The 72,089-nt window shown below is 34.8% G+C and overlaps 4 protein-coding genes across 6 annotated transcripts in view; 3 read left to right on the top strand and 1 right to left on the bottom strand.

The window, feature by feature from the left end:
• LOC120329944 (uncharacterized) overlaps positions 1–3,511 on the top strand; it is a 5,853-nt gene extending 2,342 nt beyond the window's left edge. Inside the window, exons 2-6 of one of the 2 annotated variants that reach the window (XM_078118771.1) lie at positions 1–63; positions 559–626; positions 1,701–1,772; positions 2,110–2,199; positions 2,561–3,511. The exon at positions 1–63 is cut by the window's left edge and continues 77 nt beyond it. In XM_078118771.1, the coding sequence (XP_077974897.1) occupies positions 1–63; positions 559–626; positions 1,701–1,772; positions 2,110–2,199; positions 2,561–2,712 (445 nt within the window). In that variant the 3' untranslated portion in view covers positions 2,713–3,511. The remainder of the gene's footprint in view (positions 64–558; positions 627–1,700; positions 1,773–2,109; positions 2,200–2,560) is intronic. The other variant, XM_039396748.2, reaches the window with a different exon arrangement.
• Positions 3,512–15,705: 12,194 nt separating this feature from the next.
• On the top strand, positions 15,706–21,730 carry LOC120329646 (crystal protein-like). Its single transcript, XM_039396367.2, has 10 exons — positions 15,706–15,834; positions 16,297–16,508; positions 16,883–17,136; positions 17,219–17,354; positions 17,786–17,994; positions 18,306–18,450; positions 19,320–19,490; positions 20,256–20,387; positions 20,923–21,105; positions 21,218–21,730. The coding sequence occupies exons 1-10, from the start codon at positions 15,747–15,749 to the stop codon at positions 21,410–21,412; spliced, it is 1,725 nt and encodes a 574-aa protein (XP_039252301.2). The 5' UTR covers positions 15,706–15,746; the 3' UTR covers positions 21,413–21,730.
• Positions 21,731–23,015: 1,285 nt separating this feature from the next.
• LOC120330300 (small ribosomal subunit protein RACK1-like) lies at positions 23,016–25,507 on the top strand. Its single transcript, XM_039397188.2, has one exon. The coding sequence runs from the start codon at positions 23,448–23,450 to the stop codon at positions 24,633–24,635; it is 1,188 nt and encodes a 395-aa protein (XP_039253122.1). The 5' UTR covers positions 23,016–23,447; the 3' UTR covers positions 24,636–25,507.
• Positions 25,503–57,065, bottom strand: LOC120330298 (uncharacterized). 2 transcript variants are annotated; one of them, XM_039397184.2, is made up of 21 exons: positions 56,794–57,065; positions 55,534–55,646; positions 55,069–55,253; positions 54,027–54,135; positions 51,694–51,845; positions 50,929–51,041; positions 49,501–49,614; positions 48,330–48,448; positions 42,883–42,903; positions 40,013–40,147; positions 37,753–37,922; positions 36,689–36,924; positions 36,133–36,235; positions 35,682–35,874; positions 34,480–34,604; positions 32,319–32,392; positions 31,991–32,123; positions 31,410–31,627; positions 30,553–30,840; positions 29,989–30,135; positions 25,503–29,528 (listed from the first exon to the last, which is right to left on the bottom strand). In XM_039397184.2, the coding sequence occupies exons 1-21, from the start codon at positions 56,879–56,881 to the stop codon at positions 28,258–28,260; spliced, it is 4,107 nt and encodes a 1,368-aa protein (XP_039253118.2). In that variant the 5' UTR covers positions 56,882–57,065; the 3' UTR covers positions 25,503–28,257. The 2 variants fall into 2 exon arrangements, with proteins under 2 accessions (XP_039253118.2, XP_039253121.2); XM_039397187.2 differs by lacking the exon at positions 42,883–42,903 and having other exon boundaries at positions 56,794–57,064.
• Between the last annotated feature and the right edge of the window lie 15,024 nt (positions 57,066–72,089).

Genomic DNA, 72,089 nt, shown 5'->3' with positions numbered 1-72,089 from the left:
AAACATCACAAATTCTGGACCTGATGATTATCGCATTTTTCTGAAGAACTACTATGTTTCCGGGTATTAATCAATAATTTTTATTTATTTCTGATAAGCAATAATGGAAGTCTTTGAGACTTCTTCCATTGTAATTATATTTATTGTTTTTGTTCATATTTTCGTCATAAAATGAAATACAGAGCAATATGACAACGAGAATATCGGTCAGAGACCGAAGACTTATCGATCGAAAGTTAGGGGATCCCCAAAGCAGAAACTGCGGTTTCGAGTTATCCACTCTTACTCCACAGCGACACCGTGTGTCTCATCACTAATTAATTAATAACTCGCTAATTATACGACATAATTCATCCAAAATCAGCAGGCTTCTGGTCCGATGAATCCACATACAAAATTTGGAGGAGATTCATCTTCGCTTTCGTGAGATATCGCGTAACATACGAGAGTGTCTAACAGACAAATACCTATCAACATACTCACCGATCTTAAGATCGATAAGTAATTAAGTTGCTTATTTGTTCTGTCAAAACTTTTTCTTATTTTCGATATTTAAAGGGCCGACCCGAGGAGCTTCTGGTTTCACGGACAGATGAAACATGATTCATGCTTTTATTCAGGAACAGGTACTCGCTGATCTATAATTATCTTTTATCAATCATAGAAATTACTATCATCAATGATTCACTATTCTCTTAGATTGCCTCTAATACGCGTATATTTACGTATATGGACTATGGTGTGCTACGGATATTTTTGCTCAAATATTTTTTTATTTTTTTTTATCAGCGTTCCGAACATCAGTGAATCGTTGCCTTCCACGCAAAATTGCACCTATAACAAACGACTGCTCGCTGCAGTGATCAGGATACCGAAACTGCCAGTTCATTTGAGCGCTGCGTGCCTCGTCGTCGTCTATTTCGTGAGCGGTATACCTATTCGTGTATTATTCGTGCCGCTAATAATTGATCATGTTCACTAAAATTCCTCAGGCTCCCCCAGTTTATGGACTATAGAAATGAAAATGGCTTGTTTGAAAAAGTATTTACAACCGCGGGGGTTAGCTTTCTCGGAATTTAGTTTTTGTGGTAGTTCACGAGTGGTGACAAATTGCGAAAAAACTAGAAATTTCTCAACAATTGGCGTTTTTCGCTGATGACAATGGAAACGGAACATCAATCCGGACTCTCTGTAAAACGCACATAACTAGGGTGATAGTATTAGATATTTCGCCCAGATCGGCCCAGGCGTCCAGACACTACAGCTAAACACACAGCCAAGTCGGGGAGCGTTAGGTCCACCGCTGATAGATAGCATTCAAGCAACCGGTTATCATCCATAGAAACTTGCGGACCTATAACTGCAGCGGGATTAAGTGAGCGGGTTACCAAAACTGACATTTCATTTGGCTACTGCGCGTTTCGTAGACATTCTCGCGTGAGTGATATACTGTAGTTAATATAGGCCGATCTGGAAACAGAACTTCAATACGGACTTTCTATGAAACGCACATTACTATGGTGACTGAATATCCATCGCGGATATTTGTCCATATAGGTCTTGACGTTGTACCGTTAATAGACTATTGCCAATGATTTATTCCACGTGATATAGTATCTGACGAATGATATCTTTTCAGCAATTGTCTTCTTTATATAACTAATATTATAAGGTACTTCATTTATTTTAATCTAATTCAGATGAAGGACCATCCATCCAAGTCAATTCTGAAGTATCCTTAAATTATAATGACATAAAGGCTGTTATTGAAGGTATTTGCTAATAGATATTACTAAGGAATATTAAGTATATGTGCTAGCAAATCATATAGACAATGTATATATATATATATAGACCTCAGTAATATTCGAACTATTTAACAGTGTTTTTTCACACGTATTTTAGTTCTGTATATAAGTCATTTTTATTTTCTCCGCTGTTTTATTCTCATTTATATCAATAGTAATCAGTAGCAGTATTCATGCTTATCCCACAATAACAGTAGTACTAATCCATTATATTTTATGGGCTATAGTTTTAGTTTCTCGCGTAATTAAAGATTGATTTAACATGATATTATAGTCATTTATTTTGCATTTGTTTGAGCAGAAACCAAACGCCATAACTCAGGAAAGCATCATGTAGTTTCGACAGATTATTCAACATACCTGATTTTTGCGATATGTATCAAAGAAGAGGGTACGTATTTTATATTATTATGAAAGCTATACGGGCTCATAAGACACATACGGTAGTGATTGTGTAGCTTATTTGCGTTAGCAAACTGGTAATCTCGTATTGCTCTTTTTTGTGAAAAAGTTTGTTCGCTCTCTGTGAGAGTTGTAGGTTGCCAATACGTGAACACCTATAACAAAAGATTTTATTTCATCTTCCAATTGCGATATTGTTCAAATTTCTATCTGACTTGAAGCACCGAAGAGAATGAACACGCCACTGGAGTGCTGAGAAAGAATCAAACCTCATGTAAAAATGACAACGTTTTTTTTATCATAGTTGAAACAGTGTGTACAGTTCAAAACTTCGTTGTAATTTTTATCAGATGAGTTGCTTGTCCTGGTTTTTCAATCGACACCGGATCCGTCCGATGAGGACATGTTGCAAGCTGAAAATGGCCTACGCATTATTAGAGCACACTCTCCCTTGGAACCGTCGAAATGTTGTCAGCACGACTTCGAAAAAAAGAAAAGATAGAAATGATCGATCTACACTCAGAAAAACAAAACACGATGTTTGCAGAACAAGTGAAGACGGAAACTACTGGAATTTTGTATCCAGGAATATCTTTAATAATTACTCTTTATACTTAACTTAAACTACTACATTAAATTTTAACAGGTCTACCAATATGCAATTAATTTGTGACTAATTGTAGACGATTCTATATTATTAATTCAAATTATCAACTTGGATCGAAAATAAGAATAAAAACTATGTAAGGTTGAAAATTGTAATTACCTATTGCTGGGGTGGCTAACACATCCATCGTCTAATGTTGAGTGAATTATTATACCATACCCCGAATCGCCTTGAACCGGTTTTGTGCAGCGCTTGCTGTGTGTATTAAAACATGATATGATATAGTATTGTACATGCGCAAAATACAACATACACATACATTATTTGAGCAGAAACAATGTATAACAACATGACGCCTATGTTTATTTATTATAATTTCATTTGGCGTTAGAGTAATAACCCCAATCTCTATTGCTAAAAAGTGGCCTCCGCCTTATTCGCTGGGTCAACTCGACTCATTAGCCAGAAAAAAAGATAGTTGTGCGAATCAGGTCATTATGAAGTTTTTGACGTTATAATTCATAAAAAATTCAATTTGACAGAGGCAAACCAAAGCCGAACTTATACTCATTAAACAAATAAGATACTTCATCGCAAATTGCCGGAAAAATTACAAATATTACTTATTTAGAACGATCTGTTAGTGCAGTGGTTCTCAGCCTTTCTTTCTTACGTGGCCCATTTTCGTAGCACAAAAATTTACGGTGATGATGAAGATATCTTGATGGATGACTTACGTGAGCGCTGTGTTTGGGCACCAGATTAGCTCGTTATCTTGACTGTAATATATTCTCAAACAAAAAATACCTATACTTTGAACCTCAAATGTATCATCGCAATTCTCAGACAGACCCATTGGGCAAAGTACAAAACTGAATACTTTTACAGGATACAAACTAATGCCGTGCTCGTTTCCAGAATGACATTCGACAATCACATCAAACAACACTGCACGAAATTTAATACCATGGGACCACAAACATCGGCATCTCATATCGATACTGCAAACTTGATGTTTATTGAAATGACGTACAATTGCATCGATACTTTGAGGGCGGCTGAAAACTGTTTCTTGAAATGACGTGAGTCTATACCCAACGAAGGTATTGTACTTCAATATGGGGTATTGACATCTGAAATATGTGCATTTGACCATATATAACAAGGATGGATGGTGACCCACTTTTATTCAACGGTTCAAAAATTCTTTTCATTGTATAAAAAAATACTCTGCGAGTCTAATAATCCCTGGCTGGTATTGTGTAGTTTCGAGCTTCACATATGCCCATTCTGTGAGTTGAGAAGTCTTGCCCGGACTCCGGCCCAGTGTCAATTCTAGATATTAAATTATCAATTCGATTAAACTATTTTATGATATAAACAAAATTTGAATCAGAAATTTAACATCACACAACTTCATCAAAACTCACATCGTGTGAAGCAATTGCAGCTGCAGCCATTTTGTTTACATTATTTGGTGCCAGTCGACATAGCTTTCAGACTGGCCTTTTATAAGGGTTCCATTATCTTTGTACATTTGAACCCGTACATCTGAACCCGTAATTTGAACCCAGAACAATTGCACCTGTATACTATTGCACCTATGGACATTTGCACCTACGGACATTTGAACCCATACATTTCCACCCATGGATTTTAGCATCCGCATATAGATTGAACCCGCGTCCATTTGAACCCATGTACATTTGCACCTGCGGACATTTGAATCCATGTACATTTGAACCTACGAACATTTGCACCCTGGATATTTGCACCCGCGGACATTTGAACCCATGTACATTTGAACACACGAACATTTGCACCCGCGGACATTTGAACCCACGTATATTTCCACCCACAGACATTTGAACCCACGTATATTTGAACCCGCGTACATTTGAACCCACGGACATTTGAACCCGCGTATATTTGAACCAACGTATATTATATTTGAACTAGCGTACATTTGAACCCGCGTACATTAAAACCCACGTACATTTTCACAAAAAATGTTTGCCAGTCGCAAATAATTTTCATGTTACAGGCGCAAGCTCAGTATTCTAAATTTCAACGCTGTTTCACTTGTAGTTAGTTTTGGTGTATATGCATTTACCCGCTTCTACGAAGCAAGCATTTTTGAGTGTCATTGTAGTCCGAGGGATAAACATCTCTTAACGATATAAACAACATTGTTCTACCAAGGTCTTTTTTCTTTTGCTGTTTTTTTTACATTGACATTTGTAAATCCTTATCTCATTCGTTAGCCGCGATCTCCAAAACCGACGATGACCTAGAAAGCGGTATTTCGTTGAAATACCTGAAACCAGGGCTAATACGGAACAAATATCTCACAGAACAATGAAGTCTTAAATGAGGGTCTTACTAAAACTAGCTTTACAGTAATATTTTTAGTGGTCAACTCCTATAAATTTGTTCTGAAATTATTGCACCGAAAACGCCTACTATGATATCCCGCCCAGCATGAGATTTGGGAGCTCTGTGGCCACTTCATGTTTTCTTGCTAGCATGTTTACAAAATTGTTATATGTATGCATACACGACCACGCTCTACTGTTGAAAATGAGTGTTGTCTCAAATCAGGTTTTGCCATTTTTCCTAAAATCAATCTTTAAATTGAATACTATTGTCTGTATATAAATAAATAAACGCAAAGATTCTTCGTTTCTAAAAAAATATGAAATTAAGATAATGAAACTATGCCATTTTTGTAACAACATGTTCATGGCCAAATGCCAGTTTTATTGAAGTATTGTTTCATTAGAATGTCAGAACAAAACTATACATGGAAATCGTAAGTCATGTAAATATGTTGAATATTCGAAAGAAGAAGTTTTAAAATCATTATCTTGGCCAAAAATGTTTTTTGCTGTTTACACTATTTAGAGTAAATCGAACATATTCAGCATATAGGGTCTGTTAAATATGATATTGCAATTTACAAACGACGTCATAGGTTACGGATTACATTTATTTTAATATATCAATAAAGTTATCACTCACAAATTTGTGTCGAATGGGCGATCAATTTTGAGATGGAGCTATGGACGTTTTACAAAATAGGAATTTATCAATTATGATACAATAGTTAAACAACAAATCAAAATAATGACGGTAAACGAAATTTTACGATATCACGATCAAAGTCAAAATCAAATAGACTGCATTTGAGCTATTGAGTGGAGATACCTCAGCTTGTCGGTTTCAGTTCCATATGAAAAAACTTTAACTGGCAATCTAACAGCAATATACTATCAGTATATAGCATGGAAGGATAAGGGTGTATATGTAAAGACGCTAATATCCGTAAATGCAAATGCCCATGGGTGTAGATGTTCATGGGTGCAAATGTCTGTGGGTACAATTGTACGCGGGTGTAAAAGTACGCGGGTGTAAATGTATGTAGGTTCAAATGTCCGCGGATGCAAATGTACATAGGTTCAAATGTCCGCGGGTGCAAATGTTCGTGGGTTCAAATGTACATGGGTTCAAATGTACGCGGTTGCAAACGTACACGGGTTCAAATGTCCGCGGGTGCAAATGTACATGGGTTCAAATGTACGCGGTTGCAAACGTACACGGGTTCAAATGTCCGCGGGTGCAAATGTACATGGGTTCAAATGTACGCGGGTCCAATCTATATGTGGGTGCTAAAATCCACGGGTGGAAATGTATGGGTTCAAATGTCCGTAGGTGCAAATGTCCATAGGTGCAATAGTATACAGGTGCAATTGTTCTGGGTTCAAATTACGGGTTCAGATGTACGGGTTCAAATGTACGTAGTATTAAATGTGCTGTCATCTTTTATAAGGAGTCATAAGCTAAATACTTCCAAGGAGATTTGGAGGTTCAGACCAAGGTGTCAGTTTTGGAACCCAGAAATCATAGGTTGCTAAGACTCTTTTTTTAGGAATATTCAAAACGGTTTACTGAAATGAAAATGAACTATTAGCACCAAATGAATGATCAAAGACATCATACAGAATGTATAACTACATTATATTTACATAAAACAACCCCCCATGACAGCATAGTTCTAAAATGACAGATACACAACCGAGGTAGAACTATAAATGCGATCTCTGTACATGCAAATATCATGTTATATCGAACGATTCAAAATATAGTAAATTGACGCTATAAACGAGACTATGAAATTTAAGCCACGACGGTAGAACAAGAAATGCAATCTTGAACTGCTACAGCAAAAAATAAAATCCTAAACACCTTAGTGGGATTAAAGGTGCGGTAGAAAACTTAATACACAAATCAACGACATATAAGAAAGCAAACAGCGACATGTAACACAGTAAATAATGACAACCACGAGACAGCAATAATCATCACGATGGCTATACAGGTTTGAATCAGCGCGAACTGAACTGAAACTCAAAGCTGCACTGACTGCCAACACAGGGGTTCCCTAACTTTTCTTTCTTATTATTGCTATAAATTAATATACAGATTGGATGAATAAATAACTTTTTGCATATAGTGAGGGGAGAATAAAGAGTTTCAAAATAAGCGAAGAGAGGAATTTAACGGAACTGGTTTGAAAACTTCTTTTTGTATTTTCAGGTCATAATGGTGTCTACCAATGCGAGATATTTTTCCCCCGTTTCCTGATCAATTTAGCGAAAAGTTTAACGTGGTTTTTTAACAACTAACGTGGCCGGATACGCTGTGCTAAATCCAACAACCGTCAAACAGCAACAAGCAAACGGGAAACTATAGCATCGGCTAGGGTTTTGTTTTTTATCAATTCTAAAAAAACATCTTGTTTTAAAAGAAGGGCTCGTTTTAAATCATTTTTTTCCTGTATTTTTTATTAAATAAATACCCCTTGCAACGCCGTGAAACTAAGCCAAAACGTTGCGTTAAGGCACGCTGCCGGAATAATAAATTCGAAAATGTAAGTAAAAATTCTTGCTTTGACTTTCACTTTTATCAATACAATTATTTCCAAGTTTGTACCTACTCCAAAGTCATAAGATTTTAACAGGAATCAGAGAGACATTTTGAGTAAGAAAAGTCATAAAACATATAGCTCACGAGACTAATACAATACAAAAGCAATCGGATCAAGGGCAGCCTTCGGCAAAACAATTGCGTTACGATAATGAGAAATACTCGTATACCTAGATCGACGACAACTCACGGATTGAGACGATGAGACACCCTAGTCTACTCTAGGCTATGCTAATTGCAATACCCCTCTGATACAGCTAATCTGTTATGACTTCATATTAGGGATTTCGAGTTTATCTATTGGCATTTTTTTCATAAAATAAAGGCAATATTACGTTTAAAACTGTTCGGTTAATTTAAATTGGCATACTTTGTTTTTGAGGTGAAAGGGATAGAGCATTTCAAAGTCATACAAACTCATTTATCCGGCCGTATTCCAATTTCCGCAAGGTGGTTTCGTCGCAGAGTGGTTCACGTAAGGGCTTATCAGTTGCATCTTCCTGCGCCAACCACATTTGCGTACGCATTGAACTACAGCTTGAAGAAGCGTGTATGGGCAAGTCATCGATATTTGTGGCGTTTCAATAGATTTATTGAGAATAATAGGCGCTTGGCAAGTTTTTACATCCATTTTTTCTTAAAACCAATTTAATACAACAAAAAAATGATAATACAGTCTTTTTAAACAAATCGGGTAAAAAAAACTTGATTTAAAATAATTGTTTTAAAACAATTTCCTTTGAACGAATCCCTAGCCACGGCTAACCGTCTTTGGAAAGGCGGGGATGCAGATAGGTTAACCGGCAGGTGGTGTCTTAAAAATATCGTTCCCTAAACCCGGTAGAATAGTATACTGTGTCAGATTGCATACCCATACTACTTCGCTCTGGCCGACGTGTGCATATATTCTACCATCGACCAACTCCTTCTCACTTGGCAGCGCGCTCGGATGTTCGAGTACTGAATTTCCATTCGAGTGCCGAAGCATTTTTGGTCGACTATCAAACTGTTCGAGTAATAATTATTGAGTCATTCGACAACCGAGGTATCACTGTCACGAGTCATCCTATCCGACAATCCATATTTTTCGTTTCGAAAGGACTGCTCAGGCCAAATATTGCATTGTTACAAACCCACGTTTCCTTCCTTTACTGGTATTGCTCATGTAACTGAACCCGATCCAATATTATATTGCTGAGAATGTGAGTGGTAATGTTCCTAATATTTCAACGGATTTTATTTAAAAATAATAAAATACATTATATTATTTAACAAAATCCAACAAAGGGAAACAGTCGAAGGCCTGAGTGTATAGCATTTATGTAAAATGCATTTGATTGCAGTAAAGATGAGACTTAATTATACACGTAAAGAAGAATTGCAGGATAAATTCAGGGTATACGACTTTCATTCAGTACTCACACATTTTTAAACTTTGAATAAATAACTATAACGATACCGAATGATTTTACCAGCATAGATCCGTACTTCTCATCCAAAATATAGACAGAATTGAGGCGAGTTGTTCAGGTTAGGCTACGCAGTTAGATGAATGGTTGTTACAAAATCTTCAGGCAGTACATAATAATTCAGATGAAATTCGATAACGCTTTGCCAGGAAGCAGCTAATCAAAACGGCCCAAACAAACAATGGACTTAATCGCACTTATAAGTGCCAAGGCCGAACAGAAATTGTGATATATATGTCTATGCGTTGGCAAACTAGTTCGTGGGTGAATAGCTCTGAGTTTTATTTTTGTGATGCAGACTAAAGCCAAAGGTACTCAGTATATAGTAGTTGAATCTTTTTTTTATAATGGTCGCCCTCAAAGTATATGTTATGTTTTACGGAGTCATTAATTCGTATATATCAGTTCAGGAGTGGCCGACCTGCTTTCGACCGCGATCGACCAAAATCTTCAAAATAGATCGCGATCAACTGATCGGTAATAAGGTCGCACACAAAAACGAATAGGTACTGAATATGCAGATAAATGCACACACCAATACAAAAAATTTCACCGCTGCCAATAAGAGGGCTTTGTGGGCACATTATTATTAAAATCGACACAAGCAACCTTTTGTCGCTCGCGGGCCAAATATAAGGGTTGCAAGGCATTGGCGGGCCGCACATATTTTTAGAAAGTGGAAAACCGAACGGATGATACTTCTCATAATGAAAATAAAGCAGTGATACATCTCTCGAATAGAGTATAGATTTATTACCTCATTGCAATGCCTCCGTCTGAATATTTTCGGCGCCATTGAAACCTTTGCACTTGCATCAACTTTTCCGCGTTTTGATGCCATTTGTCTAATTATAAATAAATTATATGCTCATTAAACGAGTAATTGTGAATTTTATACTTATAGAGATTATAGTATAATACTTATTAGATTATAATATAATTTAGTCTACACGCGTCTCACACTAAATTCTGTTACGTAAAGAATCAAAACAGCTATTTTGTAAGTATAATTCTGTAAAGCGTCGCGGGCTGGATTATATTACTTCGCGGGCCGTAGGTTGTCGACATGGGTTTAAGTTGTTGATTTGAATATTTAATTGTACCCGGAGTAAATGTTTCATTATTTATGTTGAAAATTCTTCAATCTTGCCAAGTATTATCCAAACAGCGAATAATAAATATTGAATTAATGTTACATGACTGCTCAAATTTCAGTAGTCTATCCAATTTACGATTTTCTCGCTTGCTTAGAATTAGAACAAATTGGACATACACAGCTACCATTGCGAATAAAATTTATCACACTAATCTTTGAGTGAGACAATAACTTTCGCATACTGCGGAAGTTATTATAGAATTGATGGTCAGTCTAGTAGACACGCGATATTCGGCACTTCATTTTTAAACCTTGGCAGCGGAAAAAACTTTCATTTGTCACATATTAATATGCTTTTTCGAGCTTGGCAAGAATCAAATACTGTATGTGCATATTGTATTTTGCGCATGTTAAGTACTGTATTCTTCCTGTTGTAAAACACACAACTGGTTCGAGGCAATTTTGGTAGTATTCCAATAAAATACACCCACATCATTACATCAGACGCGATCGACTGCCCGAAACGTGGCGATCGACCGGTTGATAGCGATCGAGGTGTAGGACACCCCTTCTATATATATATATATCATGCAGAGTAGCCTAGTTAATACGACTATTACCTTTTCAAGTTATATTGGTAACGTACGGTACACTCTGGTAGGCATTGTGTGACTCATCAACTTCTTATTTCCTAAAATGATTAAGTTAACATTGATATTTACATACAAGCACTAGCGTAATGATCCCGATTCATAATCATGTTCCATATGTTATTCCATTGTGCAGTAAGTTGCCGTGTAGATTAGCGATACTCACGGTAACAACATACGTTGGCTGATCTTGTTACTTCACAGGAATACGCTGCACCACACCCAATGAACTAGATGTACAGGAAAAATACAGTCAGTAAAAGGAAAGGTATAGTCTTCATAGGTAAGAGTATCGACTGAATATGGAAAATAGTGCAGCCACTCCAAGTGCTCTTGGTGCCCAAACTTTCTAAAATTGCCTGTACGGAAGTCAGACTTATTATTTTGAAAGAAAAAAACGCCATATTTTTAGGCCGTATTAGGGCATTCCAACTTCATCGTTATAAATTCGAAAATCCTATTTTAAAGCATCGACATTGAAGCAAAAAGAAATTAGGGTTTCCTAACGACAATGGTTGTTGTGTAGTAATGGTTGTTTCTGTGTGGTGTTTTGCAAACTTAGTGTGCTGTGCTCTTCGACTATTTAACATGGTTGCATGTAGTGGTGGGATTCAGCCGGTTCGCACCGGTTCTATAGAACCGTCTCACGGAATTTTATGAGTTCAGTGAACCGGTTAGCATTACGGATTAGGGATTACTGTCAATGACTTTTTGTAACAGAACCGGGTGAAAAATATGACTTTTGTGATGGAACCGGCTGACAAAAAAATTGAATCCCACCACTGGTTGCATGTTTTACTTTAAGTATGTCATGTCCAGCGCGAACAATTCCTGTCGGCATCGGCATCGTGCTGGCGATAGTATGCCACAGCGTACGTGCACAAGTAGGTTAAAATCTACAGCCTAACCCAATTAAAACACTTTAATATTGTTAAGCTAAACTTGCAAATAAATTTGCTAAAGATTTACCCTCATATTCATACCGACTTCCTCGATGTCGCGTTATTTCAATTGGTTGATGTTTTCCTGTTCGCAACATTGTCTACAAATAACTTGTCAGGTCGTGTTACAAATTACTGTAACTCGTATTTCTTAGTTTTCAGTATAGGCCTACTTCTGCATGTACGATACTTGCTACATTCTTGGTATTTGGATGTTTAAAGTTTGTGGTCCAGTAGTATAGCATTAGATATTTTATTGTATTTTATGTTTTGCGATTGCCTATGGCAAGGTCCTACATTGGGTTGCAATGTGAAGCTGTCTTTCTATAAACCTTTCTCAGGGCATCGACTTCCTTGTTTACTCCGAGACATTGGCCAATCTGCAATATGCAAAAAGTGACGTAACAAGGGTCCCCTTCGCATCCGCTCAGACACTTTTCTCACTCAGACAGATTTTCAAGCGTGGTTGGTTGTAAACATTGCCTCGTTTTCGCGTTTTTGAACTCTATTCGTTGGTTTTCAGTTGTGTTTCGGAAACTTAAATATAAATCAGATAATTCAATGATCACTCTGTCTTCCTAGGAGTTTCAATTTAATTGCACTAATAAAAAATGAGACACTCCAGATATAAGATACTCCACTATTTTAACTATGCATAATACCTGCTAAATTCTCTATCCGACGAAGGATTTGGCATAAAACAAATTTTGCTTTAAACTGATTTTTTGAGAATATGTCGTAATTTTTATAAAAAACAATTTTTTTAACATGTTAACGCACGATTTCGTATTTTTCAAAATTCACTTCACACTTTTCACATAATTTATCTGTTATTGTTGATTTCCATTTTATAACCTAATTTTCATTATGAGACATATTGATTCACGAATAAGCAATTCGTCAGGTTTTATCAAATTCTGGAATATCGTTTTATGTTATCCATTATGGTAGCCCGAACAAAATCAGTCACATCCTCTTAGAGGCGGAAATTAGCGCAACGGCATTTCGTTCTCTATTTTCGTTGTACCATAGTTTTCTTAAACGATTGTTAATCAATATATAATAGCTTTGTCTTATAAAGTTCAGATAGTAACGCGATTTCTATAAGTACTGAGAATTTCATGCCAAGCACACTATAATTAATCAGTGGAGAAATCAAATCGGTTTGGCATGGGTCAATGGACTCGGTTCAACGTTTTCCTTATAATTTCCGATTTTATTTTAAATCAATGGCCGTGAATGAAATATAATGTTCTTACACTAATGCTGAGTGACATATTTTAGCTTATGAGAAGTGCAAAAGCATGCAGGCTTCTGAAAATAGCCTGATATGGCAATAATTTTTATAGAAATATCAGTGATTTATTAGACTATTATCAAGTTGACAAGACGTAATATATCTGCAAGAACATTATTTTTCAAACATAGAAAAACGGGACTAAAAGCGAATTGTTATTTGAATCAATATTGTACGAAAAAATTGTAGATCTGGAAATGTATTATTAAATAAAGATTTATATATGAGCAGGCATCTGAGATTTAAAATTAACTAGTCGTTATTTGTTGTCACTATTCTCAGTCTAAATTATATAAATAAATAATTTGTAATTTTGATCCATTTTGAATACCTAATTTTTCAGTGATTTTAATAGATTATATTTTATTAACATGAGGATGCAAATTTATTTATTCAAATTTAGTTTCATCCAATTTATTTTTTTGGTGTCTTCAGAACAAACTGATATTAAATACCATGATTTCGTTTCAACAACAGGTAAGGAGAACCAGTATATCGTTGTGGCGTCAAGTATTTTCCGTGTAAAATGGTTGAATCGTCTGAGTCCTATTTTTAAGAAGACATTGCTTTGATTCAATGAGTTAAATTAGTTTCACAAGTCTACATCAAATACAACTGTGATAATTTTTCATTTGTGACTTAAGTCAGGAGCAGAACAAGTATCAGATCGGAGATAGAACAAACAACCATTCGCTACCAAGGAATATAGGGTTGAGGAAACCACCCCTACTGCTGGTTATTGATTGATAATTTCGTAATGTCGCCATCCATATTTGGAGTTCTTTCCTATGCATATGACACGGGTCTGATTCCAATCAGGCGATGGTTTGACTGGTTGCAACGTTTGAAAAACTTTTGCCATATACATTGTATTTGAGGCAATGATTATGTCTTTGGAAAACTAGGAAATTTTACTGCCACTCAAATTGAATAATTGATCTATATAAATGATGCATGTCCGAAAGTCAGCACAACCTGAACTCAGGTTAGGATTAGGGTTCTGCGACATCTTGGTGCGCATACTTCAGGAGGTCCTCAGTCTTATTATTTTGAAATTAAAAAACGCGTATTTCTAGGTTGCATCAGGGCATTCCAACTTCGCCGTTATAAATTTGAAAAACCTATTTTAAAGCATCGCCATTAAAGCAAAAAGAAATTAGGAACTCCTAACGACAATGGTTGTTGTGTAGTAATGGTTGTTTCTGTGTGGTGTTTTGCAAATTTTGTGTGATGTAAATCTCCGAGTATTTAACATGGTTGCATGTTTTACTTTGAAAATGTGTCATGTCCTGCGCGAACAATTCTTGACGACATTGTTCTGGCGATAGTATGCCACAGCGTACGTGCACAAGTAGGTTATATTCTACAGCCTAACGTACTTGAAACGCTTTAGTATTGTCAGACCAAACATGCAAAGAAATTCGTAAAGACTATTCATACCGATTTCCTCGATGTCGCGGTATTTTAATAGGTTGATGTTTTCCTGTTCGGATCATTGTCTACAAATAACCTGTCAGGTCGTTTTACGAATTACTAGTTACTCGTACTTCTTAGTTTTCAGTAGGGTTATTTTTTTTTCTTTTTCCACATAATTTTATCTTTTATTGTGGATTTCCATTTTATAACTCAATTTTTATCATTGGACATACCAATTCACAAATAAACAATCGGAAACTAGTGCAACCGCATTTACGTTCTCTATTTTTGTTGTATCATAGTTTTCTAGAACAATTGTTAGAATCGATCCCGTTTAAAATAAAAGCAATATCTTAAACAAAATACCTCATAATAATAGCTATGTTTTATACAGTTCAGGTAGTAACATGGTTTCAAAAGCGATTTCCTGAAGTACTGAGATTTCCATACCAAGCAAACTGAGATTTACCAGTAGAGAAAATCAAACCGGATTGGCATGAATCACCAGACGCGGTTTTAACTTTTTTCCTCAAAATTTCTGTTTTGTTCTCACTTAAATATAATGTACATACACTAACGTTGAGTGGCATATTTTAGCGTATGAGAAGTATGGGGCTCCTGAAAATCTTCAAATATGTGACCGGTATAACTATATCTATTTAAAATGTTAGTAGCCTATACACATTCACTACTAGATCTGTGGAATTTATGAATCTAGAATGATTCTAAACGTTACACTACCACCAAGTGACGAGACGTGATATATCTTCAGATACAGTATTTTCCAAACATGGAAAAGCGAGACAAAGTATGCAGAGTAAACAAACAACGGGGCGGAGAGTAAATTGTTATTTGAATCCATGTTGTCCGTTGGAATTGTAGATTTGAAAATGTCTTATCAAACACAGATTTAGATATAAGCAGACACCTGGGATTTAAAATTAACGAGTCATGTTTGGTTTTTACTATCTTCTGTCTAAATTATATATTGAAAAATAATGTTGTAATCAATCTATTTTATTTATATACATACTTGTTTTTTTTCAGTGATACAATAGATTATATAATATTAACATGAAAGTTTATTTATTCAAATTTAGTTTTATCCAATTTATTTTGCTGGTATCTTCAGAACAATACCATGATTTGGTTTCAACAACAGGTAGGGAGAAAGAATCTGTTGTGTGTTTTCTGTTCAAAGTGGTTTAGATGAAGTAGTCTGAGTCTCATTTAGGAAGACTCATGAATTAAAGGAATTAAATTCATTTCACAAGTCTACATCAAATACAAATGTGTTAATTTGCCATTTGTGAATTAAATCAAGCGCAGAACAAGTATTAGATCAGAGGTCAAACAACTAACTATTCGCTCGCTACAAAAGAATACAAGGTTGAGAAATCCATCCCAACTATTGACTGGTATTTTTGTCATGTCGCCATGCAACATCGGAGTCTTTTACTATGCATGTGACACGAGTCTGATTCGAATCAGACGATGGTTCGACTGGTCTTAGCGTTTCAGAACCTGTTACGATATATATTTTATTTGAGGCAATGGTTATACATTTCGAAAGCGTTTGCGATATATAATATATTAAATTAACATTCCATTATTTATTTTACAGCCTCGCAGGGAATTTTGGTTGGTGAAGTTACTCCAGAAGCAGGGATTTTCTGGGGAATTCCGTTCAGTCAACCACCCGTGGGAGAATATCGCTGGAGAAAACCTCGTCCTCCGTTAAATTTTAGCGGTGATTATTGGAATGCAACATATGCTAGACCAGGTTGTCCACAAACATGCGTTTTTAAAAAGAATAAATATAGATGTGTTCTTAAGGTATGAGGAAGATTTTCCTGTAGTAATTGTAGTCAATCTTTTGGTAGAATTTAATTATAAGTATGGTACAAAAATCCCGGTCCACGTATCATCGCTAAGTATTAGACACTTTGAATTTGAAGAAATCAGTTGTATGCCTCATAATTAGTTGGACGTCGATCTAAAATCCATGCGTTGAATTAAGGTTGTGCTTAGCGTAGTCGATTTGTCTTCAATTTGATGTCTTTCCATACTTTTCCCATGCGAATATTTATATGTAGTAAATTAAATGATTTACATAATTTTCAGTGACATTGTAACGACGGACAACTCCTTCCTTATACTTCTCTTTTCAATTATCGTTTTCTTTCAAACGTACTTCTCGTATTTCATAGACTTCCGAGAATTGCCTGCACTTGAACGTTTTCGTTCCAAGAAAAATACTCACAAAATCTACAACTAAAGGTGTAGTTGGACATCATCATTACGTCATAAAGGAAGATGTCAAAAATAACAAAAGCAAAGCACTTGCTGTAATGGTATTTGTGCATGGAGGAAATTACGTTCACGATTCCGCATCGCAAGTAATCTATGACTCCAGATACCTTGCCCATCGTGGGGATGTAATTGTTGTATCATTTGACTACAGGTAATGGACAATTTTTCTATCATAAAATTGAGATTTACACTTGATCAAAATATAATATTTAAAACATTGTTTTGATTTTAAGATTGGGACCACTTGGCTTTCTTGTACAAGGCGAAGGTAACGATGCTGCGCTTGGTAACTACGGACTATGGGACGCTATTAAAGCATTCGAATGGGTTAAAAAGAACATTCAATATTTTGGTGGGAACCCAGACATGGTGAGTTTTGTTTCTTAAAAATAAACGGGAGATATAGCTTAGATTATACAGACACGAAAGTTATGCTGATCAAAGAGTTTGCTGAAAAGATCGATAGAGAAGCGTGACGGGAGTGATCAAGCGTGACGAAATATAAAAAAGTGTTTTCCCCTTTCGAAATAAATTAACAACATTTTGTAGGATCCAAAGAAGAAATTTGGAAAGCAATGAAATAAGTAAAAGCCATTCTATGGGTTTTATTCGTCTTTTAACAATAGAAATTTGAAACTGATTCGCCCATTAGTTACAGAGAAAAGCGATTTTTCAACAACAACAAGAAAACCCCCAATAACAAGAGCAACAACAATTTAGCAAACGATCATAGGTCCACTCCGTGTCTGATAATGTATTATTCATAACATAACTCCCTTTATATGTTATGGTATCTCAAGATTACAGCGTTTGGACAAAGTTCAGGAGCCGAGAGTTTGAGTATTTTGTTAACAACGTCACATGGAAATGATTTGTTCCATCGCGCTATACTTGAAAGCGATCCTCTAAGTTTGCCATTCAAGAATATGACGAACGCTAAAGACTTTGGAAATAGATTTGCACGAAAGATCGGATGCACCGCTGGAGATTTAAAATGCCTTCGAGGGGTGTAAGTTGCACAATATAGTATATTTTTAAATCTGTGTGACATGTGAAAGGGTGTAGCAGAGTAAAAATATTATGAATTTTTGTTTGCTCATTCACACAAAATCTCAATTTCTCTTCCTTCATTTATATTTCAAAACAATTCTGACATTCCGAATAACCTGTCTCCGACTTTTAACATCAGAGTATGTATTTTGGAAATTTTGTTGGTGCTCAACTATACCCATGTAACAGATGTCGAACTTATACCTTCTGGTCTGTTATGTAGCACAATTCTAATGTTCTAAACTTTGTTCTTTATTATCTATTCATCAGAGATGTTGAGAAAATCGTGAGTTCATCTTCTGAGTCAGCATTCTCAATATTCAGTAAACAAAGTATATTGCAGCAAGGACAACAGTGGGGTCCTGTCATTGACAAGGACTTACTTTATGAATACCCTATCAATGCTTTTGAAAAGGTGAGCCTCGACTCTATTTTTTTCCTTGTAACTGATTTTTTTTTATTATTGGCTGATAAGCAATCTTGACTGAGTATATACATACCGTATATAAGATACCCTGCACTGGTAGCGAAACCGTACTGGTACCTGTACAAGCGTAGCCGGCAACATAGGCAAAGGGCATCTTTGACGTTTACTGGTAATGTTGAAAGACAGCGTCAAACACAGTAGACTCGAAACTTAAATTAGATATTTGAACCTCGGGTGTCGCTGCTCGATAGCCAGCTTTGGTTCCCCGCGACTTCCCTCCCCCAGTAAAAATGTTTGTTTTGTTGATTTACTGGTTGAATAAAAATAAACTCGACTTGACGCTGTTGCCCCGATTATTACGGACCCAAAAGTTATGCTAAATGTCTATCTGGTATTATAAATATTTGAATAACATGCTATATAATACAATGACATACCTTATTAAGCCGAAATAGAGAATATTTTCGTTTAATTGTGGTACTTCGAAGCTGTTTGAATTAATTTTGTATTTACTCTGAAATATTCTGCGTCTTTTTATTGTTATTCCGTATGAGTATTTTCCACTTGTCACTAATTAGTATTACAACTAATTAAAATTACGAACTCTAGCTGTTTTACATTGTGGTGCAGTATAGTTGCTTGCTGATATAGGTCTGGTCAAGAGGCAACGGCGAGCGGCAAATTATAGAGTTTTAAGGTTTGGAATCTTGGATAAAACAAAAGTTTTTTTAATCATAGTCTTGAAACTAAATCTTTAACCTGGGACGCCAAAGCGTTAACATCCTGACCTTCGAACCCAAAACACTGTCTAAACTGCCAAATTTTGGATCTTTTTTACCAATTCTTGCTCCTTTCAGGGACGTTTTCGCAAAATACCGATGATAATCGGCGGGAACTCTGCAGATGGATATCAATACGCTGAATTGTTATTTTCAGGATTTAAAATTTCACAATTCATGTATCAACTATCGATGGATGTCATATTTAAATCTAATGCTAATTCAATGTTGAAGCAGTATCCGCCTAACGTGAGTAGTTTTTTTTTTTGTATTATTAAACATGAATGTGATTTTTGTATGAATAATGTTGGAATAGTGGCTACAACTAATCATTCAAATATTTTCCGAACTGTTGTTATAGTATGCACTGAAATTCGGTCAGAGGAAATGGCTCAATATCCTATTCAATGATGAAACTACGCATATTTATTTGTTACTAACTGTGTGTCATTAGAACTAAATAATGTGGATACCGTGTTATCCCTTGTACTTTAAACTAGAGTCAAAATTTCGAGACTAAATCTGAATTTCTGGCAATGGGGATCGACCACGATTTTTACTGAACAATTCAGAAATTTGCGGGGTTATCGAAATTTAAGACAGTACACACAAAAGCTAAAAATATGAAAAGTAATCACAGTTATTCCTCAAACCATTGACCCTATCGCTGGGCTAAGCAACTTCCTTTCTGAATCGAATATTTCTTACCAATATGACCTAACAGGGAATTGGTTTTGACTTGACACTAACGAAGGGTTTTGGCCGCCAATAATTTGTGATTTCATTTTCTCTGATAAAGTAATTGGGATATGTATATAATGTAAAATGCAAACATATTACAAGTCGCGTATAAAAGTGACACATAGGATAATTTAAAACTTTTCTTTGGGCACCCTTGAGCCCTTACTGTTTACTCTGATTTTGATGATATATTTGTGTCCATGTGACGAATTACTTTGCTTTCTTTTACTTACGATGTCTGAAATATTAAACAAAATTTACTCTCCATTACAGTGTTGTGATAACACGAAACAACTTACTGAAATTATAACAGACTACGTCTTTCTTTGCCCGGAGAGATCAGCTATGTTCAGAACGGAAAAAGATTCTTGGTTTTATATTTATGGCGGAACACTTCCATTCAAGGTAAATAGCAAGGTTGGGTAATGAGATGAATCAAAAACTACAAAATAAACGTTAATTTCAGAATTGTTCAAAAAAGAGATATACCGTAAATGCTCGTGAGTATGTTTAAAAAAATAAGCGCCCGGGCTATTAAACGAGCAAATACGGTATATGTCGAAAATGTACCGTGGCCATGGGAGAAAATTACTGCACTCCTTGCGCCGTTGGGTGGTTGACTTAATCTCTGGCCGGTTACTCCAACACCAAGTCCATGCATCTGAAACAAATTACTGATTACTAATTTTCATATCCGTCATAGATTGGTAATCGGACTAGAGTCCGTGGTTCTACATATGACTAAGTCGTCTCGTAGGCTTTCTTTTCCCCTGGATAAATAGGAAGATGATTACCCTATTTCCTTTTAATTATTCCTTCGGGCATACTTAGACGGTTTATATTTTGAGGAAAGTATTATCCCACTTTTTGAAATCACTATTTTTGTTCTGTCACCTGATGGAGCATATATATACAGTATATACACCGTGTCTACTTTCAGTCATTGTGGGCGTTCAAGGGGTGTGTAAATTTGGCTTGTCACGGAGCAGACATTGGTTCAGTATTTAATCCAGCACCTTTGACAAACTATCACCAATCGAAAAAAGAATACTATTTAGCAAGAAGAGTAGAGTACTACTGGACGAATTTTGCAAAATATGGAAATCCTAATGGAGCGCCAAAGGTAGGTTCATATGATTTGCATTTAATGGCTTTCACATCACTACTTGTAAAGCTTTGTCCCAGAATCAATTTTTTGCTAAGTTTGCATCGTTGTTTTATTTTAATTTCAACAGAAACACGGGCAGCAACAGGATGTTACAAATGATGTGGAAAAGCTCAGCATAGTTCAATGGGACAGATTTCACGATACAAATATTCGAGACTATAATACAATAGAGTTCTCTAACAATGGTGATAAAATGAGAAAAAATGTGCTGAAGAAAAAATGTGATTTCTGGGATAATCTTAATTTATATGGAAAATTATAGAATTATATATTTACAGTTTTATTTTAAGCATAATAGTTTATATATCCAGTAATAAAGAAATAAAGAACACAGTGAACAAAACCGTCCGAATCACCTTTCTCTTTTTCACATCACACTTGGAATACTGTAGCCCATGATTTTGATATTTTGAATATTAATTTCTGAAATTATAGTATACACTACTTATTTGTTTACTTGTTTGATAACTACTGAGTCAAATGCACGATTTTTGTTGTTTACCAAATTTCACCCACAACCACGCATCGCATAAAATAACTTTACACCTCAATTATTAAAATTGAAACTTTTTGTATTATAGCATATATAACCATATGCGCTATGTCCGGTTCTTATTGTTGTTTCTTTTGTCTATACAGAACATTATTATAAAGAAGTATAAGTGCAAGCAAACTATATGTTGATATATAGATTGCTATCTATTACCTGCTTTCTCATTATGATTTGCTTATAATTTATTTATTAGAAACTTTGCCCTAGTTTACAATATCTCACATGAATATGCCACTTTGATTTGATATGAAGTTACTATTACTATGTTACTATTAAAGTACTCAAAATTTATCTGTTCACTTTATATTGCCATAATTAATTCCAAAAAAATTTCAGTAATTATGAATTTGGTTGCGCAGACTAACTTCCTATCCCTCCTCTACGCCTTCATGCTGGTGGAACCGTATGCGTATAATGCACGGATGCTGTAGCAGGAATAGATACGACCAGTGGTGGGATTCAATGTTTTTGTCAGCCGGTTCCATCACAAAATTTATATTTTTCACCCGGTTATGTTACAAAAAGTCATTCAGAGTAACCAGTAATCCTAACCGGTTCGCTGATCTCATAAAATTCCATGAGACCGTTCTGTAGAACCGTTGCGAACCGGCTGAATCCCACCACTGGATACGACTATACTAAGCCAATTCAAGATTTTTGCTATTTGTTGTAAACTGCTTGTCTGAGAAAGTCAGAAGAAACGTTACAGAAATACAGTCATGTTAGTGTGCAGGAGGACTCCTGGATTGATCAAAAAAAAATTAGTATACGCAAAAAAGTCAATGGGTATGTCCACTAGCTGATATAGCTATTATAGGTGGCAGAAGTTAATCCTCTAACAGATCGACGCATAGAAAAATAGTCGCCATTCGATATAAATAAAGATTTGATTAGGATTTGTAATGACAAAAATATGAGGATGTTTGTTCATTTGCACATTATAGTCGTCGAAAAGAAATAGATTTTATTTCGATTCATTCTCAAAAAATAAAACAACACACAAAAAAGAGAATAGCGAAGAATCTGGGAAGTGAACAAAACCTAAAAATAAGTTTATAACGTATCAAACGTGTTCACTCACCAAAGAAAGAAGAAAACAAATCACAACAAACATAAACAAATAAACATGAATATAAACGGTTGGTCAATATTCAGGCGTCTAACTTTATAATCAAATTACGTGTAATTATTTATAAATAAAATCGTGAACTGAATAGCAACATGTAAACAAACAACCGAACAAATTTAATGTAGATGAAAATGTGAACCTATGCCGGCATTTCGTGCTTAAAAAACTATCGAGTGATTGTCATAAAATCGACTATACTAAGCAAATTCTAAGAGCCCTACTGTAAATAACATTTTTATAAAAACTTGTGGGAACGGGAGGTAACAATAAAACCGCTCAGTTGGCACAAACCCTATCTATGTCACAGCAGTCCTAATCGAAGTTACACTGTATGATTTCTGTTTTTCAGGTGTGAGTGAACACGTACCGCTTCTTTTGACAACATCTTTTAAGTTTGAGTTTTGCACGCTTGTGTGTTAGATTTTGCTAGATTCCGTGAATCTGTAATCAGTTTTTATTTGTTATATTTTAATCAATTATTTTATTGCCCGTTCTGTAGTCGAAATAAACATATAGTAATATCTGGGGTTTCAGGGTTCAACGATGGTTGCTATGGAATTGTTGTCAAACCTACGCACTGATGCAGAACGGCCACAACTGGACCAAATTTGAGAAATGGATGTTGAAGTTTCAACTGGCGCAGTAGATCGATATTTAGGCGAAGAATTGAATAGTGTGGCTGGCGAGTCCCAAAAAAGCAATTGGGAAAATGAAAATCTTTCACAAATTCCCTTTAAAGTTTTCAGAGGGCATCGAGATGCTGTAAATTCTTGTGTGTTTTGCATTAATGGAACACACGTTTTAAGTGGGTCGGATGATGGCACCGCTAAGTTATGGAGCGCAAGGGGAACTAAACTCATCACAAATTATGCTGCACATACTGGCCCTGTATCTGCTGTAAAGGTTACAAAAGATTCAAAGCAATTTTTAACTTGCTCTTGGGATAAATCTGTGCGTTTATGGGATTTGGAAACTGGTAAAATATTATGGACGGGTAAGCATAATGGCATGGTCATGGCTGGTGATATATCTTTAGATGGAAAACTGGTTGTTTCTTGTTCTGATTTTGATAATGCTGTAAAAGTTTGGAATGCTGAAGATGGACAGGAACTAACAGAATTGAAAAATCATCATTCAAGTACACCAACATGCTGCTCATTTTCACCAAACGGACAACGAATTGTTTCAACAAGTTTTGACAAAGTTACAAAAATTTGGGACCGAGTTTCCGAGACGGTCACTGCCACACTGACCGATCATTTAAATATTGTGTCCAGTTGTTGTTTTAGTGAAAAGGAACGTTATCTTTGCACAGGTTCTTGGGACAAAACATTGAGACTATATGATATATCAACAGGAATGTATAGGACAAAGGGGTCAAAGGTTCTAGACAAAGGTCATGAGGGATGCGTGAGTTGCTGCAGATTTTCAACTGATGGTCAAACTTTGATATCAGGGGGGTATGATAAAGCTGTAATATTATGGGACGTATCAAACTATGTTAAAAAGTTGGTATTAAAAGGGCATGAAGATTGGATAACCGATGTTGATACGAGTATTGATAAAAAATGGATTTTATCGGCTTCGAAAGACAAAACAGTGAGAATGTGGAATATTGAAAATGCAGATCATATTCCAGCTGTCGTAGAAAGTCGACATGCGATGGGTCTAAAAATTATGCAATGTGAGAAATGTGGAAAATCATTTTCTATCGCACAACTAGAAGATGTCGTTGATACAAGTATTTGTGTTTTTTGTAGATTAGCTGATCCAGAAAGAAATACTTTACCTTCTATTTTATAATAATATTCTTGAAATATATTTTTGTACCCGTTGAGTAACCCAAAATGAAAAACCTTATTTTTTTTTTATAGAATCAACATTGATATATATGGGGCAGCTGCAGGGGCATAGCAAGGGGGGCTTGTAAAACAAAATCTATTTTTCCGTATCATACATGGCCCTTTTTCGTAGGTCGAAACGCATTTTAAATTCTCAAGAATTTAATATTGCTGGCTATGCCCCTTGAGCGGCTGTGTTTGAAAAAACTTCAATTTTTAACAATGGCCGTCTGATGTATTATGCCAAAGTGATTGAGCGAAAAGGTATTACAGTGGTTTTAACCACTGAAATATAAATTAATTTTCCTTTACCCCAGACAAGTTTTACAGTAAATCCTTTTCTCTTCCTCCCCTTAAGCTAGGAATAAGACTATCATCAAACTGAGTAACTCCAGTAGACTGAGCGACACCTATTTTCTCCCTAGTTTGCTATCACACCAAAACCTATATACTGTGACTTTAATATTTAATAAAAGAGGTATGCACTCTATTGGACTCAATTGAAAATCATGGAAATGCCGAACACAGAAGGAAAATACTGTTAATTCTACTGCATCTTGTTGCATGGTCAGAATGGAGTTCTGGAGGTTTTCTCTTTTCCTATAGCAAAGCTGATCCACAGAATTAGCAAAATATTATCTTTTCATGTCATACTGCTGACGTACATGGATTAATCTGTTTGCTGGTATAACTCCCGCCATCAAAATTATCTCTGCTGCCCCTCTGACCCCCATATAACTTGAGCAACTTCATATCATAAACCACATATCATTCCCTCCAATATCTGTGATTCTCAATTTTTCTATTTGTTCAAATAAAACACATTCAATAGTTTTATCACATTATATTCAAGTGTAAAATACTAAAGGTGCAAGAAAAATGTGGCAATAAAAATTTCAGTTGATCAGATTTATACACGATTATGTAAAACGAAACTTGAATATTCAGAATAATATAGCCCAAAATTAAATGGGCGATAAATAAAATCATAGCGCTACAGGCTAGTATTTGTTCAACTAAATATATTGTTATATGGCTCTTCAACAAATTTTACATTTGTTCGGTGGCATTTGATCCTTCGTCGAAACTACTCTTTGTTACAAAACATTACATGAAAGACCGACTATTCAACAATGAATAAATATGTATGCATAACTATGCATTAATCATGTTATTCAGACGTTACTTATAGCCTTACTAAGAATTTACGCCAAAGCTTGGTTGTATTCAAGCAAAACACATTTTTGAAAAATTTACAAAAAATCTAAAATTTTGTATTCATTTAACAATGTACCGCTTTATATATATTCTCCATATTAAAATATTACTACAATAAAAAGCTGGGTTACAAATATTTACCTCAGTCATAAATACAACACCAGAACAAGCACCAAAAAGTATGATAATAAAAAATCAGTAATATTTCATCATCAAACACTACAAAAATAAAAATATAGATAAAATCACTAAAAAGAATGTAATTTAGACAAGATTCGGGTTCAGAAACTTGAGAACATTTTCATGATAAAATTTAGTACCTCAAAATTTATATCACTTGTCATTTTCATCTGTAACAAGTCAACAATAATATGTACCATCGAAATACTCCAATTATAAATCGTATAAATTTCAACCAAATGTACCAGTTCAACATTGAGATATAGTGAGAATCTTAGTAAAAAAGCATACACATGTCAACGTAATTTAATGGAAATAAATACCTTTGTGCCAAACATTAACATGTATAAACAACAGATACTCAGCGAATGTATTACTCAGAAACTGGAATTATTTTTTAGAAATGTGCATTGAGGATGACCAATATCATATTCTAGAAGTGTGCTTTGGAATTGATTTTTGCCCAATGAATACATATATTATTGTACAGCAAAAAATAATTTTTATCAAATAGTGCTTCCTAAACTATGAAAACCACTATAGCAAAAACAGTAGTTTTAGACCCGGAATATCAAATACTATTCGAAATTGGGTCGTTCAATATAAGACTTTACGTAAATCAATGCGTTTAACTTGGTAATGCGGAATACTTGAGCATTGTGTTGATCGATTTTTATGCTGTTCCAAGTAAAATGATGTCTACTATATGTCCAAACATCTGACATCGTATGCTTGAAATGACAGATTTTTAAAATGAAATTAATGTAAATTATTCCTGAAATATAAGAATTTATTTATATCGAATATAACCTATTTCAAATATATTCAGTTCAGTTAATGTCTTCTGTTAGGCCGGTTAAAATTTCAGTTTTCGATAAAACTAAACTATTTTAATTTCAAATATAATTAAATGTATTAACATATCGCAATTGGTAAAAGTTTATAGTGTTATCAGATTTTTTATTTTTCCAATCATTTTATTAATTTCAGAAATATAACCATCCTTGTTGATAATAATAAAGAGGATGTAAATCATAATTTCATTATCCGAAAGAACACTCAGAATGGTTTTCGTTGTCAAAATATTACATTTCAACCAAATTTTTTGGACTTCCCTAGAAAACATTAGAATATCTAGTAGAGACAATGCTCTTTGATTTAGACAGAAACATAAAAATAATCACAATGCTAAGTAAAAACAACAGGTGCATAACAAATATTTCATGCAATCATCTACATATTACAATTGTTTTATACAATATATACCTTGAACAAATATACAACATGATTGTCAAACTGCCAGATTTGGCAACTTTCACAACAAGCATGCAAAAATAAAATTCAGAGATGATCTAAACCAGGCACATATCCAGAGAAATATAGCTATGAAAAATCACTGTCAATTCACAATTAATATTATATTGAATCATATACATTTGACTGTAATGAATGTATGAACTGATAATAACAGTTTTTAATCCTGGAAAGAAAAAATTATTCACAAAGCTTTTGATATATACAGTTAAGAGTCAATTTACAAGTCATTCTGCAGATATTAAAAATGTCAAATGATCAACAATTTTAATAGCAGATACTTCAAAATACAATAAAATTTAAAAATGGAATAAGAGCACAGATTATCCTGGATTTATGATTTGTTACCAAAGCAACGACTTGGTGACTTGAATCTACAATAGCAATCCATGTCATCAATATTTCCTCATGGTCATGGGTATAAGAAAAATCATTTTATTACACAGCAACCTGTGTATTCATTCCGCTTATTATATAGCCTATTGTCTATGGCTGTGGATAACATGCATTAGTGATATAACTGCTCAAACGCCAATATATTCACATGCTTTTATTTTACAGCTTTAGCCTATAAGATTTATTGGCCATACAAAGAAGCCATACTTTGCTCAGGTAAAACATTACAGAATAAAATTTGTGAAACTGGCTTATATTGTATTTCCAATTTAGCTCAATTGTTGACTGCCTCTTGACCCCATTCAAACTCTTGTTTCCAACGCCGTAAAATGACTTGTTGCATTCCATATTTCTCTGAAGTGCCTGCATACAAGAAAGGTTCAAGTACCGCCAATGACTTAGTCGTTGCATCCATATATTAAGCAAGAGGTAATGTCTGTTTCATGCTAATCACAACATTAATTTGTATTCAAATTCTAAACTGCAGTATCAAAGCCATGAGCTGGAGGCCCCGGTCTTGCTTTGGGATGTGTGTGGGTTGGGGCATGCGCATAATGCTGGTGTCCCGGGTAAGGAGCTCTAATTGAGGCTGCCATTGCGGCTTTATATTGTTCCATGTTGTACCCCGCTACATTCTGAGGTGGGTGATGATGCTGGTGCTGCGGTGTTGGTCCCATAGAGTGAAAATGCCCCATGGGGTATCCAGGGCAGGGTGGTCTTGTGACTTGCAACCTCTCGGATGCTGATCTTTTGGGTTGGTATGGTACAGACGGAGGTGCAATGTCCCTTCTAGCAATTGGTTTGCCTGTCCCGGGTGGCGCTGTCTTCGTCGGCGACCTAGGTGGTGAATGTGTATCAGCTGAGCCGACAGAATGAGAACTGCGACTGAGAGGAGTCGATCGAGTGCTGTTCGAGGATTTAGAATGATTGGTGGTTTGTGATCCGGCATTTTGTCTTGTATTGCGATCTTTCATCGACATAGGTTTCGGTTCTGGCTTGGTGTTTTTCATTCCATTTATCTGTGTAGCGTTATTGTTGTTATTATTCGAATTTGACGTTTTGAGTGGAACAATCACTTCCGTTGCAGAATGACTTAGATCAGATGGAGTCGAAGATGACGTTCTTGATAAACTTCTAGATGAGGTGCCATCGATTCCATCTGCATTTGTTCGCCGCTCATTCGAATGGCTGTTGTTATCGATCTCGTCTAAATTACTATCATCAGAGTATTCCGAATCAGACCTGTCCTCCACAAAAGGTATTTCCGATGTTTTTTTGTTGTTTTCGACAGCACTTTTTGCTTTATTTGCAGGTGGTTCATGTGCTGTTTCTTTGGACATAACCATTCTCGGTGGTTTTTGAACCATATTAGGCGATTCGTCTCTTGGAATAGCAGATGGTTGTTTAGGAACACCTGTTTTCAATACCGGTTCATTTTTCTCTGCAACATTCGGGACAGAAGTCGCTGATTTCAGAGATGCTTTCCCATCAATTCCATTGGGTACACTGCTTTTTGGCAACACCGTTTTCCCAGGTTCTGATCTAGCAGTAAGCGGTGCATCTTTATTTGGTGGTTCTGCTGATTTAGGGCGTGGTGTAATAGTGGGGCGTGGCCTTGGTTCTGGTGTTTCGATTGGTGGAGGGGGATCATGCACCGGTGACGATTCAGTTGCTGCTGTCACAGAATCATATGTAGGAGGGGGTGGCGGTGGTGCTTTATACTTTGATGATGGTTTTGGCTTGTTTTCTGATAAAAAATAAAATATTTCGATTAGAATTACAAACTTCGTTTAATTGAAACAATTCATATATTCAAACGACATACATGTTAAAGTACAGGCTTGTGTTAAATCCAGGCAAGCTTAGAAAAATAAAAAGCAAATCTCAATAATGAGACATTGAACATATGTACACATATATATCAATGGTATTTACAAATGAGCAAAAGGATATTTTATACAGGAATAGCAAAAATTGAATCATTTAATATTCCGAATAATGCTCAATATGGCATATGGTTTTCATATATTTTGAATTGGGTCATGTTTGCAGAAATTATTGAAAAATTTGTATTTATAGATTCATAAGTAACCTTGTGATCCAAGTTACACAACGCTTTAGCAATACAAGAAATATGAGCTTTCACAAAAGATATTTTCTACAGAGTTTTAACAAAATTTAAACATTTCAAAATGAAGTCGCACAACCTGGTGATGTTTGTTTCGTAGGTGATTTTTTTTCTTGCATTCCCTGCAACTTTTTTGCACCTATTTTTTCCATCTTTCCTATATTACCATTTGGACTTTTCTCAACTTGTGCTACAACAGTACGAGCATTTGCTGGAGGAGATTTTACTAAAATAAAACATTGTTAAGTTAAGTATTATTAGGGGCCAAACTGATTTTCAAGATTTTTTGGGTAGTAAAAGTATAAAAAAGTTAAACGCTTTCGTTTCAAAGTCTACTAAAAAAATTTCAAATCACATTGATGTCAGGTCATATCATCATACATACCTATATTAGAAAAAAATCTGGCCCATAATTACTAATAATGAAGAAATGAATGCACTGGTCCTATACCCACAGTTGGTTGCGCTTTTTTATTAAAAGTAAAAAAATTTTGATTACATAACATGGAGCCCAGAAAAAATTTGAATAATACAAAAGATAATAGCTTTTAACATGTTTCTTATATTCTTAAACACTGCAACGAAAAGCAAGAAAAACAATCCATAAGTCGACTTCACATAGAATCATCATTAACCTTCTCACCTGGTTTAGGATGAGTGTCAGGTTTGCTCTTTCCGTCAGCTCCACTTCTAGGTTCGTTTTCTAATTCCCATTCCTCACTTCCAGTCGTACTTGAATATTCTGATTCGCTGTCACTTTCACGAGAACGGTCTCGATCTCCTGACATTACATCGTCCAATCGTACAATATCTTTCTTAATGCCCTTTGACCCAGCAGAGATATTTTTGGACGAAGCTGTAGAAGTGGATGAACTGGAAACTCCACTTGGACTCGCTAATTTTTTTATATTACCGTCTGATGACTTTTTGACTGAAATAAAAAGTTTAAAAGTCAAATTTGGGATGGGTTGTATAAAGTTGGGACTAATGAAAAAATTGTTAATAGAATTGGAATTATTGGAAGATTTCTCAAACTGGGACGTCGGCCCTATATGGGGCCAGCATTCTCAGGGGGCAATGACCAAAGGCATTTAGTCTACTTTTGATTTGTTTAATTTTCGATTGTAATGCATTTATTCATTTACTTTTGTTTGCTGATTTTTAAGTGTTCAACAGGAAGAAAAGTAACTATGAAAACTCAATGAAAACAACTGTTTTTTTTTCTTTATATAAAAGGGGGGGGGGACACGAAGTGTTGAGAGCCATTGGTCAGTCAGCTAATAATATGATCTATAATTGTTTTAGGGTGGGTGGGATCTATCCTGTTTATATGCTTCGGACATTAAACCCGCTACAGCGGTGTCGCTTATCTCTCAAGAAAAACACTAAAAACAATATTCGAAGATCGTGATATTTGACTTGATTCTGACATCCCTGCTCAGTAACCTCATACATTCAATAGTTGGGTAAACACTTTTAAAAAAACAAACAACAACCTACCAGGAGATTTCACTTTATTTGGACTGGGATATTTGTTTGCATGCATTTGTTTTGATCCTTGTTCGAATGGGGCAGATGCCCCGTCACCCTGATCCATGCTCCTGGCATTCTCTGATTGTGCACCTGTCGTCACATTGCTTCTTGTTGTTGGTGCTGTTGCACCAAGAAGACTTGATGCTTGACCCGGTGGAGAAGCTCTTTGTCTGGGTCTAGGAATTCTAAAACAGAAAAATGATAAATAGTTATAGAGACTAAGATGATTTTTTATATTTACTCTGGGTAGGGAAAGTCAATAAGTCAACTAAAGCATGTAACGAAACATTGCCTCTCATTCTGACACGATATAAAAATAATTAACTGTTCCTTGTACAAGGGCGGGACTATTGAGAATTCGATCAGCTCTTATGTGACTACGATGAGTCCAGCAATCCTCTCACACATAACCATCCATCAGTTTCACATACCTCACTCAGGGTAACAAGTAATGCCCCATCAAAGAAAAACCGTATATTTCTGTTAAAAATATGTCAAGAAATATAAAAAATTGGACGCTCTGCTAAATAGGTAAACCTATATCATACCTGTCTTGGTCCATCAAGTTATCTGAGCTACCACTCGGGCGTACTGTATTATTTGGATGTGCAGATCTACGCTTCTGTGACATCCCAAGTCCGCTTCTACCACTTTGGACCGAAGCAATGCGAGATAGTTTACCTAAAACAAAAAATATATCTATACTCAACCATGTAAATAATTAATCGAGATTAAAAAATAAATTAAAAATCACTATTTCAGGTAAATAGCATAATAACATATTTTCAATATGATAGGTATAATATCAGTTAGATGTTAATAAATTAAATACAGTATTGCTTTCTAAGTTAATGGGTTTTGAGCTAATACACTCACTGCTAGGAGGATCTTGTCCTTTTAGAAATCTATCAATTTTTGCAACACATGCATCTTGGTATTCATGAATCCATCTGTAGATCGAGAAAAGCAAATAAAAAACAATTAAATAAAACAATAAAAAGGTAGCAATCATAAAATAAAAAAGTGGAAATATCTGGCCTGAATTGGATCTGATCCAGATACTCATTAATACACTTAAACCAGGGGTCACCAAACTACGGCCCGCGGGCCGGATCCGTCATTTTATCGTCATTTTATCCGGCCCGCGGCGTCATTTTATCCGGTCCGCAATAACACGCAAAAATGGCTATGCAGAAAAGTGACGTAATAATAGGCCTTTCCGCATCCGCTCAGACACTTTTGTCACCCTGACAGATTTTCAGTCGTGGTTGTAAACAAAACTTCGTTTTTGCGACTTTGAATGCTACCAGTACGTAACGTTTTCTGCGATACACTTGTACACTCGTGGCGCTTGCTTTCGACGAAACTGTTTGTTTTTCGTGCTAAAATAAACGTCGAATGTGCATTTTGTGCTAACAGTACTGTAATCCCTCGCGTACTGCTCCAATTTCAAAAGCCACACTAACTTTTGTACTGCTTTAATGCGGATATTCATGTAGGTATGTTACAAAAAAATTGAAGTTTATCCGATTTAAATAAAAACTGCTCCAGTGGAAAGATCTGAGTAAAAATAGAAAACAATACTAAGTTTGGAATAAACGGTCAAGAAATAACGGAGATATCGGAATTTTAGTACCGCCCGACAGCCAATTTTTCCCATAATGATTGTATTACTTTTTTGATAAGAACTGTACTAAATATGGAAAAATAACACATATCAATCACTAATCTTTCGATGTGCGTCACATCTATGGTATATTGAGATAATTTCAGGATTTTATTCTGGCAGCGGTCATTGACACCACCGAAAGATCGTCGCAAATAAACGCTGGAGTTGTGCATGATAGTTTGACAGTGGTTCATTGTGGGTAATAATTAACGATGTTCTGATTGTACGAACTTCATAAAAATTGGTAAGTATCAAGTTGGACAAGAAATACACACGTCCATATAAATTTTATTGGTGTCCATAGACAATATCAATAATTTTCACTACGTATAACTGGGGCGTAATTTTTAAAAACGTCGAATTTTGGGAAATTTATGCGCTAATGAAAAAATTCAAACCCCAGATAATAGTTGTTTATTTTATCTAAATTATGTCAAAATTTCATAGAATTCCAAGCTACAGCAGGCAGTCGTTTTTATGAGCGGTATTTCAACACGGCGTAACGTTACTTAGCAGACGTGATGCGTACATTTTTTGCCGCGGATTTTGTAACATTTCTAATTCATGACAGCAACGTTTTGATAACAGCTAAACTCAGGATAGTTGTCTAGATATAGAAATCTTGTTAATTTTTTTTCCTAGGATGTTCTCGATCTATATTCTGCGATATTCCCAACATTTGTGAATTTATTGTATTGCATTGACAAAAATATTCATCCGGCCCGTTTCAACACAATTTGAGTCATACCCGGCCCGCGGTCAAAAAAGTTTGGTGACCCCTGACTTAAACTATAGAAAAAAAACAAATGCTCATAAAAGTATACAAAACTATATGTATTGTTTGACAAGTAAAAATTTGAAATTTTAAGGAAGAACTCTGAGAACAAAAAGATGAGTTTATCAATTTTTATTTTCCATATTCATGGATAGTCAGTCAAATGGTGAAAAATTTGAACCTAGCAAATATTGTTGCTGAATGTCTGTCACTAACCAGGTTCTAAATTTGCCAGCATTTTTCCAAAACACATTGTGAATACCTTTTTCTGATGCAAATTTAACGACAAAAAGAGCACATAAACCACCTAACCATAACTGAAAGCGAAGTACGAATAAATATATAGAAAACCGAATTTTTTTGGGCTCGTTTGCCCTTAAATCTCTCAATGTGCAGTCATCTCTCAAAATTCGCTCAATCACAAATTCACAATAATAGGAATACAATGGCTAACACAAGGCGGCCAAATGACTAGAGTTCAAGCCAGTTCAAACAAAGAAGTCAACTTTTATTTAGACTTCCAATGTTAGATCTAATACAAGCCACAATTTTTTTCTGATGTAGCCTGTAATACCAATCTTATCTATACTTACTTTACTCCATTATAAAAGCAAATAGGAGCAATATCTTGCGGCAGATCTTCTGGTAGAGGCCACTGGAATGTTTCTGTGGTGACTGGGACTATATTTCTTCGGTTTCCTATTGCAGTTACAATTTCCTGAACATGAGAATAATCAGTGAGATAACTCAGGAACAAAATATATAACTTTTCTTTGTCATGATTCAATGGAAATGAAGGCAAATTTATTTCAACATTATCAAGATTTTTGTAAAGAAAGTGTATAATTGTTGGGGAAAAAAGCATTTTCTTGATCATACATTTGGATTAGTAATTTTTTGTAGCTTGAAAAAGTTTTTAGACACTCAAGACTCTTGACAACCCACGTTTTTGGACCCACTTCTTGCTCGACAATATACTATGACATTGCACTCTATAAATCCTGAGTACAAACTCCACTCAATCAGTAAAATGCTAAAACACTCAGTTTCAGTAAATTCCTCCTCTAGCCTATTTCGGAACTGCCCCCCCCCCCTCCCCTCTCAATAAACATAATCAATACTTATTGTAGGTAAGTTACAAAAAAAATTACAGTTCATCAGATTTAAAAAAAAACTGCACCAGTGGATAGATCTAAGTGAAAATAAGAAAACAATACCAAGTTTGCGAAAAACGGTCAAGAATTAACGGAGATATCGGCCTTTCAGTACCGTAACTACCGAAATTAGCTGCTTTCCAATCAATTATGTACGAGAAAGTCTCTGAACTTAACATAACCTCTGGTCGGCAACGACTTTCCCACTACGCAAGTCCCCACGGAGCCGTATTTCAGATGAGCAAGTAACCTTATTAGTCGCTATCAGTTGCAAGTCCTTGTTGAAAGTCGTACTTGTTATTTCCCGGGTATTCTATCATCTAACTATTATATTTATTACATTACAAACTGCGATACTGCGTGTATCTAAAATCAATCTTGCGGCCTATTTTGGTGCCCATTTTTCAAAATTTTTTCAAGGCGCTTCCAAGCGCCAGCCGTTACGTCGTGCTCTTCCGGTCACTCCCCTTCACTGGCCCGCGAGTATCCTCGTCTTAAAATTTTGGCCCGCGACTAAATAAGTTTGGGAACCCCTGGTCTAAAGAAATAGAGAATATTTCCTTAATTTCTAATTGATTTCAATTTAAGCAAAGCTATACATTGTATTCACTTCAACCTGAAAATGATAACCATAAGCCTACCTTGTGCAGCCAATCGGTTCCTTCATGGTCGATAGCACATTTATCCAAAGCACCAGCAGTCAATATTAATATAAATCCTGCTGTAACAGACTTCACACTCTTCAAGGTACGATCTGCAAAATCACCTTCCTGTAAACTATCAACATCTAGAAATACCCTGTAGCCTCGTACTTGGAGATGAACTTTGAGAAGGCTGAAACGGAAATGAAAGATTTCGAAAATTAATATGTAAACAGGGATTTTAACATAGTTAGTGATCGTGATTCGAGTTATCCGCAGAGCAAAATATAGTCCGGAGAATTTTTAAGACTTTACAGGACATTTAGAGCCAATAGCCTTAATCATATACAGCATTTTTGTGAAATATAAATACAATTCCCAACTTCGGCGGTCTTTCTAACATATAAACCTTCAAATATTTTTACATGGTTGATTATTATTATCCAATTACCTTGCAAGATGAGATCCATTGTTTCTTCTGTAACTTATAAAAACGTCGTGATCTGTAGATATTGCTTGTCCCATCTCATCTACTACTGTGTTATTGTCGAAATCTGATAGTCAAAGTAAAGAAAAAATAAAAGTATTGGACGGTCAAAAAGTTAGCATCATAGGTTGAATAAATTGGGTTCAAAGCATTGTTTTGTGAAAGTATATAGACTTTGAGCAGCGAGTCAAAGGTCATCGAAGTCTTGAGCCAAATTTGATCCTCGATTCGAACCTCTCGCCAACATAAGTTTATACACTGGCAAGTCTATTGTTTATTTCAAGTCAAGCAAGTCACACAAAATATAAAAAACTGGGAATGCTATGACAAGTAACGAAAATTACAATGAACAATTTCCAGAGCCTTGTTAGGAGTGGGGTGAGTATTTCATGTTGATTCCCTTGGGAAAGGGAAGGAGAAAGGGCGGTTTATTCATCTGGTGAATGTCAATGTGTCATCAAACAACAACTGAAGATACAAAACACCTCTTCAAACCACAAATTCAATAATAGACGATTACTTTGTATAGATGCCAATATTCTTGTTCTGTGTACTCCATTATCAATTCCACAATCATCTCGTAAATGAGCGTCAGTCATGATGGGTAGAAACGAACGATCGACACCAGCTTGTAAAAATCTGTATGTGTATTGAGCAAACTTTGGTTCGATTTGTCTCAGCCATTCACATATTCCTGTCGTATCGACTGAGCGATAATCAGCTCCAGCACGAAGTCGATTCAAATCCCGGATAAATCTGGTGTTATAGAAATTAATAGGTTATCACAGTCTACATAAAATGTGTGATAAACTGTCCGATTATGATTCATTTTCAATTCGTATTTTCGTTCTTTCGAAAAATTATAACATTACTCCTCGAAAATATCACAGCAATTTGTGGACGTAAAATGTCTGGTAATTAGCTAGCTTGTAGATAACAGTTATTTTTGTTTATTATATGCAAATTCCTTCATACACTGAGAAAAGTTTCTATTATTTTATTTTATTTTTCGAATATATATACAATATTTTCTAGTCGAAAAGAGTAATTTATACTGTATTCGAAATAGTGAATTGGCCATCCCTGTAGAACATAACTCAAGAACAATTTAAATTACTTCTTCGTATAAACAAATATTCATTCGTGAAATCTGAATAGAAGCATTTTGCCACCTACAAACTAACCCATTTGATATTAAAATTTGTAATATTGCTAAATAAATATTTACATTGGTCACTAAGTGGTTGGTTACTCCTGACTAGATTCTCGAAATAAACATGAAAAATTTTATTTTGAAAAATTATTCATATCAATTCATCAATCACCAAGTATGGGGCATGAAAACTCAAGAAGAGAAGAGGTTTTAAAACAAAACAAGCTTGATCTGATATTGCAATATGTGAACACAGTTATAATAAAATACTTTCAAGTAAATGAGTTGAATATTCCAATTTTGCCTTTTTCATTCAAGCATTTCCAATCACTTCGATGTATGGAACACTGTATACAACTGTAAAAAATTGTTTCTTGGTGGCTACACATATGACTGAGGTATAATATCCATAAATTCGATGTTTTACCGACCTTTTTCTGTGAACGTTATTAGCCATGCTCAAATCTTCTTTCAATTCTCTCTCTGTTAGAAGCAATAACATTTCACCATCAACAGTAGAAGCTCGGAACGATGCGTGAAAAGCTCGAAAACCAGCAACGGTCAGCCATGACTGGACATCTTCCATATCCCACAAATGAATCTGATAGTGACAAAAATATAATAGTAATTTTATCATTTAACATATATGATCGAGTATTCATATGCTTTTCGCTCCAAACAAGACACTGCACAAGCAGCCACTGATGTTAAAGAGATAATATAGTTAAGAATGATCAAATCTTTTCGGCTCGGTATTGCCTACCTAATTTATTGCACCCTGGGTTAGGCGGTGGCCGGTGGGCATGGGATTTAACCCAAGATGTAACCTGCAATGCCATTATAGTTTAATATGGGATGCATATATGTAACTAGTAAAACAGGTTATTTGCTACAATTTTTAACAGTTATTTTTTGGTGTGAAAAAAACATTACAAGTAAATGACTCTATTCAATGCACGATAAAAAACATTTCAATTTTTCATCCCAATTAAAGTAAAAAGTTAATAAAAACAATTATTTCCTAGTATGATGCACACAATCATACTCCTATTTGTGGTACATTTTAAAACGAATAATGCATAGGAAAAACATAAAAAAATGATGATTCACTGCACGATAAAAACATTTCAATTTTACCTCCCAATTAAATTGAATAAAATAATTATTTTCCAGTGATCTACACAAAATTAAACTTTTGTGGTACAATTTAAAAATAAAATGCATAGGAAAAACATGAAAAAATGATAATATAATGTACGATAAAAAACATTTCAATTTTACCTCCCAATTAAATTGAATGAAAATAATTATTTTCCAATACCGGTATTCTACACAAAATTAAACTTTTGTGGTACAATTTAAAGATAAAATGCATCGAAAAAACAAGAAAAAATAATTTATGAAATTTAATTTCTAAACCATATTCCATTAGAAAAAATTTAAATCGCCTTGTAAAAGGGAATTCCTAATCCCATAGGTACATTTGAGAATCTCAAAATAAATTCGAACAAAGAAATTTAATCAGAGCGAGATTTAGTCAAACAATGTCGACTTAGAAGCCATAGCTTTTAACACATAATGACAATGCTGCAGATTTTTTGAAATCTTTATTGGCCTGTCATGTTATCAAAGAGAACCGAATTGCAATAAATATTTATAAATGATATAATTTTGTCTTCAAAATATAAATTTTTTGTAACATAATTTAGGGAAAAACATTTTATTCAATCGAGCACAAAAAAGTTGAAAAACGGAGACAAACTTGAACTTAGTTAAACTAATTCTTACAAATATTGAATGATATAGGCTACTATTATGTATGTATTTACCTTTTAAACATGGTAAGTTTTACTATCATAATGCTAAAGTAAATATATAATATATTTTATTATGTATTTTTAGATATATTTATATTACTATCCGAATATAAGCATGTTGGAGAAGCAAAGCAAGGAGTCAATTAATTTTCTTTAAAGGAAACTTTCTCAAAACAAGGTCACGTGCACTCACTCGGACATAAAAGAAATTCCCTCATAGAAGTTACGATCAAACACTACACAAGTAAACAGAACTACTAAGGCTATAAATAATTATGGGGCAGAATTGCGAATTAATACGGATGACACGAGATTTAGGGTGGTTCATGTCAATAACGATCAGGAAAAAAGCTACGAGGTAGTGACTTTTGCATAACTGGTAATCATTTATTTACCTTAACTATTGAAATAGTAGTATGGTTTATTGCAGCGGTTTCAATTTTTTTTTCAAAGTTTTTGAAACTCACGGCCCTAGGATATTCTCAAACACTAAATGACATATAGTGCATTTATGGAATCAAAAAATCTTCCACATACAAAACAATGATTTATAAATATAGATTATTTATTCTACAAGAAGCTGCTTCAAAGTGAGAACACGCTTGTTTTCTGTCAACAAGTTTTAGAAATCATGGCGTGGCTGCACTTCTAGTTTTTACTCTTCATCACTTTCCACGTATAACTTACCAAATGAACATATAACAATACCGAATCAAAAATAAACAAAAAATTTACTAGAAAGTAAAATCAATAATTTTCAAGTTTTTTTTTTAAAAACATGTGACCCAAGAGTATTTTCAGGCGACCCAGTTTTGAGTCGTGGCCAATAGGTTCGGAAACACTGCACGTCTTTATTAGCTTTTCATTTACTCACTTGTGGGCTTAGTTTTCTTGGTACATCTTCTCCTATGATCTTGAGACATCTTCCGGCCAGTATTCTTGCGATACTGCTACGTGATGTGGCGATAACTCTTTTCAATGGAATGATTGCAGCAATTTCAGAAAATATCTAAAAAAAATAAAAGAATAAATTAAACAAAAAAGTTGAAAGTGTATGCACCCGTATTTGGATAACTTTGGCATTTCACAATTGTATTTTTTTTTGGTAATTTAGTTATTTTTGTACTTTGTAGAAAATGTTAAATTATAGTTTAAATAAACTACTATTTAACCATAATTGAATTCGTGCTGTAAAAAATAAAAAGCCACTTTTAAAACTGTAATTTATATACCAGTATTTCCAAAACCCCTTTTTCAAATATAATATATAATTTCATTCAAAACCAATTCTAATACAAGCACAACTAACATTTTCCATAAAAAAATAATAATCTAAATATTCCATGGAGCAATCAGATTAAAGGCATTATATTTAGCTTGAATACAACAAATAAATGAAATGTGTATAATAACTTTAAATGAAGAAGAAAAGAACATTATAAATAAACCATATAACATTTTTGGCTACAAAAATATTAACTCCGAATACTCCACCAACCTATCGCCATGCTCTCTAAATTTGCTAATTTTGACACCAGTTACAAAGAAGATTACCGTAATTTATATCATATCAATGTTACAAATGCTTAGTTTATTTGTAAATAATAATCGATCAAAATCTGTTTGAAAAAAGAGTAAAATCACAATACCTAATGAAAAAAAAGGTGTACGAATTATTCAATAGTTGTTTATGTTATTTATGATTGTTTGTATCCAGATAACTGGATTTTTACTGGTTATAAAGCGTAATTTTCAATTCTGCTGTGAGTTAAATTTCTGCAAAACAAGTTACTGACCTTTTTTAGACTTTTTCAAAATTTAAATGAATTACATAAAAACTAATAAAACACCTAGCCATTGACCCACTGTTTTACATGCCAGAAATAGAATAATTAGGTAAAATTTTATACCTATTTATACCATTACCAAGCTATCAAGCATTCTTCCAAGTTGCATGCAGGAAGGGAATACTGCGCTCCAGTAGCCTATTGCAGTAATAATTTTTTTTATTTTTTTATTTTAAAAGAGGATAGAAAAAGGAACAGTATTATATATAAAGTTTATATGGTTTAAGATAATTTGATAGCTTTTAAGTACAATAATAAGTATTTTTTTTTTCAATCGAAATTCTACAATTTTAATTCGAATTGTTATTAAAAAATCGAATTGCACAATATATCATTGCTGTAAGCACATTTTCATATTGTTACAAAATTTTTAATGGATTCACAAAGTGGTAGAGAAATATTATCATGCCCAGTTAAAAGAAAATAGTTTATAAGTCGTTATTGAGAATTCACGCAGACTGGGGCGTTACATCACCATCATCATTTTATCATATTTCCTTAAACATCGATAATACCAATGTTTAATAATGAGTGATACAAAAATATAGAAAATCAATTTGAATTGAGATTGAAAAGTACTAATGAGTGAGCATATGCAGCTAAAAGTAGGTTTTCGGTAATTTTAGTAAGTAAAAAAATTTAAATTTTAAAATAATGTGAAATGACTATTTTAGAATATTCAGGACTCCTGTATAGGGGTGTAGTTTACTTAAAGTAATTATATGTTGCCTACTGCCTATGTGTGCTAGTGTATAAGTGCAGCATATTTTTTGAAACATGTTAAAATTAATCATACTTATCTAGTGTGGTTTTCAGCGAAAAGTACTGATATTTGGAAACCTATGTAAGCTGGTGAATAGGTAAGAGCGAATAATTCAAGATTCATTTGAATTGAATCATGTTCATTTAGCATTAAGAAAAATGGTAAATGAATATTCTGTTATGAAACCTCCCAAAAAATGACAATGGATGATTTCATAAAAATTTCAAATTGCACACTTGTATTACCGGGTTATCATTCATATAATTATATATATGTAAAACTATATAAAATCGAAGCATACTATTTTGATTTTTGCATTCGGCTTTATCACGACTTCAATCTGTACAATGCTCTGTTTAAGCAGACACCACATAAAGAAGTATAAGGAGCTATTTTTAAAAGTAGTTAAATTTTTCAACTTGACATTGTCTTTCAACTTGACAATTTTCTACACTCTGGATGATGGGCATAGAGCAGGGGTGTGCAACAGGCGGCCGGCGGGCCATCACTTGGCCCATCAAGACATTCAGTGTGGCCCTCGTCAACACTCAAGATTTCGCCTCATCAAGCATAAAATCCTAATCCTACAGTTTGTTCAAAAAAGCGCTCACATGGGTAGATTTACATATAGATATTTGCTCTTTAGCTGCGTTAAATCTTTCGCTGTTTCGCGGCTTTCGCCTTTATCACTGGAAGGCTAAGCGATAGTCGCATTCCATGTTTCACACCCCTGGCAATGAGTATGAAACCTGAGATAAATAACCTTTGACACCGACATAGTTACATACGCTCTGAGCATTAGGCCCACCATAATGCAGTTTTTAATGGGGATTTGGAAATTATTGAATATTGTAATAATAATACGAGAGCATAAGCTGTATAATCACCTATTCACCAAGCATTATATCATGCACCGCTTGAATTAATTAATATATTGTAATTAATTATAAATTAATTTCATTCATTATTGCATTTCACCACTAAATATTCTAAATTTATCAGCAGATCAAAGTTGACCGAGCATAAAACATGCATGAGTTTTCTAATAGGAAATGATGAAGCAGTGTTAGATTCATGCTAAGCTAGGCCAGCCATGATCAGATGATAAATTTGAAAACCGATCATCAAACCCACCAAAAATGCTGTCTCTGGGATCTGTAATAAAAATGTTTGAAATTTTAGTAAAAATGCAAAATAGACCCAAAAATTAACACAAATTTTCACACGACGCATATAATTAATTACATGCCCTTCACCTCGAACAGTTTTTGAACAAAGTTACATGTGACCAATTTAATGGCAAGATCTACAGCAACTACATGATGTTCAAAAAGGAACGCAAAATTAACAGAAGTTAATATGAAATTCTACTTATAACATTTAATGACTGACACCTTTTAACAGTATTGAATTACGGTGAAATGCCATTTGAACATTTCACGACTGATGCTTTTTAACAGTTACGTTTTTGCCGTTGCCATGACGAAAAATTTTATCTCAGTTTTGCGTAACTTTTTTAACACCCTGTATATTGATTCATGTTGTTGCACTACATGCCAGCAATACTTAGCAAAAATCACACTATTTGCTACAACTTTCCTATAAATCATGGCTAGCAATACAATTTTTTGATAACATCATTTTTTTTAAACAGCCTGTAATATAAACACAATCAATATTATGATGAAATTAGAATTCACATAATAAAGTCTATAAATATAGAAAATTGGACAGGCATTTTGCATAATTAATAATATATATTCATAATCAGGTAGTTTATGCTAGAACATCCATGCAGTCAGCGCTTACAGGAATCCATTAGCAATATTGCCGGTTGAAAAAAAGCAGTTTTCAATATCACAATAGTCAATCAGGCATAATAATAACATAAATTGTTATGTTACATTATTTAATTAAACATACCGGTAGTATTTATATAATCATCCCAGGGGGGGAAAAAAACGACTGGATGACTCAATCATAATATGGTCATGCCAAGTATGAAAATAGGTATTCGTTACTAATACATAGACTCGAAAGACTTTTCGAGATTAAATAATAAAAATTTTAGTCAAACGAGATCAGGTATCCATTAACCAGCTTAGCCACGAGCCATGGCTTTGTTTTAGACAAGGGAAAATTCCCAACGGACAAATAATTAAATAAAGTCAACAAGGCTGATAACCAAATTCAATTTAACATAGAACAGGTCCCATGAGACACAAACCTGAGACTTATTTGACATCCCGTGGGATTTGTCATAGTATAAAAGGAAGGCTAAATTCCATTACACGCTTTGAAGACTGCTGTCAGAATACCTGTACTTGAAACTTAAAAGGAGGTCATATTTCAGATAGGGTCAAGGGTCAAAGCTGGTTTCGCTCCTCAAATTAATGCCATCTTGTTAATTAAACCACAACGCTTCATGACAGTGTCATAATTTGACTACCAAGGGACAAGCTAAAAGGCGGAGGATAAATATAGCCTATAAGTTATGCTTATGCAGGGGTGGGCAAAGATTTATCGCAAGGATCGGATTCAGAGAATATTTTTTGCCAAGAGCCGCATGTGACGTCACAGTAATTATTCTCATTTGCTATAGCTATTGGAAGCAGACATTATTGAAGCGGAGACGAAAAAAAAAACATATGTTCTTAACAATTTATAGTTTAAAAATAAAGCTAAAAGAAGTCATTTTTTTCGCACTACATAACGGTATTTGTCCCAACAACAACAAGACTAAGATCAACAACAATGCTTTAGTAAAACAATCCATATGGCCACTTTGTGTATAATATTGAAATAGTTTATATTTATCATTTAAAAACTGATCTAATTTCGAGATCTGCATTCGAAGACAAAAATATTTTGACATATCATGTCAGCAGTTTTCTTTCAAATATACTCCTATTAATTATATTTCGATAACAGAGAATAGAAAATACTCAGAAAACGTATTACTTGTTTAAAATAGAGATGCAAATCAGCAAAATAAGTGGTTTTAAAATATGCATGAGCGCGTAGTTGCAGTGTGGCTGTGGATTAAATATGTATAACTAATACTTGGACATGCATCAAGAATCCGCAATTGAATTTAACAGTGAAATATTGAGTTTTTGAGCAGATATTGATAACGACAGTGCTATGGTATCTATTTTACTTAAAAAGCATCAAAATTTCAGAGGGATTTTTAAAAAGTTACAAAATTAAGTTTCAAATATTTTCCATTTGCCAGCAAAATATGCGAATTGAGGTTATTTTCAAATGACAATACAGACTTATTACCATAACTCAATCTGATTGATACGACAGATCAGGTTCAGTTACAACCTTATCAAATGGTATAATGCTTTATAACGCTTCGGTTAGAATGATCTGATTTTATTTTGTCCGTACTAGCCCTCCAAAATTGCACTTCAGTAGGCATTGTTATGGCTGATCTTCTTATATCCCTTAGCAGTTAGCACCCAGTCCTCGTAAAAGCAAGCCAATACATTTCGGACCAAGATATTTTTAACAAGAACACTTGCAAACGTCTGAATCAATAATTCAGTGCAAAATTACTGGTCAACTCAAGGATGTCACACTTAGAGGGAACATAATTGTTGTAAAATAGGTTTGAAAAATTAAAACAAAACTGTATAATAGATAACTATTCAGAACATAGGACAATAATGAACTCAGTAACCTATACTGAAAACATGAACAAATTTAGTACAAAAAAGAAGTGATTTAGGATAAATGTATAAACAACCGAAATCTAAACTCACAGAAAAGCAAACTATGAAATTGTTTGCCAATACCATGGTGCTGAAAATGAAGCAGAGATATGAGTATTTCAAAATTTAAAATGAGTGTTATTTTACTATTTAAACATACTCTAAATACAACCAATAATCTAATTTATTTTCGGCATAGCGGAAAAACAATAAATATAATTCCTGCAAATATTTTATTTAACTTAATACATTATCGAAGAATTTCAGACAGGTTTTCAAATTGTCAATTTTATTGCTGACTATGGCGAACTTTTTTATGGAATGAATGAATTTTTAAATAATTGATAAGGTTTCTGAAAAATTTATCTTAACGAATAGTGAGAACAAAGGAATCATACTGCAGTCTGCAGAATATTCGTGGGCGCAAGGGACTCATGGTTGAAACGTTAGACTTATAGACTTAACTATGTTAGCCCCACAAGTTCAAATCCACCTTCCACTCACCTCACCATGGGTGTGATAATTTGAGTAGGCCGTGACAATAATGAAAGATTCAGGTACTTCCAAAAAATAAAGTATCTCCTTACATTAGGATTAGGACTACGCATGGCCTTGTTCAAAGAAAAATGTGTGTAATGTGTTGTATAAAAAAATAAAAACATAATATTACAAAACTAAACTGTTATCAGAAAGTAAAAAGAAAGCCACACATACAGTAGAAATGGTTTGTTGCTTTAGCAAATGACCTAAACCAAAGGGTTCCCAACTTTCCAAATTCCCAACGCATCTATTTTCCGTAATACAAATCTCAGTGCGTTGGAAAAAATACTTGACTATACAAACATTTATTTTTGCTTGAGCCCGTCTTTGTGCACATAAACAATATTGTATTTCCAATACAGACAGTCTTACCTCACTATCAATGTTAATTTAAACAGCCTTGATCTTTTTACGTCAAGTTTAAACAACAGTCAGATAAGAAGTGATATTTTGTGACGTACTCGAAATTATCTTCGAGTGACGAGCGCCTTGAATGTTATAACAAAATGTGGTTTCAATTGAAAAAACATTGTAACCAAATGCCAAGTTTCCTCGGCACTGGGAGCTAAATTTGCCTATTTAGTTGTTGTTAGTTTTAGTTGGGAGTATTTAAAGAGGAATTTTATATCAACCACAATTTACAGTCTAATATATAAGTGAGTAAACGGAGTTATAATCCAATTCAAGTTTCCAATTTTTCCTGCAATTTTGAGATTAACTTTTTCCAATTGATTGATTTTTCTACGAAAGTACAGTCCATTATGATAAAAGAAATATAGCAGACAATTCTCAGTAATAGTCTGGATCTTACTGGTTGATGGTATAAAAAAAAATGCAACGTCTGCATAAGATGGAGTATGTTCAGAAAATAAAAATCTGCCAAAGGTGGAAAATGATTGTAAAATATTTTTGAAAGGTCAGATAAAAAAATGACTGCACTCGTGTTACTCGTGTAGTGTTTGCCAATTTGACAGTGAAATCGAGATTGTCATTATATTTTGGTCCAAAATACTCAAAAGGATATGGTCCAAAAATTATCCTACTATAATACTTTAAATCAAAATCATCTGTAAATCATAATAGTACAAAGCGATACTATTCAGGCATGGAAAACTATATTGACACGATACAACAGTGCATTATTTAGTACAAAGTTCTGTTACAAATTCAAAATTTCGTTAAAAAAATTAATTTTCAATATATCTGAACTACCGGTAGGTTTATTTTATTTTATTTAGTGTGTATTTAATTTTTTTTTTCATTCGATTTAATATGACTGTATAATATGCCTATTGCCTAGTGCCTACCATTAATTCCACAAAGCACATCAAAGTTCATTTACTTAATTTATTTCACGTACATGCTTTTTTTTAAACTAGAACGTTACAAAAAACCATGCGGTAGGGCGATCTCGTCACACATATTGAAAATGGTATGTACACAAATAGGCTGTTCCACTTAAAAGACTCATAAAAAAATGTTGATTTCTGTTATACGCCTAAGATACTGATGTATATTTGTTGATCAACTGGTGCATAACAAAGCGATGACATAATTTTTTTCACATTAAAAATTTCATGAGAAATTATGTGCAATAAGAATGATCGATGGATGGCCATGCTTATGGTATAAATATATTGCTCATACTTGTTTGAGTACAAAATAATAGTAGTTGAGTAGTGAGTGAGTTAGAGTGACTAAAATGTGTTATAAATAACTGTAAAAATATGGTGAGCGTATTAAATCATTGTTTATCCTAACTTTATTGCATTTTGAAATCCAAGCTCATCAAATAAATATCGTATTCTGCAAGATTTGAACCAGTTTGGTCTATATTTGATATTCCATATTCAAAAATATTAATTTAGAAAGTGCGGTATTCCATTAGTACCTACATAATTCAGATTTTAGAAATCCCTGACTTGATATACTTGATATATACTTTCTGCTTATCAAAAACTATCTTCGTTCTACTATGTTTATTGTAATTTATAGTATTTCATTAAACAATGCACAAATATATAGACAAAAAAGTTAAAATGTAAATTAATTAGGGCCACTACAAAACTCAAGCCACAAGAATTGTACTGAATGCCGTATGAAGTTGTGCCAATTGATTGGAAAAAAGGGTGAAATACCGCGCTGTGAAATTCAGAGAAATTTGAAAATAGGACTAAATGAAGGCAATAGGCTGTCCTCCTAACAACAACCTTTTCTTAACTAAGATACTCATTAGTTACAGAGAAAAACTTTTTTTTCTTTAAAAATCTCAACAATTAGCGAACGTCCATTTTGTGTCTAATATTTAAATCCTAATAATACCTGTGTTTTCTGTTGCTTGGCTTTTATACTGGCTTCCATCGCAAAATAAAACGATGCGAGTGCTTGTGCTTCTGGTCTTCCAGAGATGAGTAAAGGAATCATTCGTTGAAGGAAACTTGCTGTTGAAAAACCAAAAAACACAAATTGAAATTGAGGAGAAATTTAGAAAAAAGGAACCATTTTTATACCTTTGACATATTCAGTAGAGACGTGTGAGCTCAAATATTAGTACTCCTGAAGTATGCGTACAAAGATGGTGGACACCGGAACGTAGTATGTGCACCGGTTAGGGTTAGGTCATAATTATAGGTACGAATACGACGGAAGTCACTTGGCTAGTCCCTGAACTCGTAATAGAACTAAAATAAGGAAAATTGGAATAAAATTATGGCCTAACCCTAACCTGGTACATATACCATGTTCCGGTGTCCCCCATTTTAATACGCATACTTGCAGCACCCAAATATTTACCAAGCTTTTTATTATTCTTATTTTAATATTTAAATCGTTTTCCCTCTATGTTTATTATGTGTTACCCCACATTGCTGTTGCCTCATGCTTTTTTTTTAAACTCATATTTGTATGTTGATTGATTCAAGATAACAGAACTATAAAAATATTGGTTTACAAAAATGCTGATAAAATTTGGAAAGGAGTCATAATAACATTCATCGCATGTCTGCACCTCAAGATCTACCCGACTTGAACTTAATACGAATTCCTTGAGTCGATACTAGGCCTACTACATATAGAAGACAATCAAAATGAAAGATTTTCAGTAATTTGGTCATAAAGTAGCATAGACTCACTCAGAGATGAGTGTTCATTAAGAGTGTGACAACCTTGCTTCTAGCAAACTCTCTAAAAAAAAATACTAAGAAATAGCGAAGCATTCAAGAGTAATTTATTCAGCTTTTGAATTCATCAATCTGATCTATTTTTCCCAGAATAATATCATACATGCAAATTTTCACTTGACATTATAAAACCAGTATTACATTGTAAGATGAAGATCACAGGTTACAAAAAAAAAAACATTAATTTCGATTACACTTCTTGAATAGCATTGATTAATTTTAAATCTCAGGAACTACCGGTAATAGACTTCGAAAGTTCATCAACCAAGTAATAGTAATAATATTCATCAGAAAATCAATAGAAATCTTCTCACCTGATCTACCTTGAGCGTGTGAAGGATTAGATTGTGCAAACTCATAAGGATCGTGGGATTGAACGAATGGTTCCACTAGTTCCAATGTTCCTGATTTCAAAACAGCTTTCTCAACTGAAAATATATATCATTTTATAGAAATTTGTGAAAAGAGTAGAATGAAAACATGTGTTCAGGTATATATTGATAAATATTATTAATATAAATAAATAAACAAAAAACAGGTAAATTTTGAAAGTAATGAATATCTTTAATATATAATTTAGTCCCACATTTTTATACATATTTGTCAATTTAATTGAAATATACATGTGCTACATAAAGGCAAATATTATGTAATGATAAATATTTCTTTAACAAACTCATTGAAAGACAAATCAAAAGCTTTTCTCGATGAAAGAAAGTGAAACATCAGACCAATTCAAAGGCTTAAATGAAATTGATGCTACACAATTCAATTTAAAATACAATAGATTGTTTGATCATTGATTGAACATATTTTATTCATGTTTTGAATGGGTTAAGTATATTGTTTTTGATAGATATGTTTGCGTTCTCAATATTGTTACAAGCGTGTTTGAATATAAATAAAAATATAGTTTTACAGGATGATGAAACATTGTCCAAATTAGCATACAATCTCATGAAAAGATTCAAATTCAATCACAGAATTACAGGTTTACTTATTATAAGCTTATAAGCCACAAGGTTGGAATTAGATCATTGGTTCAGTACTTGGCTTCTGAATAGTTGTCACTTATTGAGTTCATCACAATTTAATTTATCCAACCTCGGTTGAAAATATAAGCGTGGTCTTCAAAGTAGAGTTATGAGAGCTTGAACATGATTTCGTGAAAATACAATATCAAAGTCACCGAATTTTACGAGCATAAGGCACTCTTTAAAAAATACGTTTTTTCTCAAAAATCGGTTGTGAGCCTTGTAAGCCTAAAGTTTGGATCAGGTAGTACTCTGTTGTTTACAATTAACACCAGTTGCGCCTTATAGTCTGATATGCTTTATGTATGGAAAAAAAACAATTTAGGCAAATCATTGACTGTGCGCCTTATAATACATTGTGCCTTATGGTCTGTAAAAAATGATATTTTATTTAAGTATATAAAAAACCACTATTCACATTCGAGAAGAAAAGAACCGAACAATAAAACTCTATTGCTATTATTATTTAGTTCAAGGACTATGTATGTTTTGCGTCATAAAATTTCCAATTTACGAAGACAAGAAAATCAACCTCACATGATTAAGTATGTAGCATTATTCTTAAGTCACTTAAGTATGCAGCGATATTCAGCATAAGCACGCCTACAGGCATAACGCTGAAATCTATTATTTGGTTACAGGTTCATTTATTTGGTGAACCAGCCAAAATCAAATTAATTATTGTGACTATTCAACAAAAAAGTTTACCGAGAGGATTAGCAGCAAGTACCGTCACAGCAAGACAGGAATAATATCGACAAAAATCATCAGTACGGAATGCAAGAGGAAATAGCCAATCAGGAGCTCCTTTTACAACCATTCTATAAACAAAACAAAAATATCAATTTATTTTCTACGGGATATTTTGTTATAGGAATTCTCAACTACATAAAAAATCTCCATTGAAACTAGAAGAAACAAGAGAGCAATGTTTAAAACTATGTCGTACATTATACACAATGACATATGAAGCTGCTCTTATGAATCGCAAAAAACACAAAATTTGGTGTGAAGTGTAGGCCCGTAGGACTCTAGAACAAAATAACTTTAAAATAAAAGAAATCGCATTCTAATGAATTTTTCCATGTTCAATTACTAAAATACGAAACCGAATAATCCCTAAGAAACGAAGAAAAGCTTTACTCCAGCAAATATCAAAAAAGGCATCAAAACAATCCATCGTTCCATTTCAAGTTCAAAAAAACATAAAACTTCGCTGAAGCAAAAATTTATAAGAATGTATGATAATGACTTCGAGAGGTCGTGTTTGATAGGTTAGCCGTCTTATCAGTTTTTTCCTCTCTCTATGTATATGTAAAATATGTAAATCCTATCTTCGTGGACTTTTCCTCTTGGGCTAATATGTAGAGTTTCGTGAACACAACTTGGCACAAAAGTATATTAATCATTAATCCACTTAAATTCACAATACATAATATGTAGTGTACTTATCATGCATTAACAATAACTTACTTTCTGTGGTTAATGCTTCCCCCATATATAGCTGCATTAGCGAGAGCAGCAGCACAATGGCGAGCTGTCCATAAATCATCGTGTCGACAAGCGTGAACAACTGTATCCAATGCTCCCATGTCGATCAGTCTTGTGCATGTGGCTTCTGAATCCTATAAAGAGAATAAAACATGGAAATTATAAAATAAATTAAAGTTTGTTTTTTCAACATGCCATTGTTATACTAATAATGATAGATGTACAAATGTACTGATAAAATTTAGATGTGTATGTATAAACTGCTCAGTATTCAAGAATTTTTCATTAGAATTTATTTTGGTTTTAAACAGTGTTAACTAGTTTTTTTCTCAACCTGTTAGCAGTGGGGTAACATGGGTTTACATGATATTTGAAAGTCAGCAAAATGGGGTGACTGGGCAGATAATTGAAAACACTGTTCTGAATGAATTCATTCAGAAAAAAAATCACTATTATATATAACAAAATATACTTGGAAAATTGTCAAAAATCATGATATTTCATATCCCCCAAAACAAATTAAATTTCACTCTCAATAGCACTCTTGTTGAGTATTGGAACGCAATTTCAAATATTCGATGAATAAAACTTCTATAGGCTATTTGTCACATAAATTTAAATTCAATTGCATGGAATTTATGAAATGAAATAATATGAGGAAGATTGAATAAAAATTACACAAAGTACTAAATTCAAAGCTTTGATGTGGTTTTAATTTCAGCTATTCTAGATTTGTAAAATACCAATAAAGAACTTGAGATATTTGAATTACGAAAACGACTTTTATTCATATCTTAAGCATATATTCAATTTCAAATTTTCAATTTACAAAATGATCATTTTATTTGTGTCATGTACGTTGTTTTGACTTTTCACACACTTGACGAATAGCAATTTAGAGAACGACAATCAGATACCTAAGACAAGTTCATTGCCTCGGGCAAATTACAGTGAAAGGAAATTGTAATTATTGTACACATTCCAAAACCAGCCTCCTGCCAATTAATAATAGAGCGCAGCATGAAGGATTATTAACTTGCAACTGAAACTATATGGTATATGTGATACATTAACACCAAATTGCTTTTAAACTAAAAGACTTGTTTTATTTCGAGTTTCGATTACAAATTTGTGCCCGCTGGTATTTGTACAAACTTCAATATAAAATAGATAGGTAATGTTATTTATTTACCTACCCTTTGGAAATTTGGACAATATCAAATAATTGGCAGTTTCATTTCGGTAAACTTTTCATTTCTTCTGTAATACTAAGATTCGTGTTAAGATATTCACAAATTGCTACATGGAGTTGTGTATAATATGTTGATTTAGAGACTAGAGAATCATGCAAAACGGCACAAAATTTTTTGAAAATCTCCATATTTCAATAATAAATAAAAGTTATCTTTTCTATACTGCATTAAATTAAGACTAAGCCTTGACCTTTCTGCCACACAGCTTGAAAATAAAATATTTCATAAAAACAATCCAAATTAAATGCAAATAACATTCAATGTATGACACAATGCATGAAATTGATAAATTACAAATATATATTAAACCACAGTTATCTGCAATTGTGAATAATAATAGGACAATATTGGAATAAAAATATCCTAGAACTGTATTTTGATGATTGTCTGTAAAAAATCCATGCGTATCTATAATAATAGGCTATGAATGATATCGATTTCTAACAGTTTTGACAATTATTTTAAATCTGTTATACAAACACACCATAAAATTTCATTTACACATATTCAAAATTTTTTGCTTAGAATTAGAAAATAAAGAATATTAAAAAAAGAAAAGTCAGGATAATTTATGGGATTACTAATATAAATTGAATAAAGGATATTATTAGCCATCAAAATCCCAATATATGACTAACCTACAACTGAAATATTTGACATAAATACAGTGTAATTCAAGGTCAATTTACTGTTTTTTGGATTTCAGAATGTTGATTTTTAAAAAAAGGAAAAATTCAAACCAAATAAAAAGTGGATCTCGAGTAAGAAATCCATATTTAAGAAATGAAGATACACAAGGCAGGAAATGAAAAGGAAATTGTTGAGACTCGATTATTTCCACTTTGATTTCCTTGTGACAAGATATTTATTTAGCTTGATAAGACTCGGAAAAAGATATAAACAAAATAAAAGTGATAGCTTTTTAGCATATAAATACTCTATATTAAAAAAATTTGCATTCAACCAATGGCATCTTGTGATAACAGTCATCATAGAATAGCCATCAACTATTATTAATACCAAACCTCACTTGATCAATTATTTAAAATTACCAATGCCTACCTTAAACAAAGATTCCAGTATGCTGACATTTATTCTGATAATATCAATATCTTCTTTTTGTTTTGTATATTTTGTTAAAATTTCAAGAGCATTCTTTGAAATGTAGTGCCTGAAACATAATGAATAATAAGCTATATTGACATTGCTTTAACACTGATTGGAGATAGGAAAAGCATTTCAGTACAGAACATGAATATCAGCCATACAATTTTTCAAATTTCAAAAGAGGGTTAATATTGTTGAACTAAATAACAGCAACACAATCTGGTAACTTTCTCACCACACCTAAATAAAATCAAACTGAGAATATTAAAATTTTGACACCTATTTTATTAAGTGTTAGGTAGATCAGATATTTACACATTATAAGTCTTTGAAAATCGGACAAAATAAATTTTACAACGAGTAATCATAGGCAGCTACAGAAAATTTCATAAGTGGGCTGTTGATTGTTTAAAATGTATGTCAGAACATTAACACTTACGCAGATCACACGCAAAGCAATTTTTGACTACTAAACCTAACATATCAATTTTTAAGACGTTTTCATCTTTTGATTAAAAAAAATAGAAAACAAATTCTGAATATCTTTTTAGTTCTGTGAATTTCATAAGAAGATATACCGCTAAATTGAATTCAAGTGAAAATTTAAATTTAATACAATAGAATTTGAAAGAATATTCACTGAAATTACCGTTTTTGATTGTCATTCTCACAGAGTTTATTTATTCATAATTTTTAATCAAAGTAGATTGTCATTCTCACAGAGTTTATTTATTCATAATTTTTAATCAAAGTAGGCGCAATCATGATTTTTGTTCGGAAATATTTTTCAAAAATTTCAGATTTCAAAAAATCTAAAACACACTTGCACCTTATTAAGTAACCTTCAAAAATATAGAAATAGTATTTGCTACATTTCACACAAACAAATGTTGAAATTGCAATTACGTTTCCTACACGAAATTCAAATATTTCGAAATGCAGACAATAAAACGATTTTTTATAAAAATTTTTGTGGAAATTTTATTTTGCAGTCTACCTGTTATCAGTCGTTAAAATCTGGCTCAACAATCGAGCACATTCTCTTTGTAAAGTGGGAGTTGCAGCTTCTAATTGTAAACTATTTACAAGAAATGAAACAATTTTTTCTCTTCTTAAAGTATCGCCTATCTCATAGGCAAGATCACGGCCAATAACTGGCAACTGCCATGCTGCTTCCACTACCTAAGAAAAATAGGTTATATAAATTTAAGTTAGGCGAATAGCAAATTGCAGATGTAAATGCACAAAAAATACAGTTTGAAAATACTTCTTGTGCACTTGGTTTGTTGTTAAATATAAAACAAATCAAGTCAAAGTGATTTCACAACCAACTTCATATTAGACACTATTGACATTCAGACACTGTTCTTCGCAAAAAAATCTTCAGCAAATAAGAAACCTCAATAGCAGTTTTCATTATATGAATAATAGTCAAGTACATGAATATAAAAAACTAGCAAACCTCATGTATTTCCTTTATATATTTTGCTCTGGCATTATCATCTGTTGTTCGATCAAAATGTGAGATGGCTTTCGAAAGAACGGATCTCAACTTTACATCAGGTGGTTTTTGACCTAAACAAATTTTATCAAAAATCATTATTAATCATGAGTATCTATTTTACGAAGAGAATGAGAGATCATTCCAATATCTTTTATTAACAGGCATAATATTATGCATAGATGAACAAATGTGATAATTTTTATTATGAAAATGGCATTCAGAATTCTGTAAATTAAACCCTAAATGAAACAGCGAGTTCAAATTCGAATAATTCTATTAATTACATTCTGAAATATTAAAAAATCAGTAAAACCTTTATTATCTTTTCATGTTTATTGTAGTAACGGAGTATAACAATTTTTCTACACCATCCTAGATTTGGGCTATACTTTAAAGATTTTAAAAATGATGAATAAGCTATTATTTTCGATCATTTCAGATTGTAATCCTTCTGCAGCCTAACATCAAAGGCAAGATCATGTAAAAACATAAAAATCAATAATATTATTCCCACGCATTTAAAAGATTAGTGAATAAGTGATAATGAAAATAAATTTAAGACAGAGAGGTCAGTTGGGGTCAGATGAGTTTAGAAGATAAAGTCATTGAAATCAGAAGGAATTAGAAAATATAAAAAAAAATTCGAATCATGTGACAGAAAAGGCAGAGACAATAAAAATGATTGGTAAAAATTTTGTTATCATTCAAATTAAATTATTCCTTAGATTAATGAGACATAAAAGAGGATGTTAATAGATTTTAAAAATATGAACGTTCAATAAAAATTATATTTTCATGGGTACAGAGGGGGGGATCAAAAAATAAACTATCAAAGATATTTGTTAATAATTATTAAAGAAACAATTTTTGTGATAATATTTTTTCCTTCGGTAATCAGATTCTTTTTTTATGAGGAATCTAATCGTGACGTTTTATTATAGCACTCCCTTTCAGCTAATTGTGCAATGCCAGTTCGCCGATACGAAGGCTGTCTCTCGATGGAGGAGTATGCATTCACTGTTATAATTAATGCCTTTTAATGAGGGGCTATTCTTGGAATTTTTCAACTGTGACATACTGAAGTAGCACGCACAGTTACAGCATTTGAAGCATCCAAAGATCTTTAATGACTAGAGCAATATAGCCTATTCAAACTATCAAAATTGTTTCATGAAACAATGAAATTAGTTGATGACAATATAAAACATTTTCTCTTACTTTTCATGCTGAATGATCTGCTTGGTTTTCTGTTGAGAATATCACTTGATGACGTGTAATCATAATCACGAGACCTTTTATCAGACATGATTCAATTGTGAGCTTTGTGTAATACGTAGATGGGAGTCAAAATCTTTTCTAAATCCAACTACCTATTTGGTTGAAGTCGCACCAGCGTTTCCAACCTTAAGAGATCATCTTGACTTTCTATTAAGTTTTTCAAAATTCTTGATACAGACAGTAAATTTTAAAAACGGCATAAGCCTATCTGTTAAGCTGCTAGAAGAACATCAGTATTCAGGTATCAGTGTATGAGACAATTCAGTCAAAATCAGAAGGCAAACATCAGTACCGCCACCGGTAACAATACTGCAATAAGTTCTGAAGTTCTAAGTTATGAATACCGGTACAACATGCAGACATATTGACATGAACCAACACAACAGTCATGCAGTCCAATAGCAATAGTAATATCAGAATATTGGGCTTGGGTTAAAATAAACCTTAAAATTATTCCTGCACTCATTTAGGCTTATTTAAGATTTGGTCTAAACAGACACAACATACCGGTATTTGGGTAGAGATATTTACCATACAGCCATGGCTGAAGCTGAGAAACCAGCACCATTACCTATTCCTGTATTCACTTTCAACTCTTAAACGTACACAACCTAAACTCCTGATTCACGGTCCCCGGATTTGCTCTTGAATTCGAAATAATACAGTGATAAAAGACAAACAAATGGCAATGCGAAGGGCTTACCTGAAAAATGGCTATCATGCAGCTCTCGGGCGCCGCATATTGAATAAAAGATAAATGACTTACATCGTTTCATTCAACAAAAACATCAAATCAAATAAAACAAGAGAGCTATGCTCAAATATATGGACACGTAGCGCCACCCAGTGGCAATAATTTTGATGACGTCATAGCGAGAAAAAAAGTAATACCTTTCTGGAAAAAATTTTATCTTTAACCACTGAAAATATCAAAGCAATTGGTCCAGTATTCGAAGAGAAAAGCGATTTTTTAAAAATGGAGACGGAGACAAATAACAATAACAATAACAACAAAATTTTGAAACGATCGTTATGGCCACTAAACGTGTCCAAAAAAATAATAAAAAATCTAGTTATTCTATCTGACTGAGCGGTCGCAGAAAATGCAATTGCTACGTCATTGGTAACTTATTTCTGATTGGTTATGGTTAGGGCAACGACTAGGTTAGGGTAATAAACAAAGAAATCAATGCTCGGGAGAAATCCAAATGTTTTGTCCGTAGGTAGCTAAGCAATAGGCTATTGTTGCAAACTAAATATTGTATTTTGTATGATTTTAATAACATACATTACAATAGACATAAAAAAGCTAAAACGCCACACGGGAATTCTGAGGCTAAACTTGTTTCAAAAAAAGCCCAAAATGTCCCATTTTGCGTTAAAAAAATAATATTGCGATTCTGATTTTGGATCAGCGGTGGCACGGCGGTGTGGCTCATTATGCTACGCGTTAGGAATACGCTCGCCACCGCACCTCTGATTACTATGCGTGGGTACGCAGGTTCGAATCCCATATGGCAAGGCTGCCCAACCCGCGGGCCGCATGCTGCCCGCCGAAGTGTTTCTTGCGGCACGTCCTATAAAGTTTGTAAGCAGACTTTTTAAACTTTTACATACATTCTACTATACATAAGTAGCTTTCGTGATTTTGATGTAATTATTCCTGCCATCTATCTATGTTCAAATGCCGGTTTTTAATACTACGTATGTGTCAAGTCTTGCACCCTAGTGGAGAACAACGTCCTGTTTTTTTTTTTATTTCTTGCAAAACTGTGCACTCTGTTCGACGAACTATAAAGATATTGTGCGATCATTGGAGACAAACGCTGAGCGCAAATATAGGAATGAACTTGGAGCCTAAGTTTGCAAATTAATTTCATTCTGATTGCTTTCTTTCGTGTCGGCTTTGATCGTCTTTATCGCCAACGTAAAATAAAAGTCAACAATATCTTGGGTACTGGTTCCCGGACTCGTTGTCTTTTTATGTTTGTACTTTCGTTCATGTTATGTTCGCGTTGAAAAAAATTGTGGAAATGTCCTCACTGTGTATTCGTCAACAATTCTGATGAAATTGACGTAATGGCATTGCTACTAATTAGTCACAAATCAGTATATCTATATCGACTATTCGTTCAGAAATCTTCGTTATGTTACTTCATTAAATACTTGCATTAGTGTTTCAGATTCTACGAAACGTTCGACTAAAACTTGATATTGCCGCGACATTGACGCACATTATGCTAATTTAAACATTAAAGCAGTATCGTAAGATTCGTTGCTACTGAAAATGAATGATGGAAAACATTATAACGCAAATATAACACTCAACTTTGACGTGATGTTTGTGTATATTGCGTGGTCGCCGAAAACCCGCAAGTGTGTTGACACACACTAATATTCAACCATTTATCAATAAAAAGTACGTCAGCTAACTTTAGCTTAGTCTTACCCAGCTTTTTGAGGCCGTTTTCTGATTAAATCAAAGCTCTCCCAGCGACAAGACAGACATCTTATTGACGTTATCAATTATTTTATAAGGCTACTTAAATTTCAGTTCCAATAAGTGCGACCTATAACTACAAACATGGCATCGAATGGTTGGAAAATTAGAAAAATTAAAAGACGAGATGATGACCTCGAGAAGAACGAATTAGATCTCTGCAATAAGACACGAAGAAATTTCGCGAGAAAGCAAACTCCTGTCGCCAAAACTGAAAAGACGAAAAAGTAACAAAATGTTTGTCGAAAAACCTGTAGTTGCAGATATAAAGCGAGGAGTTAACGTCAATTTAAGACGGAATAAAAAGAAAAAATTCGTCAAAGGCAAATGTCTCTTTTCTAACTGTCTTTGGTTAAGTTCGGTGGTGGTCTAGTTAGATTCTACTCAAAATAATTGTTTGTTGTGAAAATTAAATGTCCTTCAAACTAAACAATATTATTTTCACGATGACTAACCCCGAATAATAGTAATGTTTTCAAATGAAACTTCACAGCACCTATGGAATCGTTTGTAATATTTTTATTACTTGACAAATAACAACCTCCGAAAATATTTCATCTAAAGATTTAGTTGAAAAATACCACTGAGAAATAAATTCCTTTAAAAGAAGTTGAAATCTTAATCAGTGCTGGGTTCAAAAATTTAAAATTGGGTTTTCTCTCGTATCGCCCCACCATCAACAGGTTCTACGGAACGCCAAATATAATCGTAATCGTTAACTACGGTGTTGCATTTGTTTAACGTCTATAACAAGAACGCGTTCATTCCAATAACGAGTTCGCACGAACCCGCTGAATCGTACCACGAATCTTAATTGCAATTATATTTTCGGGTTTTTTCAAGATATATTGCTTCGAAGTCCTACTTTACAATACTAGGTTTCAAAATCACAACTGAAAGAACAATATTTTAGATATTTCAATATGCTTTGTATGAATGAAAAAAAAACGTGAGGCTCATAAAATCAAATAAAAACAACGATACCACGCAGCAAGTTTTTAATATTATGACGGTATACAATTGGCACGGATATAATTTAAAGGAAAACTCAGTCACGAAGGAGAAAAATTTTGTTTCCTTCCCGAAGCTAATTTTATTTTAACCATATTATATATATTTACTCATTTCTTCGGACTAAATCTCATAACGATCTCATGACTCATAACGATGTCAATAACGTTCGGGATAAAAGCTGTCAATGTTCCTGTATCTCAAGTTTAGTAACGTTCCATGTCAGACATCTTTGTATGTAAAATATATTGTTGACATATTATTAAAAGTTGTATATTTATATATGGGTCGTAAATACAATTCCTCGCATAATTTGATGAAAGATATTACAAGGTCTGATTCAGATTATAATCAAAGGGGTGAAGAGCTCTTTTTAAGCCAAATATAACAATGATTGGAAATTAGAGCATTACTTGAACTATTCACTTGATTGCCGCTGTATGGAGTATCGTTACAACATTTGCGCTGGCGCTCCTAGTACTGTTATTAAGCTTCATGACCGATATCAAGAGTTGCAAATATGACCGGTCTCAAACTTGTTTCGGGATGCGTCATTTTCCCCACCATTGAAGTAGCGAGGCACATTGGCTTAAAACTTCGATGGTTAACAGCAGCAGCAGTAAAGGCAACTTTTTAAAATAAATCCATTTCTTCAATTTGTTTATGATTCTTGCAGCAGGGGTTCGCAAACTTTTGATGTTACGGAGCCCTTGAAGAGGTTGGTTATTCTTCACGGAGCCCCACAAATAAATTTGGAAAATAATGCAGACAAACACCACATTGTTATTTACTGATTAATATTCCTGAGTAAGTTAAAATTACTTTGGGCTAATGACAATACATACTTTAAGTAATTTAAATGCTCAAACTTTTTTATCTAAATATCGCAGATAAAGTATATATATTGGGGCTGTAAATTTGAAAATTGACAAACACATTAATGAACTCGGGGTCAAACCCTCTCCCTTTTGATATTTTTGGAAGACTGAAGAAGTTGCTCATAACATGCGCGATTGCATTTTGTCAAAATCGCCGATTGTTTCCGTCAGCGTGGATTATTTTTTAGACAGTAAACATCTTTATGTGGATGTTTGTTCTCACTTAATCACAAATTTTCCTTGCTTGTATTGTTCCCCGAGGACGACGATAATTACTTTTTTGTTCTCGTGTGGAATTGTGAGTTCAGTATGGAAAACGAGTTAGTTAGTATATTATAATCATCGGCGACGAGATGCTAAAAATAGTTAATAAAGAGGTGAATGGCAACCAAAATTTCTTGATTGAAAAGCGGTATTATAAATATTAAAACCAAAACGGAAGATAATATGATAAGTTTTGTTTTAACGGACTCTTTTTCAGATATTTTAAATCACAAACTTTGATGTTATGTTAGGTTATCTATGAAGTTATATCATGTGAGTTACCTAAATCGATTCAATTGTGCGCTCGATGTACCTTTTTATCCATTCTGAAACTACCGATAAAGCCAAATGCGACTTTTTTCAGTCGCGATGCGATGCAATATAAGTTTATTAAACAATTTGTTATTGCGAACAAAATACATTTCGTCACGCTAATAACCGAATTGCGTAAGTCATTTTTAGCAGTTTTGAGCAAAACGTAAAAAACTTCCTAATGATATTGCTATGCCATTGAGAATCAATAATTTGCCATAGTTCAATTTTTCGATCGTAGACGGATTCAAGTTAATTTGTATGACGCAGTCAAGTGACGTCATAATGGCGCACTGTGACTTAGGCAGAAATGTGTCTATGACCAGGGGACATACGCAATTTTGCAACTTGACTATATGTACCAGTCCTGAAAACAAAACAATCCAAAAAAGAATGTAATTCCTAGTACATACGATGTCTAATCCCCAAAATAGCTAATCTGTTTTAATTACATTATTTTTTATGTTTAAAAATATATATTTCAAAAAAACACGCTCTTCACATCCACCGAAATAAGACTAAAGTTAAATATAAAGAATAAAACAGCAATGTACCCTTATATAAAAGCCAACCAAGGTGAATTGGATTCAGACAGTGAATATCACAAGTGCACGCCTTCCTATACTGTAGTTTAAACTGAAATTTATAAGCGCTAAGCTAGAATCTGAGATGCAAAAACTCGAAAATCCTTCGCCGAGGTTATTTTGCTTTTGTGACGTCATAATAGTCCTGCGTTAACAATGATAATTCATTATGACGAAACAATTAAACAAATTTGCGTATCATACAAAATCTCTATTTTTATGGGTTTCGGAATTCTTAAAATAAAATCTGAGTTAACAGACAGGTGCGCAGCATTACATAAATACCTATTTTATGAAAAACTCAAAACCGCTAAAAATGACTTACGCAATTCGGTTATTAGCGTGACGATTTGTTGTTTCTCATTTGATGTCCGCGGATTGGCGTGGTAATTCTGGTTTGTAATGATTTTATATTGTTGTAAGTCAACGCATCCGCAGGTTCCATTGAACACAATGAAGCCAATAAACAAGGCATTTGAACATGCAGGCATCGGTCAAGGATTGCGCAATTGTAAATTGTACTCATTGATCTTTAAACACCGTTGAGATAACAACTCAAATTTGATGAATCTCCAGATCGCAAAAATATGATTCCAATCTATTTATAGTTGGCAGTTTGGCACTTATTTATGTTATTTTAGAATAGTAATAGTATTCCTCATTTCATTAATCGTAATCTCGACTCAAAGACAAGTAACGATAAACACAATTAAATTATTATGACAAGACAGTTTAAATGCTCGCATCGGCCATGGATGGAAACTCGTTATCAACTGACAAAGTTTTTTTTAACGAGTGGCCTAATCGCGAATAATAGTGCCTGGTAATTTCCAATTCCAATTTTGTACTCTCCCCTCTTCCTTTTAAAAATCCTGACCTCGCTTCTGCTTATAGATCATGTCATACTTAAATCACCGCCTCGTTGCCATATTACGACCCTGCTGGTGTCAAATTTTATTAATGGTGTATTCGCTTCTTTGAACAGTTACAGAATAGTCGAATCCGTATTTTGACAAGTGATAGAGTAGCTCGCGGAGCCCCTAGGTTCGTCTCACGGAGCCCTGGGGCTAGTCCAGCGGATAAGAGGTAAAATCATGCACTTTTGGAAGCAAGCATGAAACTTGCCACACATGTAAAGTAGCATCCCCTGATCAATTTTGGATATGGTGCCATCCGAGAAAATACCTCGTTGCCATGGAAACGAGGCATCATCCATATTGCTATTTAAGTGGAACGAACATTACTTTATAAAAGGATATTTTCAAGACAAGTGAACCGATGTGTATATAAGAAGTGAAAAATATGATCAGAAGTGCATTTTGACAATTTCCCTTGATAACTGAATACCTGGTTACCATGTAAACGAGGTATCATTATCGACCAAACGCGATTATTTGTCGCACAACCTGTATTTTCTGTTATTGTCATGAATCACAAATTAATTAAGCTACATTCACTTTCAAAATGTAATTCCTTTTGTGCTCAATCAACTGACATCGCCAATTGTATACTTTTAAACTCATAGCCACGTAAAGCTGGTGAAAATATAAAATTTATACCTCATAGCTGACGTATTATTGTTATCTTGGAGCTATCATATCGTCATCATATATTTTAATAAAGATAAATTCATTCTTTTAACTCTGGTATTAGTATCTCAGTCAGATAAAAACGGAAAACCTGCATTACATTTCAGCTCAAACTCGGCTGGACTCGTTGATTATTCTAATCTATATCTAACGTCGCCTTATGTAAGTGCTACAAAACGAAATAAATAAAAAACGATTGAAATAATTATGTTTTTCAAAAATATATTCTACAAAGACTTCCCAATAACTAGTGAGGGCACTTTTACTATTTAGATATATACTCCTGCACTTTTGGATGCAAGCATGAAACTTGGCACACATGTACAGTAGCATCCCCGATCAATTTTGCAATGTCAGTCGTTATTTCCGCAATCCCCATCACAGAAACATAGTGGTGTACATGCTAAATCAGCACGGAAACATTTGCAGCGAGCAGCACAACCTTTCTTGCAGCCACAATGAATCAGCTCTGTGCAAATTTTTTCTGCTTCGGGGATAGTCATCCATCTTGGTAAAAATTTTGTCTCCTACTCTTCCCATCGCCATATCTGTGCATCAGGTAAATTTTGTGAAACCTCTGTTGCTTTGCTCCAAATAAACACACCTAGGAAGATTGCTCTACGTATGTGTTGTAGCAGAGAATTTGATGTAGGGGGGATGTTCTCTGTCATGTTCCCTTTCTTTGTAAACAGACGATGTCGTAGCTCATCAACCTGAAGGGAAATACAATAATTATTTGGGAGGAAAGCTTCTGCTTCTGAAGTTTGTTTAATATCCAAAGAGTCTAAATTATTTTTTGGCTTACCTAGCTGGCACATGTCAATAGATAGACGTCGAAATGTTGCCGATTCTAGTATTCAATTAGGATTCAACCGTATTTCAACATCTATCCAACATCTGGGTAATTGCTAAGTTCAACTGTACATACTTTTGACAACATACTTGTCCGATCGTAGAGCAGAACAATGAATCTTTCAATCATTTGAATGCATTGTGCAGACACTTCGCTTGTCCCCTCTAGCTTGTCCTCATACATTGTACATACCTTTGACAACATACTTGTCCAATCGTAGAGCAGAACGATGAATCTTTCAATCATTTGAATGCATTGTGCAGGCACTTCGCTTGTCCTCTCTAGCTTCAGTAGGCTTAACAGGGTCTTGGTCAGGTCTGGAAGATTTTCCCACGTTGTTCAAGCCCTCTCATTGCCATAACAATCTTCCAAGGTGTGTTTATTTGAAGCAAAGCAACAGAGGTTTCACAAATTTACCTGATGCACCGAGATGGGGATGGGAAAAAGTAGGAGACAAATATTTACCAAGATGGATGACTATCCCCGAAGCAGCAAAAATTTGCACAGAGCTGATTCATTGTGGCTGAAAGAAAGGTTGTGCTGCTCGCTGCAAATGTTTCCGTGCTGATTTAGCATGTACACCACTATGTTTCTGTGATGGGGATTGCGAAAATAACGACTGACATTGAAAAATTGATCGGGAGATGCTACTGTACATGTGTGCCAAGTTTCATGCTTGTATCCAAAAGTGCAGGAGTATATATCTAAATAGTAAAATTGCCCCCACTAGTTATTGGGGAGTCTTTGTGGAATATATCTTTGGAAAATATAATTATTTCAATCGTTTTTCTTTTTATTTCTTTTACGTGACTGAGAAGGCTGAAAAGTCACAATCAGTCAAAAATATAAGTCGCTCACTGAGTGTAATCCCTTCCAAACTATTTTAGAGCCATGAAATGTTTTGTCATAGCTGGCGTTGCCAACTGCCCTTTAATTCAGCGTATAGTCCAAAAATTGAGCTTATCTTATCTGCAACTTAATGAAGTTGCAAAGGACGCAGTTCGTACGTAATCTTTGGCATCGCTTTTACTATAAAACGTAGAAGAAAAATACTCTATACGGATCAGCATCATATTGTAACAAGACTCACGGCATGGCCAATTATTAAAGGCATAAAAGGGCCTGTTAAAATTTAGAAGACTGTTATTCCCAACAAAAAATCATCAGTAGCCCAATTAGTAAAACATTTTTAAACTGCCAATTAAGGTTATTGTTTAATATTTGAGATTCCAGCCTACATATACGAATGCTGTCAATCATGTTTTTGTCGACGTACGATCATTGGCATACACGACCAGTATAACCCATGGAAGTTGGTCGCATGATAGTAAAGTTCAGTGTGGCGATCGGGTCGTGAATAAAGCGCCGTTAGGTCAGGTACCGAATAGTATGGCACCGTAGGTCAAAGATAGGTAAGTTGTGGCAGATAGGGCAGTGGGTCCGAGGATAGGTAGGTTGAGGGAGATAGGACAGTAGGTCGAAAAGAGAGAGGTTGAGGGAGATAAAGCGGTGGTTCGAGGATGTGAAAGTTGGAGAGATAGAGCAGTGGGTTGAGGATAGGAAGGTTGAAGGAGCTAGGGCATTGGGTCGAGAATAGGAACGTTGAGGAAGGTCGGGCAGTGGGTCCCAGGAATAGGTAGGTTGAGGGAGATAGGACAGTAGGTCGAAAAGAGAGTGGTTGATGGAGATAGAGCGGTGGTTCGAGGATGTGAAAGTTGAAGGAGGACGGGAAGTGGGTCATGGAGATAGGGCAGTAATAGTTTGCCGGCCTCTGGTTTAGACTTCAGAGCCAGTGAAGTTACTGCCCTTTCTCCCTCGACCAACTTCTCCACCTTCCTATCCTCGACCCACCGCCCTATCTCCCTCAACCGTCTTATCCTCGACCCACTGTCCTATTTCCCATCCCCTTCGACCTCTTTATCCTCGTCTCACTGCCATATCTCCCTCAACTTTCCTTTCCTCTATCCACTTCACTATCTGCCTCAAATTTCCCACCCTCGACCCACTTTCCGACATCCATCAACTTTCTTATCTTTGACCTACGACACTATACAACTCAGCGCCTAACCTAACGGCGCTTCAATAACGACCAGTTCGTCAAAAAGAATTCCGTCATCTTGCAACCAACTTCCATGTGTTATACTGGTCGAGTATGCCAATGAGATGATTAAATCGTACGTCGACAAAACATGATTGACAGCTTTCGTAAATGTAGGCTGGAATCTCAATTGGTAATCAATAACCATAATGAGTGGCTTAAAAATGTGCTACTAATTAAGCTACTGATGGCGTCGGGTTTGAGGTGACTGTTTTTAAATATTTGAAATGCCATTCGATATCGACATACCTGAGTTCATTTTCCGAAACTCATTCAATGTCGCTTGTATTTCCGTTCAAGACAAAACGATAAGGGAATAATAAAATATTTGCACGCTTAGTCATTTTCAACGAATGTTCTGCCATATTCTGTTGTATATACAAATTTCTTTCATGTAACTGAGAAGGCTGAAAAGTCAAAAACAGTCAAAAATAAAAGTTGCTCAGTGAGTGTAATCCCTTCCAAACTATTTTAGAGCCATGAAATGTTTTGTCGTAGCTAGCGTTGCCAACTGCCCTTTAATTCAGCGCATAGTCCCAAAACTAAGCTTATCTTATCTGCAACTTAATGAAGTTGCAAAGGACGCAGTTAGAATCTTTGGCATCGCTTATACTGTAAAATATTGAAGAAAATTACTTTATACGAATCAGCATCACATTGTCACAAGACTCACGACATGGCCAATTATTAAGGGCATAAAACGGCCTGTTAGAATTTAGTAAACTGTTATTCCCAACAAAAAAACATCAGTAGCCCAATTAGTAAAACATTTTTAAACTGCCAATTAAGGTTATTGTTTTATATTTGTGATTTCAGCCTACATATACGAATGCTGTCAATCATGTTTTGTCGACGTAAGATTGAATCATCTCATTGGCATACACGACCAGTATAACCCATGGAAGTTGGTCGCAAGATAGTAAGGTTCAGTGTGGTGATCGGGTCGTGAATAAAACGACGTTAGGTCAGGTTCTGAATAGTATGGCACCGTAGGTCAAAGATAGGTAAGTTGTGGCAGATAGGGCAGTGGGTCCGAGGATAGGTAGGTTGAGGGAGATAGGACAGTAGGTCGAAAAGAGAGAGGTTGAGGGAGATAAAGCGGTGGTTCGAGGAGGTGAAAGTTGGGGAGATAAAGCAGTGGGTCGAGGATAGGAAGGTTGAAGGAGCTTGGGCGGTGGGTCGAGGATAGGACTAGGGCAGTAGGTAGAAAAGAGAGAGGTTGAGGGAGATAAAGCGGTGGTTCGAGGATGTGAAAGTTGGGGAGATACAGCAGTGGGTCGAGTATAGGAAGGTTGTAGGAGCTAGGGCAGTGGATCGAAAATAGGAACGTTGAGGAAGGTCGGGCAGTGGGTCCGAGGATAGGTAGGTTGAGGGAGATAGGACAGTAGGTCGAAAAGAGAGAGGTTGATGGAGATAGAGCGGTGGTTCGAGGATGTGAAAGATGAGGGAGGTCGGGCAGTGGGTCATGGAGATAGGGCAGTAATATTTTGCCGGCCTCTGGTTTAGACTTCAGAGCCAGTGAAGTTACTGCCCTTTCTCCCTCGACCATCTGCTCCACCTTCCTATCCTCGACCCACCACCTTATCTCCCTCAACCGTCTTATCCTCGACCCACTGTCCTATTTCCCATCCCCTTCGACCTCTTTATCCTCGTCTCACTGACATATCTCCCTCAACTTTTCTTTCTTCTATCCACTGCACTATCTGCCTCAAATTTCCCACCCTCGACCCACTTTCCGACCTCCATAAACTTACTTATCTTTCACCTACGACACTATACAACTCAGCCCCTAACCTAACGGCGCTACAATAACGACCAGTTCGTCAAAAAGAACTCCGTCATCTTGCAACCAACTTCCATGTGTTATACTGGTCGAGTATGCCAATGAGATGATTCAATCGTACGTCGACAAAACATGATTGACAGCATTCGTAAATGTAGGCTGGAATCTCAATTGGTAATCAATAACCATAACGAGTGGCTTAAAAATGTGCTACTAATTAAGCTACTGATGGCGTCGGGTTTGAGGTGACTGTTTTTAAATATTTGAAATGCCATTCGATATCGACATACCTGAGTTCATTTTCCGAAACTCATTCAATGTCGCTTGTATTTCCGTTCAAGACAAAACGATAAGGAAATAATAAAATATTTGCACGCTTAGTCATTTTCAACGAATGTTCTGCCATATTCTGTTGTATATACAAATTTCTTTCATGTAACTGAGAAGGCTGAAAAGTCAAAAACAGTCAAAAATAAAAGTTGCTCAGGGAGTGTAATCCCTTCCAAACTATTTTAGAGCCATGAAATGTTTTGTCGTAGCTAGCGTTGCCAACTGCCCTTTAATTCAGCGCATAGTCCCAAAACTAAGCTTATCTTATCTGCAACTTAATGAAGTTGCAAAGGACGCAGTTAGAATCTTTGGCATCGCTTATACTGTAAAATATTGAAGAAAATTACTTTATACGAATCAGCATCACATTGTCACATGACTCACGACATGGCCAATTATTAAGGGCATAAAACGGCCTGTTAGAATTTAGTAAACTGTTATTCCCAACAAAAAAACATCAGTAGCCCAATTAGTAAAACATTTTTAAACTGCCAATTAAGGTTATTGTTTTATATTTGTGATTTCAGCCTACATATACGAATGCTGTCAATCATGTTTTGTCGACGTAAGATTGAATCATCTCATTGGCATACACGACCAGTATAACCCATGGAAGTTGGTCGCAAGATAGTAAGGTTCAGTGTGGTGATCGGGTCGTGAATAAAACGACGTTAGGTCAGGTTCTGAATAGTATGGCACCGTAGGTCAAAGATAGGTAAGTTGTGGCAGATAGGGCAGTGGGTCCGAGGATAGGTAGGTTGAGGGAGATAGGACAGTAGGTCGAAAAGAGAGAGGTTGAGGGAGATAAAGCGGTGGTTCGAGGATGTGAAAGTTGGGGAGATAAAGCAGTGGGTCGAGGATAGGAAGGTTGAAGGAGCTTGGGCGGTGGGTCGAGGATAGGACTAGGGCAGTAGGTAGAAAAGAGAGAGGTTGAGGGAGATAAAGCGGTGGTTCGAGGATGTGAAAGTTGGGGAGATACAGCAGTGGGTCGAGTATAGGAAGGTTGTAGGAGCTAGGGCAGTGGGTCGAAAATAGGAACGTTGAGGAAGGTCGGGCAGTGGGTCCGAGGATAGGTAGGTTGAGGGAGATAGGACAGTAGGTCGAAAAGAGAGAGGTTGATGGAGATAGAGCGGTGGTTCGAGGATGTGAAAGATGAGGGAGGTCGGGCAGTGGGTCATGGAGATAGGGCAGTAATATTTTGCCGGCCTCTGGTTTAGACTTCAGAGCCAGTGAAGTTACTGCCCTTTCTCCCTCGACCATCTGCTCCACCTTCCTATCCTCGACCCACCACCTTATCTCCCTCAACCGTCTTATCCTCGACCCACTGTCCTATTTCCCATCCCCTTCGACCTCTTTATCCTCGTCTCACTGACATATCTCCCTCAACTTTTCTTTCTTCTATCCACTGCACTATCTGCCTCAAATTTCCCACCCTCGACCCACTTTCCGACCTTCATAAACTTACTTATCTTTCACCTACGACACTATACAACTCAGCCCCTAACCTAACGGCGCTACAATAACGACCAGTTCGTCAAAAAGAACTCCGTCATCTTGCAACCAACTTCCATGTGTTATACTGGTCGAGTATGCCAATGAGATGATTCAATCGTACGTCGACAAAACATGATTGACAGCATTCGTAAATGTAGGCTGGAATCTCAATTGGTAATCAATAACCATAACGAGTGGCTTAAAAATGTGCTACTAATTAAGCTACTGAAGGCGTCGGGTTTGAGGTGACTGTTTTTAAAATTTTGAAATGCCATTCGATATCGACATACCTGAGTTCATTTTCCGAAACTCATTCAATGTCGCTTGTATTTCCGTTCAAGGCAAAAGGATAAGGAAATAATAAAATATTTGCACGCTTAGTCATTTTCAACGAATGTTCTGCCATATTCTGTTGTATATACAAATTTCTTTTATGTGACTGAGAAGGCTGAAAAGTCAAAAACAGTCAAAAATAAAAGTTGCTCAGTGAGTGTAATCCCTTCCAAACTATTTTAGAGCCATGAAATGTTTTGTCGTAGCTAGCGTTGCCAACTGCCCTTTAATTCAGCGCAGAGTCCCAAAACTAAGCTTATCTTATCTGCAACTTAATGCAGTTGAAAAGGACGCAGTTAGAATCTTTGGCATCGCTTATACTATAAAATGTTGAAGAAAATTACTTGATACGAATCAGCATCATATTGTCACAAGACTCACGACATGGCCAATTATTAAGGGCATAAAACGGCCTGTTAGAATTTAGAAAACTGTTATTCCCAACAAAAAACATCAGTAGCCCAATTAGTAAAACATTTTTAAACTGCCAATTAAGGTTATTGTTTAATATTTGAGATTCCAGCCTTCATATACAAATGCTGTCAATCATGTTTTGTCGACGTACGATTGAATCATCTCATTGGCATACACGACCAGTATAACCCATGGAAGTTGGTCGCAAGATAGTAAAGTTCAGTGTGGCGATCGGGTCGTGAATAAAGCGCCGTTAGGTCAGGTACCGAGTAGTATGGCACCGTAGGTCAAAGATAGGTAAGTTGTGGCAGATAGGGCAGTGGGTCCGAGGATAAGTAGGTTAAGGGAGATAGGACAGTAGGTCGAAAAGAGAGAGGTTGAGGGAGATAAAGCGGTGGTTCGAGGATGTGAAAGTTGGGGAGATAAAGCAGTGGGTCGAGGATAGGAAGGTTGAAGGAGCTTGGGCGGTGGGTCGAGGATATGAATAGGGCAGTAGGTAGAAAAGAGAGAGGTTGATGGAGATAGAGCGGTGGTTCGAGGATGCGAAAGTTGAGGGAGGTGGGTCATGGAGATAGGGCAGTAATAGTTTGCCGGCCTCTGATTTAGACTTCAGAGCCAGTGAAGTTACTACTGCCCTTTCTCCCCCCACTTTCTAATTCTCGATCCTCTGCCCTGTCTCCCTCAACCAACTGCTCCACCTTCCTATCCTCGACCCACCGCCCTATCTCCCTCAACCGTCCTATGCTCGACCCACTGTCCTATTTCCCATCCCCTTCGAACTCTTTATCCTCGT

Source organism: Styela clava, chromosome 12, assembly GCF_964204865.1.
Source record: "Styela clava chromosome 12, kaStyClav1.hap1.2, whole genome shotgun sequence".
In the NCBI taxonomy this organism is placed as follows: Eukaryota; Metazoa; Chordata; class Ascidiacea; order Stolidobranchia; family Styelidae; genus Styela; species Styela clava.
Note: the sequence above shows the minus strand (reverse complement) of the source record. Positions and strands in the feature narration are given on the sequence as shown.

What these genes read in the sequence shown, in the direction of transcription:
- LOC120329646 (XM_039396367.2), top strand. Translation starts at nt 15,747, where the DNA reads ATGAAAGTTTATTTATTCAAATTTAGTTTTATCCAATTTATTTTGCTG. An exon ending in TGATTTGGTTTCAACAACAG is followed by an intron (nt 15,835 to 16,296) that starts GTAGGGAGAAAG and finishes TTTATTTTACAG; the next exon opens with CCTCGCAGGGAATTTTGGTT. An exon ending in CTATCAATGCTTTTGAAAAG is followed by an intron (nt 18,451 to 19,319) that starts GTGAGCCTCGAC and finishes TGCTCCTTTCAG; the next exon opens with GGACGTTTTCGCAAAATACC.
- LOC120330300 (XM_039397188.2), top strand. Translation starts at nt 23,448, where the DNA reads ATGGATGTTGAAGTTTCAACTGGCGCAGTAGATCGATATTTAGGCGAA.
- LOC120330298 (XM_039397184.2), bottom strand. Translation starts at nt 56,881, where the DNA reads ATGTCTGATAAAAGGTCTCGTGATTATGATTACACGTCATCAAGTGAT. An exon ending in CAGATCATTCAGCATGAAAA is followed by an intron (nt 55,647 to 56,793) that starts GTAAGAGAAAAT and finishes AAATTTGTTTAG; the next exon opens with GTCAAAAACCACCTGATGTA. An exon ending in TACGAAACAAACATCACCAG is followed by an intron (nt 29,529 to 29,988) that starts GTTGTGCGACTT and finishes ATTTTTTATCAG; the next exon opens with AAAACAAGCCAAAACCATCA.